This window comes from Lonchura striata, chromosome 19, assembly GCF_046129695.1.
Source record: "Lonchura striata isolate bLonStr1 chromosome 19, bLonStr1.mat, whole genome shotgun sequence".
Classification (NCBI taxonomy): domain Eukaryota; kingdom Metazoa; phylum Chordata; class Aves; order Passeriformes; family Estrildidae; genus Lonchura; species Lonchura striata.
Window position 1 is genome coordinate 6024973 of NC_134621.1, and position 69886 is coordinate 6094858.

At 43.1% G+C, this 69886-nt stretch overlaps 4 protein-coding genes across 7 annotated transcripts; 2 read left to right on the forward strand and 2 right to left on the reverse strand.

The window, feature by feature from the left end:
* Positions 1–462: 462 nt before the first annotated feature.
* Positions 463–8136, reverse strand: ANKRD40 (ankyrin repeat domain 40). Its single transcript, XM_021555022.3, has 5 exons — positions 7961–8136; positions 5297–5445; positions 3850–4326; positions 2872–3053; positions 463–1620 (listed from the first exon to the last, which is right to left on the reverse strand). The coding sequence occupies exons 1-5, from the start codon at positions 8110–8112 to the stop codon at positions 1480–1482; spliced, it is 1101 nt and encodes a 366-aa protein (XP_021410697.3). The 5' UTR covers positions 8113–8136; the 3' UTR covers positions 463–1479.
* A 2899-nt stretch (positions 8137–11035) lies between these two features.
* On the forward strand, positions 11036–29588 carry LUC7L3 (LUC7 like 3 pre-mRNA splicing factor). 4 transcript variants are annotated; one of them, XM_021555049.3, is made up of 12 exons: positions 11037–11252; positions 17785–17851; positions 18861–18900; positions 19167–19311; positions 20294–20368; positions 20471–20575; positions 21040–21201; positions 21605–21888; positions 22432–22592; positions 27412–27552; positions 27658–27763; positions 29086–29588. In XM_021555049.3, the coding sequence occupies exons 1-12, from the start codon at positions 11154–11156 to the stop codon at positions 29096–29098; spliced, it is 1398 nt and encodes a 465-aa protein (XP_021410724.1). In that variant the 5' UTR covers positions 11037–11153; the 3' UTR covers positions 29099–29588. The 4 variants fall into 4 exon arrangements, with proteins under 4 accessions (XP_021410715.1, XP_021410724.1, XP_021410735.1 ...); XM_021555040.3 differs by having other exon boundaries at positions 11036–11252; positions 27658–29588; XM_021555060.3 differs by lacking the exon at positions 27658–27763 and having other exon boundaries at positions 11038–11252; positions 27412–27605.
* Positions 29589–31176: 1588 nt separating this feature from the next.
* On the reverse strand, positions 31177–37438 carry LOC110484446 (ankyrin repeat domain-containing protein 40). Its single transcript, XM_021555068.2, has 5 exons — positions 37285–37438; positions 36625–36773; positions 34665–35147; positions 33994–34169; positions 31177–33276 (listed from the first exon to the last, which is right to left on the reverse strand). The coding sequence occupies exons 1-5, from the start codon at positions 37416–37418 to the stop codon at positions 33133–33135; spliced, it is 1086 nt and encodes a 361-aa protein (XP_021410743.1). The 5' UTR covers positions 37419–37438; the 3' UTR covers positions 31177–33132.
* A 17432-nt stretch (positions 37439–54870) lies between these two features.
* On the forward strand, positions 54871–56328 carry WFIKKN2 (WAP, follistatin/kazal, immunoglobulin, kunitz and netrin domain containing 2). The gene has a single exon (XM_021555554.2). The coding sequence runs from the start codon at positions 54886–54888 to the stop codon at positions 56326–56328; it is 1443 nt and encodes a 480-aa protein (XP_021411229.1). The 5' UTR covers positions 54871–54885.
* Positions 56329–69886: the final 13558 nt, after the last annotated feature.

A 69886-nucleotide genomic window follows, 5' to 3' on the forward strand; every position in this document is an offset into this window, starting at 1 on the left:
GGCAGGGTGGGAGCTCCCTCTGCGGTGCTTCCCTGTGCTCCAGGCACAGCAGCCCGGGCACTGGGGACATCCCCCGGGCTGGCAGGGACACCAGCAGCTCTGTCCTCACCTGCCACAGCCCCCAGCACACCGAGGCTCTGCCTGGGCCCAGCTCCAGGCACAGGACCCAGCCCAGGACTGCCCCAGCAGCCACAGGGACACTGCTCGGGCTCTGAACTCTGAGACAAGACAAAAGATAAATTCCTTTGGCAGCTGCTGTTTCCAAAGAAACTGGGGGGAATGCAAAGAAACAGGAAAATTCAAACCAGTTTGGTACATTCTGTTTGCCTGTTACATCTCATACTTTAGTTTATTCATCTAATCCACAGTTCCTGCTTTTCATATGGCCTAGCAGAGTAGAACTCTTCCTCAAATTCTAAATACTAAATTCCTAAAAAAATCAGATAAAATTCAGCTCTTAAATACTTTTTAATTTCTTTATTTGAGAATTTCACAGCAAAGTAGTTAAATTCTGAATTTTCAGTAACTGTGATTTTCCTTTCAGTAAACTCCATGGGTAAACACAAGTCACAGTGAAAAAAATAAAATACATTGCATAGGAACATCAAGCTTGGCTATCAGCCCAGGAAACTCTGGGTACTTCACTAGTTTCTTTTTACACAGGTAACTTTATAGGTTCAGGATGCATTTTTTTTTCTCAGGAATGTAGAAATCAAAGGAAAAAAAATTACATTTTATGTGCTTTTAAAAGGGGAAATTAAAGCATCATTGAAGAAATGTCAACACAGTAACAAAAATAGTGTATTAAATTGCACATGTAGTTACATGTCAATAGCTCATGTATATATTAATAGACAACACTAAAAGGGATTTTGGTTGAGAGCATATTTATTATTTGGATAATTACTGTCACTTTTATTTTCAACCTGAGAAATAGGGAAAAGTGTAAACAGGGATTAAGAAATCACTATAAGTCACTTGATAGAATTTAAACTTGACAGTTTTGTGCTTCCATAGATGTAAACCATTCTGGTTTTTCTCCTTCTAAGTAAGACAGGACTTAATAAACATGATCTAAAAAGAGAATATTGATGGTAATGAACTCAGTAGAAATATTAAATTGGCTTCATGGCAGGTTCTTTTGCTTGAGTACCTCTGCTATTTTATAGCAAACAAATTATTAGAACAGCTTAAGGTAAGCCTTTCCCTGAGAGCTGCTAACTCTGCAGTATTTAATGATCTTTTTATAAGGAAGTGTTGCATTAACAGATAGTTCTACCAATACTTCCTGTGCATTGAGCTACTTCTATATCAGACCCACTGTTCTTAGGTTAACTAGAAGCTTTAAATGTGCATAACAACTTCAGTTTATTTCGCAGTTAACAAAATAGATTTTTTCACATCATTAGCCCTTATAGGTACTGTTTTTCAAACACAATTATAAAACAAAAGATAAAAGTATTTTGTTTTACTCCATAATTAGTATGTAAGTTCTGATGCCTTCTTGTTATACCCACTCTGTTCAGAAAGTGTTGGGACTCTGAAAAGTAAGTTTTTGTCGCTTACTGCTAGAACAAGCTCCAGTTCTTGGAAATCCTGTAGCCTTGCAACATCCTTGTCCTTTAAACAAATACAATAAGGAGTTAGGTGATAGTGTCTGTTAATTTTGGAGAGGTAAGTTAAAATAATAAGCTCATACTAACACAAGGTATGTATTTATTTGTAACTATGACAGTTCTTCATAGTGAACTGGAAAGGAAATATCCTGTTGCATCTTGTATTTACTCTGGGGTCTTATTCAGCTATTCCCTTAAGTCTATGAATTTTTAAGAAGGAATGCAACACTGACAGTGAGTGGAAGTGATGAGTGGGATTACACTTGTCAAGATCTACTGCATGGCACCCAAATCCTCTTTTTTTTTCCCTCTTTTTTTTTAACCCTTGCTAATTCTTAGAAGCTGATAAATTGATGCTTGCATCTACCCAAGGAGATCCTGCATGTTGACTTTCATGGCCTGCATGGCTTCCTTCAGAACTACCCAGGCAAGGGCAGCTCTGAGCCCCTGCAGCAGTGCTCTGCTGCTTACAGCAGAACACCAAGTCAGGTTTGTGTCACTGCAGAAACAGTAGGGGTCCTGAAGTCCTACCAGAGGGCCTGAAGTGATTAGAGATGAAAATAAAAAGTTCCTTCAACAATAACTGAAGTTGGATAATGACAGAATTGTCTTTTTTTTCTTTTTTTCTCTACTTTTTGACTAACACAAAGTAAGACATCCTATAGTCAGTGAAGATGCAGCAGACTCTGTTAATCTATTCCTAATCAGATTTGCCACACAAGTGATGCCAACAATACTTTATAAGGATTTGAGAGTGAAAAAAAAGTCTGTAGTGAGTTGGTAAAACAGGTCAGCAGTTGCCTTCTCTGTTGGCTACAGGGTAAATGTCACTGAAAGAAGGACAGTGATGTATGGAGTAACCCTGAAAAACACCTCTGCAAATGACTGCAGCCAGGCCTTGCTGAACTCACAGAGCCTGGCTGAACTCTGCAGGCCTTTTAAATGCTGTTGGCAGCTCACAGTGGTGTTGTGATGTACTGAATTTTACAATAGAAGCATAAAATCAGGTATTAACTGGGTCCAGCACCAAATGGTTATGAAAGGAGGTGATCGAGAAATTTGAGAACCTTTTTACTTAAGAAATCCCAAACAAGTGCTGAATGTTGCAAGTTGAGCAGAGATTTTTCATTTTTGGTTGTTTTTTTTTTTTTTCACCATGGGCCTATGCATGTGACCAATGAATTATTCCTTTATAACAGTAACCTAAAAATCTCTTTTATAAAAGTTGCTACACTTCAAAAGGTAGAGTTCTTACCTTTCTTAACATTGTATTTGGTAATTTTCTGATCTTCTGGACATGCTCAGGGTTCACACCCAACTCACGGCAACTCACTCGAAGCAGCTCCTTGTAGGTCAGTTCTTGTCTGTCCAGTTCAATTTCAATGAAGTCATTTTCTTTAAGATTAGTGGTTTGTATTCTCACTTTAAGCACCAGTTCTATTAGAAATAAAAAGTCACATTAATAGGCAGAGGTATAAAGTAATTGGAAACAAAGTCTCTACAACTATCAGGTGTTTCTATGTTCTATTGATGTTGTTTGTGTCACTGGTAAGAATACATGAATCCTCAGAAAGCAAAATCAGGAATTGTATGACCACACTTTTAATTAGGTTGATTTTCATCAAACTATATGAAAAAATCATAGCAAATCTAATGCAATATATGTGTGCATGTCTGAACCATTGCATGAATACCCTTTAACAGCAGCTTATACTGGTTATCAATCTCCTGAGCAATCCAAGATTGCTTTTATTGGTATTTCATGCTGTCAGTTCACTTCTCATTGCTACCCCATGGTATCAGAATGCCTTTTACTTGAAGAACAAAATTCTTAATGGTAACTGGAATTCCAGGTTTCCCTCTCTGGGTGGCAGTTTCCCTGCAGAGCAGGCAGATACTAGAACAGCTCAGTGCAGACTGAGGAATGTGAGGTTCTCTTGAGCTCACTGGCTTCTTGCTCATAATCTGTATTTGCAGCTTGGACTATGCTATTTAGAGAATTAGATTACCCTGGTATCTGTATGCTTTTATACAATTGAGACAGCATTTGTTTACATCAATATTTTAATAACAGTTCTAGCAGAAACAGGATATCTGCCTACTTCATTCCCTTCAAATGTTTCCTGAATTCCAGAGCATGGCAGTCTGAAAGTCTCTGGAAACACAAGATTAGTCTGCTCTGCCTAAGGTGTCAGAAGATCAATACAAAGCCAGAAGAGATTTTTGGTGCTACCTTGCATGTTGAGTGGAAAAGCTCCTGTGAAGAAAACGGGCTGAAAGGCTGGCACAGGTCCCATGCAGGAGCTGCTCCCTTGCTGGGGTAGGGACTGGTTGGATCCTGCAGGCAAAGAGGGACTTCTGCCCCAAGACACTGACCCCTGGTAAACAGGAGCTCTCTGGAGGACAGGATTTGGGTGTGATGGCCCAGCAGACCCTCGAGACAGGGGTGGGATGTCCCTGCTGGGAGGTGCCTCAGGAGCAGCATTCCCAGGCTGTAACGGTGCTCGTGCTTGTCCGTAGGTGTCCGAGTCAGAGACAGATGGAGAGTTGGTGTCTTGTGGTTCCAAGTGTGAGACATTCCCATTCAGGGTAGGATCTGGGATGCTGGTACTCAAGGTGTTGTAAACATACGGGAAAGGTGGGTTAGCCAGGTAATTGGGGATGATTGGCAGATCTGAATCTTGCTTTAAGTCTGGGAGTTCGTCTTCCACTGTAAAACAAATGAAACGTCATTCTCCAAGACTGGTTAATATTTTTTTGGGAATGCAGTGTTAAAAGCATCATAGGTTAAGAGATGCATCAGGAAGCACCATGTCTTTTTTTCCTACAATAAACAGAATGCTCAGGTGTTGCCATACAAACATAAAAGCTGAGTCTGATTCTAATAATTCTGGGGGTGCTAATTCCTTCTAAACACTACAGTACTTTTGTTTTGGCTTGTTTTAATCTGTAGCAGAATATTGTAATGTGGTCTCTGGTGGAATAATGCTGTCATCTTTTAAATGTAGCAGGCAACAAAAAACAAAGGGTCGTATGTTGTTTGATATTAAGGTAAAGGATAAAGGGAAGGGAACATGCAGTACTGGCAGAGCTGCAGCATTACCCATTCAACAGCTGGGAGAGACAACAATGAAAACAAAACCAGGCACAGGAGTACACAGGAGACACAAGAGGTTGTTAATCAGCCACATTTCAAATTACTTATCTCCTCCAGCAGCAAAACCTGCTCTGTTCCAGCAGTTAAAAACATTGCAGAGATGCTCTACCAATGTCCTTTACTGAGCCATTTATCTGGGCTGCTAATTTTTGATGTATCCAATACAGAACATGAGGACAATCAGGTGTTGCTTATAGAAGAGCTTCCTACAAACTCGAGAGATTTTTCTCCTTCTGTCCTTCTGAAAACTGCATCTACCTGGCACACAGCATTCTTCAAAATACAGTTTTTTTAAATTTCCAGTGTTTTGTAAAAAGTGTGGCTAGCTGGGAATGGAATTTATTGTTAATCCCCTTTACTTAAAACTTTATTTTTTTATCATGTAAACACTCTAGAAAGCAAGTTCTAATACTAAAATCCAAACACAGTATCTTCACATGCAAAACAAAGATCGGAGTGCACATGCTTTGAACACCCTTTTACCAATCTTTGATGATCATATGGCACAGTCACTATAGGTTACCTCCCAACATCTTCCTGATCTCTCTCTTGGACGTTAACTGGGCTGGCCTCTCCCCCTTTTTTGTCAGGATGTCCTTGTCAGCCCCAGCGTGCAGCAGATAAGCCACGACCGCCACATGGTTCCGCTTGCAGGCCCAGTGCAAACAGGTCCTGCACATGGAAAACATCAACGCTGTGTCAGGTCCTGAGTTAGGGCAGATTTGTTTCCATTCATTCTTGCTGCCTATGAGAAGAACACTTTTAAAATAAGTTTGAGTTGCAAATTTTGCTGGAAATTTGCCCTGGATTGGGAGTCTGCAATGGCACCTGCTGATGACATTTTCTCTTTGCTCCAATGCTCTTTACTGCAGTAGTACTTTTAAAGTTCAGGATCATTTCAATTTATAATTTCTTAGGCTAGTCTTTAGACTATTGGAAAAATAAGTATGAAAGTAAGGCTTGTGTATGATATTTTAATATTTGAAAGAATCATCTGTACTTAGAATACTTGTGTTTGAGTATATGTGATCTACTACTGGTATCTCTAGGATATGTACTCTTTAATTAATGCTGCCAGCTTAAGTACTTGCACTTTCTGGCAAGTAAATTATGCTTAAAATATTGTAAGCATCGTTTCTAAGAACAGTTCTTTGCCCAGTTGCCATTTGCTGCATCAGTAATTACTTGGCTTAAATCTGCAGACAACTAATTTTCTGCAATCTCTAAGCGATGCACAGAATTAATCCCTTTTCTGTGTTTTCAAATCATTATTTGCAGTTTCTGACTAGAGAAACATATTAAGGAAACGTAAAAGCTGCTTAATGCTCGGATCTTATTTAGTGTATTAAGTACTTACAGACTCACACATTAACTTGCTATAGGGTTGTACCATTCTTTCCTACCCCATGTTCTAGTGATATTTGACCCTTCTCTAGCTTTTATATTTTATTTTAATTCTCTAGGTCCAGCTGAAGGAAAATCTTCAGGAAAATGAACATGCTCAACCCTTCTCCAAGTTTATTTATTTATTTGTTAAGACTTATATAAAATAAAGCAGAGAGAAATCAACTTAGAAGGGAGAAAACTTTCAGTTGAAAGTCCAGCTTCAAAAAGCTATTTCCACTTCGGGTGGTTTGGTTTGGTGAGGTTTTTTTACAGAAAGACTGCAAAGTCCGACAGACAGGGTGGTATTTGCATTGAGAACAAAATTTGCTGGTTTAGTTTTTAGAGAAGATCTGTAAAGCTCAACAGCACAGCCTCATTCTGGGATTCATGCTGGCCATTCCACATGGCCTGTGCAGACAGGAACCATCTACCCAGGGACCTGATACACACCAAAATATAAGTACTCAGCACTTTTAAGAATCACACATACTAAGGAGCTCACTGCAAAAATTTTAATTGTACAAACTTAAACAACAATGAAGATCCATTTATAACCATGGTTAAAAACTACCAGATCATTATTTTAAAAAATAATTAATTTTATTATAATACTTATTTCATCAATTCCAGTTTTAGACACAACTCATTCTGATGACGGGCTGTTTTTTGTCTCACTCACTAAGATAATTCAGCATCCTTTGAATCAGTTGCTTTAATTTTTTAGAAGCATTAATTTTAATCACAATTTAAAGCCCAGGTTGTTAAGTGTTCTATGCTTCTCAAAACTGCTGATTGAACTTGCATCTTTAAAAGTCTTGCTCCTTTTCTCATTTTATTTTTCCTATTTTTAATTATAATGTGAAAGAATCCTAGAATGGTTTGAGTTGTAAAGGACCATAAAGTTCATCTCATTCCCCCTGCCAGGGGCAGGGACATTTTCCACTATCCCAGGTTGCTCCAATCCCTGTCCAGCCCAGCCTTGAACATTTCCAGGACAGGAGCAGCTACAGCTTCTCTGGGCAACCTGTGCCAGGGCCTCCCCACCCTCATAGGGAAGAATTTTTTCCTTATATCTAATGTAAGTCTCTCCTTTTTTAATTTAAAACTGCTCCCCTTTGTCTTTTAACTGTCTGTCTGTATAAAATGTTGTTCCCTTTTTTTTTTTTTTTTTTTTTTTTTTTTTTTTGTAATTTCAAGCACGAAAGAGCACAGTAAATACAGGCTGAATTGAACCTGCAGAAAACAGTCTCCAAAAATGCCTGAGCATTCCCTCTAAAATCTTCCTTCAAATAATGTGTAAATAATTTTATGTCTAATTTTAATAAATTTATGTCTACAGTGTTACTGGTACAAGTGTCTATTACAGAACAGCCTTCTGTTTATGTTCTCATGTGGATCTAAACGAGATGCCCAATCTCATGTCGCTGGAACAAGTTCCCTGCTTGAAAGTAATTTGTAAACTTGAGTTAATAATAAAATATTTCTGGGTAACACCAAGGTTTGTGTTCTGACAGAGCACGCCGTCTCAGGCTGGGGAGAATAAAAAAATCAAACCCAGCACAACAAAGTAAGTCCACAGTGACCCGGAGAAGGGGCAAACAGGGCAGGAGGTGGAGTGGGGATGCGTTTGCGACCCTGCTTATCCTCTCTGCCATAGGGACAGCTCCACAGCAGAGTGCTGGCAGGCGGACCGACCTTTTCCCTTCCGGCCGCACTCGCCCCGCCGGGCCTTGGGGGCGGGAGCGAACGGGCAGCAGCCCCGCGGGGCTCCCCGGGAGCCCGCGGCCGGGGGGGCCCTTACCATCCGTTGACTTCGTTCTGGGAGTTGAGGCCGACGCCCAGCTCCACGAGCCGCCGCACCTCCTCCGCGTCGCCGAGCGCCGCCGCCTCCCGCAGCCGCTCCTGCCGCTCCCGCTCCGCCATCTCCGCGCAGCCGCCGCCCGCGTCCCGCATCGCCTCCGCGCCGCTCCGCACCGCTCCGCGCCGCGGGGGACGCTATACCGGTGACCGCGCGGCCGCCGCAGCCGGTTCCGGGGCGCTGCCCGCGACGCGCCGGACGCGGCGGGCCCGGCAGCGCTGCCGAAGGGCCGCGCCAGCGCGCCCGACCCGCCGGCTGCGCCCGTGGGATCTCGGTTTGTCCTGGTACGGAGTCGTCGAGTGCCGGGAGTGTGAAAAACGCCAGGCACTTGGGGTTTAAAATGCTGAAAGTTCAATGATAATAAAATGGCTGTAAAAATAGTGATACAATTAGAATAATAACATTTAGTGTTAGGGCAATTACAAGACAATAAAAAGCAAAGAATTACGGATGTCAAATAAAAAGCAAAGAATTACGGATGTCCAGATGCTTTCGGACACTAAGTCATGAAAAGCATGCCTTGTGGACAAAGGAATAACCTTAAAAGCAATAGCCTGTTGTATATTCATAGATGTCATACATGATGCATGTGAAAAACGCCAATCACTTGGTTTTTAAATGTTTAAAAGTATAATAACAATAATAATAACAAAATGGTTATAAAAATAGTAATACAATTAGAATAATAAAATTTAGTGTTAGGGCAATTACAATACAATAAAAAGCAAAGAATTACGGATGTCCAGATGTTTTTGGGCACTAAGCTGCCAAAAACATGCCTTGAACAAAGGAATAACGTGAAAAGCAATAGCCTGTTGCATGTCATTTGCATATTCATATATGCCTGTAAAAAACGCCAATCACTTGGTTTTTAAAATGTTAAAAGTTTAATAATAATAATGGCTGTAAAAATAGTAATGCAATTAGAGTAATAAAGTTTAGAGTTAGGACAATTACAAGACAATAAAAAGCAAAGAATTACGGATGTCCAGATGCTTTCGGACACTAAGTCATGAAAAGCATGCCTTGTGGACAAAGGAATAACCTTAAAAGCAATAGCCTGTTGCATATTCATAGATGTCATACATGATGCATGTGAAAAACGCCAATCACTTGGTTTTTAAAATGTTAAAAATTTAATAATAATAATAATAATAATAATAATAATAATAATAATAATAGTAAAATGGTTATAAAAATAATAATACAATTAGAATAATAAAATTTTGTGCTAGGACAATTACAAGACAATAAAAAGCAAAGAATTACAGATGTCCGGATGCTCTTGGGCACTTAGTCACAAAAAGCATGCCTTGTGAAAAAAGGAATAACCTTAAAAGCAATAGCCTGTTGCATATTCATATATTCATACATGATGCATAAATTCCTTGCAAATTAAGAACTTTTCTGGTTTTTGTTGACTTCTTCCCCTTAATCCTGGTGATTCCATAAAGACGGAGAGAAGGTGGAAGAATGTTTGTCTTTTCTGATAAGGAGGCAGTAGCTCTTCATGGGCCCCAAGTCACTGTCATCTCTCTGTGAAGAACTTTTTGATTATCTCATCTCTTGCTTGAGCTAGTAAAATAATCCTACATCACAGATTTCTATTTCAACATTATGTTGTAACCTAAAACTATATTTTGAAGAGAATTAATACAGCATAACTTTCTAACATTACACATATAATAGTCATTGTAACATTTGCGAAAAGCTAGTCATAAAAGATGCATTTTTCACAGGAGGGCCCTTATAAAGATAATTTCATTCCACCCCCACCACTACCATGGGCAGGAACAGTTTTCACTATACCAATTTATTTAGAGGCCCCATCCAGCCTGGGATCCTTCATTTGCAAGAAGGTTTTAGGCCCTTGATTGGCCCATTACAGTTCTGTCCGGGCTGGTTCATTTTGACTGGGGATGTGGTGCACTTTAGGTGTAATACCATACTCATATTTCTTATATCTACCGTTTTAACACCTTTTACAATATAGTAAGCAAAGTAACAGTACATGCTTAACAATTATCAACTATTTTACAACCGTTTCTAACCTGTTATAAATGAAAGCTCCAATTTATTAATTGAAGGAAATTTATTAAATGTACCAAATATAAATTTAGAGAATAACAACAAAAAAGGAAAAGCTATGATCAAAAAGGGTCAGTGGCGAGCCTGGGTGTCGGTGCTGGGTGGGACACAGGTTTGACTGCTGCAGCAGAGGGTCTCCTATGCTTTCACATTGTCTCTCCTGTCTGAGCGATTTTTATACAATTTTTCTTGCCCAAGGCAGAGTCCCTTTTCTTCCTTTTCAGACTGCACGTATTCATGTGGAGTTCTTTTCTCCGTGGCAGGCTGAACAATACATGTCTGGATAGAGATGAACACCCGTGATTGCGTTCCTGGGGAATTCGATATTGAGATGTATCTCCCTGATGGCTCTGGCTATTTCCATCTCAGATATTTATGGCGTATTTATCATCCAGGGTTCCTCGGACCACCCTGATGGATGATCCATCTCCAGGCCGGCCACTTTCATTTGCTTTTAAATGGAATCCTCCCTCTCTTGTCCAGGTTGTGTTGCCATCCCTGTCACTGGCTTGTGCGTTTTAAAAACTTCTGATAAGAGTACATCTTAACAGCACTTTAAAACACCATGACCATTTTATTTGCACGAATTATCACATACACATATAAAAAACCTATTTTTGACAACGCCACAGGGAAGCTGGACATTAGCTGTCACGACACCCTCTGTGTCGGGCGGGACACCCTCAGTGTGGTACCCGCTGCCCCTCAGGCGGGACCACACGGGGCTGTTCTGTGGGGGCTCCGCGGGACCACACGGGGCTGTGACGGGACCGTGGCGGTTCCCCGGAACCACACGGGGCTGTGACGGGACCGTGGCGGTTCCGCGTTCCGCTGTTTGTCCGCACCGCCCGCCGGTGCCTCACGGCCGCCCGGCCGGGCAGCGCGGCAGCGCCGTGAGGGAGCGGAGCGCGGCGGGCTCGGCCCGCGCGGGGCATTGTGGGAGGGCCAGCCGCCGCCGCCATTTTGTCTCGGTCAGGCGCGGCGCGGGCTGTCGGGGCGAGGCGGCCGAGCTGGTGTCTGGCGAGGGGGATTCGGCCCGCAGCTCACGATGATATCGGCCGCCCAGCTCCTCGACGAGCTCATGGGCCGGGACAGGAACCTGGCCCCGGATGAAAAGCGCAGCAACGTGCGGTGGGACCACGAGAGCGTGAGTGCAGCGCGGCCGCCTCTCTCCCTCCTCCGCCGATCTCGCACGCTGCGCGGAGCCGCGAGTTTGTCGGAGCGACATGGGCGGCTTCTCTTGGCCGGGGACAGCTGCGGGAAGGGGGGAAGAGGGACGGGGTGAGGTGCCGCCGGAGCGGGGGTTCCGCGGGGTTGTCGGGGTGCGGGCTGGGCGCTCCACGCCGGGCCTGTGTGGCGGCCTGGGCGGGCCGGGCCTGGCCGTGCGCGGGAACAGCGCCGAGGCTCCCCGAGGAGGAGGAGGAGGAGGAGGAGGAAGGTCCTGGCACAGCCGGGCTGTTGTTGGGACACCGGAGGGACAGCCCCGGTGTTTGAGTGCTGCGGGGGAAGGCTGTGCCCGCCGGCGCCGCCGTTAAGGGGGACGGGGGTTCCCAGAGAGCAGCTGGCCTCCCCTAGGGAAACACAAAAATAAGGAGTTCAACTCTTGTGAGTGGAAGCTGCTGACTTGCACGAAAGGGGATGAGACACATGTTCTGGTTTGGGAGATAAATGTATCTGGATCTCTTCGTGAGGATGGTGTTGGGGGAGGAAAAAGAAGGGCACGCGCGTACCGACTTTAATGCCTGGAGCTTGTGCTACAAGGAAAAACCATAAGACTTTAGAAAGTGAGTATTTGGTTAAAAGGACCTTTATTCTTTCCATATTTCCTCACTCAGAGAAATCTGCTTGGGAGGGAAGGATGGATACTATCCTAAACAAGACTGTTGTTTAGGAGTACTTGCCTACTATTGTTAATATGGTGTTCATTAATTTTCTGCAATAAGTAGCCCAAATAAGACATCGTTGTTGTTATTATTATTGAGGTTTCTCCAGTTGGTTGAACTTTGAATGATGAGTTAGTTCTGGCTATCATAGTTGAATTTTAAGTTATTTCAGGAAAACGCAGTGGTACCTACAGAGTTGCTGCTGCTGCTGCTTTGGGAGAGATGAACACTGATGAATTTTTAAATTTTAGTTTCTCCCGTTCATGATGCCTTTTTTTCGTTATGGCATATGTGTAAAGAAAGTGTTGCAGTTACAATACTTTATCACTTAAGTTGTAGGAATTTCTGTGATTTAAGCTGCACATTTAGCTGCTCTCCCCTTAGTATTTGCTTAGGATGTTGTTTATTTGGATGGAGAGAGAAATGCTTGGGTTTGGCTGTTCTAAATTGTATCTTAATCAAAGACAAGATTTCATTTTTTCCTGTGGGATTTGGGTCATTATAAAGGAGGATAATACTTGTTTGGATTTGTTTGGAGTGGTTAAATTTGCATGATGTCAGGACCAGTACCTGTCTTACCTTTGATTTTTCAACTGTGAGGAACCATGCTTCCCTTGAAAAATGCTGCTGTGTAGGTAAGCAGTGCATATCAGGAAGAGATTGTGAGTTCAGGAAGTTTTCATGACCTTGCTTATGTGTTTCTAGACTTAGTTTATTAAGAAGATAATTCAGTTGAGTGTTTGGTTAGATATTTTCCTTTGTGAATTTAAAACAAGGAGGAGTTAGATGAAATACATGGAATACAAGGTGAATGGCTTGAACCATGTTGGCCCAGGTAGAACAGATAAGGGGATTGGTTTGGTTTATTCATTAAGGTGAGAAAGACTTCTTTTCTTGGTTGGTTTTTGTTTTCCCCATCATTCACTTTTAGTAAGTTCAGATTACCTTCTTCATCTTCAAATGAACAAATTACCAAGTATTTTCAATCCTTTTTTTCACTTAGAGCTTTAGGCTGAGGAGTTTGACTGTAACCAAGGGACTCAGTCTCTGAGCTCTTCTGGTTTGCTGTTTTAGAAACAGGGCCTCGTCTCTCCTTCCCAGTCCTCTGACAGTTCAGAAAGTGAGAGCTGTCCTGTGTCTGAGAGCAGTGGGAAAGTTATGAGCCTTCAGTCCTGCAGGATCCACTGCTGTTTGCTGAGCTTCTGCTTTTATTTATGATTAAATACAACTTTTCTGCAAGGAATGTTTTCCTAGATTCCTACAGTCAACTGATGAGTTCATCAACCCCTGCAATTACTGCTGTTAAACACGTGTCTCACTTTGACTTCCTTTGTCACCTGAAGATAAATTTGCAATGCTGACATGTTTTTAAAGACAGGAAATGCAGATAAGATTCAAATGGTAATATAAATTCCTCTGCCTACTGTCCTGCTTTTCAGGTGAAATGTAATTTCTTTTGAGATTAGACACTGATCAACATGCAACCTGCTCAATGCTAGCATGTTGTATTGATCCCAAAGTGTAGAATTTTGTGTCACATTTCATCAAGTTTTGAACGTGGAAGATTATCACAAGAAGCTAATTTATATTTTGCTTATTCTTTGGGGATTACATCCATGTGGCTATCAGAAACTGGAAGGTGCAGTGAAATACAAGATGGAAAGTGTGGAAGCAGAGGGCGTGATATCTCAGTGTGGGATTTATTTGCAGTGCCAATGAAACATGTAGATCATATAATATAAAAGCTTTTGTAAAGCTTAAGTTCTTACTATAAAACTTTGACATGATTAAAGCCTTTAATCTTTAAAAATTGGAATTCCATTTGTGGTATATTTCAGTATGATGGCATATCCTTAGGTGATCAATCCTGGTTTTGGCAAAAAGACTTTGTTTTGGGAAGAAATTATTAGTATCATGTATTTTAGTCTTTCTGCTTACTATCATATCTGCAGACAAAGTATATTTCTTTGTTGATTCACACCTTCCTGCTTTAATATGCCACCTGCACAAAGCAAGTTCTTGCAGAAATAGCAATTGCATAAGAATTCTGAGTTTGTTCTGTAGTACAAGAGACAGCCCGTTCTCCAGTAAGGTTTGACATTTTAATACTCCTTCAAGGCTCTGAAAACTCGGGGTTTTCAGAAAGTGGAGAGGGATGAAGAGCTGTTAGACAAAGGACTGTGAGAAATCAGCTCTGATAATGTAGTTTCACAAAATGTTGGTTTGTATTCAGAGTATGATGGGATGAATTTAGCTATTTATGATGTATTGTGCTTTTACTTTTATAATGCCAGCGACCTAAATTGCTTTGTATCTAGGTAGAATTTAAGGACTTAATCCTCCAGGGGATGGAGGGAGAGGACTTAACTTTTCATTACTAATACTCTTCCTACAACAAATAACATTTATCTTTACAAGTGGGTTCACTCGGGAGAAGGGCTGATGTTTGGGTGGGTAGGCATTGCTCTTAAAATGTCTGCTGCATGTGAGTTTTAATGGATTCAAAGATCTCAACTATGAGGAGGAATTTACTAGTTTTGGTGCGCAAGACAGTCTGCTGGATTTTATTCTCAGCCATTTTACTAGGAATTGTCACTCTAAAGGAATTTGAATTTGTAATTGTTTATTACTGTTGAGGGATACTTCTCCATCAGTAAGTAATTTCTTGCAGAAGAGAATCATGTTAATGTAGAAGCATTAACAATATAGGGCTGTCAGTAGCTTCTTTATATGGGAGAGCTTTGAAGTTATTCCCAAACTCCAGTTGTGCTTGCAATTTTTGCTGTTAACTTAGTGGACTTGAATGTAAAGGATACTACTCTCCCACCTCCAAGAGATTTCAGGGGTTAGTGAATTTGTGATGAAGAAATGGAAAGTTCCAAACATCCATGTTTGTTGTAGTGTCATAGTGTCTTACCAAAATGTGAGCACTCGGGCTTTGAGACCCGAGCTGTGGCTTATCCTGCACCAGCAGTTTGACACTGATATTTGCCTGTTGCACCTTCACGCTAGCAGAGTTGGCAGAATAACTCTGCAGAAGGGAGTAAATGCTGGTTACCTGCACTGGGAGTTGTCTACCAAACTTCCTGATATGGAATGTGTTTTCATATTACTTGTGATTAATGCAGTGGCCTGATAAACCATGGATGTGTGATGCCAGTTTTAGCTCATCAGTCACCTCTGTTTCAGTCCTTTATTGTTCTGTGATGGTTAAACCATTCCTTGGCCCTTACTGTTCCCGCTCACCATTGATTATTTAGGACTGATTGAAAGTGCAGTTGAAGAGCAGCCTGGGAAAGGCAGATGTTGCACTCAGTGAAGCTGAGCTGGAATGATACCTGCAAGATTCTGCAGGATTCCAGCAAGTTGTATTTTGCTGTTGAAGCAAACTCAATTGAAAAGCATAATGAAATGGGTATGAGAGGGGAAGAAAATCGCTTCAGCCACGGTGGTCTGAACTCTGAAGTGAGTATCTCTCTGCAGGCTGCTTCCTAGGAGAAAATGTCAAGTAATTCACTGAGTGCCATCCTAGTGCTACAGTGGCAGCATCTAGAGCTGGTAGAAGAAAATCATGGCAGCTTTTTGCTCTGTGTGTGTGTGTTTTGTCATTTTGGGTTTGAGTATTATTGTTTGTTTGATATGGCTCATGTTTGGTTTGGGGTTTTAATATATAAATAATTAATACAGTGTATGGTATGTTTAAACCTCATATTTTAGTATTGGTTACTGCAACTTATAGCTGTAACCATTAGCTAATAAAAAGAGGATTTCCTACTAGTACTGTTTCATAATAATTGTAATTCTTTCTGGTTTTATTGAGGATGGGTTTTTTGTTTTGTTCATCATACTTCTAATGACTTTTCCTTTGCTCCTTTTGTTACTGCTAGTTTCTAAACTGTTACAGGCCAGTTTGCCTTGTTTTTTGGTTGATAGAGGATATTCTACAACACTTCTAACAGTATGGTGTGGTCAGACTGTCATTACTGTGCTTATGAAATTGTTTAATCGTTCTCTGAATTTTTTTGGGAAGTGTCTTTCCGCTGATCCTTATACCTGGATATGAGTATGAGAAAATGGAAGAAGAGAATGTATAGAGAAATTACATTTCTGTGGACCAATACAGAAATCCATCCCAGAAACTGGTCCTTTGAAGTAACTCTGTAGCAATATTGCAGCTTTCAGAGAAGAGCAGATTCTAAAATCTGATATTGTCTAATAACTTTCTCCTTCTGAGAAGAAAAAAAAGTCTTTTCACATGTTTTCTTAACTATTCTTGTTTAATTGCTTCAGATAGGTACCAGTGTCCAAACCTGGATCATGGGAGAAGTATTCAAATTGCATAATAAGAGATTTGTTTGTGTTTCTTTCCTGTGGTTTGTTAATAGAAAGCCTGATTGTTTTTCTGAGTAATCTGTAAAGCAGTTAGTAGAGTTTTAACTTCCCTAGGCTGATTTGCAGTCTGGCAGTTAGCTTGGAAAAATAAATCAGGCTGATCTAATTTGATTAATGGCTATCACAGGCTTTTTAGTGAGGTGGTGGTGTTGGGTCCTCTGTCCTTACCCCCGTTTCTTCAAATATTTCAGTCTCTATCGTGGGAGATAAGATACTGCAAGCAATTGTCCACTGGATATGCAAGAGGATTAGAACTAAGCTATAATGCATTCACAGTTACTAGATTGCCAAAAATTAGAAACTGGTGTATTGTAAAGGAGGTGCTGGAAGAACGTCCAGGCTAGTTTTGGATTTACACCTTAATTAATGGTAGTCACATCTGTGGGGAGGGTCTAATGAAAAGTTAATTATTTAAGATTATTTATGAAGTTAGGGATGAAAGTATTTCTGATTCTACCCTTATGGCTGTTCTGATGGATAGACAGGAGATATTTCTGTGTCATGCACCTCAGGATCTGACCAACTTGACTAGCTAAGCCCAGGCTCATGGATGAGGGTGAATAATCTTTTTAACAAAAGCAAGTTTTATCAATCATACGTTAAGTACTTATTGACTTAGAGTAACAGGTTTGTGGGTTTTTGAACTTTCTGATGGTAATTTTTGTTATCAGAAAAGGAACCTGACTCAATAATGTAAAACCAGACTGTGCAGAAACAAACCAAACCCTTTCTAGTTGGCAGGAAAGCAGATTAAAATGAATGCCTTTTTTGCCTGAAGAGCTATATAATGCCTTGTTGACTGTAATTCTTAAAGTAGGGAATTGTAAAAGCATTGGAGTGGGAAAGCTTCTGGATAATTGTCTTTTAATTGCCATCAAAGTCCTTGGGGTAGTACCTAATGTTTGAGTACAGGTGGCTCTGGTTCTCCAGGCCAGTAGCTCTGGGGAAGTGAAGGCTGAACACAGAGTTGTCCCAGACAAGCAGAGGAAGCATGGTCTGTGCTTCCATGGCAATTGTTCTCACCTCTTGTGGCTTTTCACAGTTCACAATTTCACTGAACTTACTAAATAATCCAGTCTGATCTCATTCCTTTCCTTTGGAAATAGTAAATATTTATATTTATAAATTGAAGATGCTTTCCTCTAATCTTAAATATTTAGTGGTAGAATTAAGAACTATTACTATTGCAAGGAAAAGTAAGTTTTTTGGTATTTTGTCATCAAAATGCATCTTATACCACTTACTGCTGCCAAGAAGTATAAAGGGTGTGTAAAATTTTTAGAAATGTTACTATGTTCAAAGGAAACTTTGACACTGAACTTTGTGTTTTAGTAAAAAATCAATTGCATAAAATTTTAAATTCAAGAGGCAAAAAATGATGCCTGTTTCTCTCTTCTCTGTCAGGTTTGCAAGTACTACCTTTGTGGCTTTTGCCCAGCTGAATTATTTACAAATACCCGTTCTGATTTAGGTAAGTTTATAAGTCATGTCATCTTCATTCACTAAAAAGTAATTACAGTTGAGCTTTTGTTTGCAAACTATGTTTTCATTGTTAATTGCTCTGTCAAAACACTTTGATTTTTTTTTTTTTCATTTCAAGGTTGCCAGTGATACAGTATGCTAAAAGTAATACTTATTCCAGATCATACTTTGTCTAAATGAAAAAGCTATTTAAAATTTTTTCTTACTGTGTAAGCTAAGTTACTGGGTGTGGGGTGCTTTTCTCCTGCTCGAGTGGCAGTTTCTAGTTTGGGTTCCGCTATCTGGGCAGGGGTTTAACCTGTTTTTGTGTGAGTATATATGATTGAGCTGCTTTACCTAAAGTAAAAGACTCACTCACTGTAATAGTTATTTCTGAAGACCAGCTCTAAATTACTGGTAGTTGATAGCTACATGTAGCATGTAGTTTAGAGGTGTTAACTTAGCAAAACCAGACTTTTTATCTTAGTTGTAGTTTTTAAATGTGTTGAAGAGTTTGAGAGTCTGGGGAAGGTGAGGAATTTTAACACAGCCACCTTCATGAACTTGGTGCATGTACCTCCTAATTTACTCTGAAGATCTGTTTTAAGTAGCCAGTGTGTTGCAGAGAACCCTGGAAATTAGAAAGTGCCTGATGAAATTTCCCTTAATATATAATTTTTAAATTTTTTTTTTTTATTTTTTTTTTCTTCTTTTTTTAAGCCCCAGGTGTTTAAGATGTTACACAGTTTGTTTGTATTTACTAATGTAAAACTTGATCTGGAAATTTTTTATCATGATTCTGTATGTAGAGTCTCTTTTTTATAATTACCTAATGATGTTGGCATTCTTTTTCTTCAGTGTTTTTCAAGCTCCAAGCAATGGAAGCAGACAGGCAGAAGCATAAAAGCTATTTTTATGAAATATAGCTCTGTTCTGTCATGATGCACAAACAAATGTTGGTGGAATATGAATACAGCATTTAGGAATGCAAACTTAAACTTTGTGTGTTGTCTTCTTAGGTCCTTGTGAAAAAATTCATGATGAAAATCTACGCAAACAGTAAGTTTGTTGTTTGATATGTTAATAAAGTAAATAGAATTTCTGGTATCTTTGCAATTTGTTAATAACAGCCCAAACATTACTAATGACTTGCTCTTTTTATTTGCAAAAGTTTATTTCAATTTTTATTTAAATAAAAATGTACTTATTTAAATATGTAATATTCTCTTACTATGAGCAAGAATTTATAACGCTGTGTGTCTTGTTACTTGGTTTTCATCTATTAGAGATTGATGTGAACTCTCATTTTTAACATCTCTTCTCAGGTATGAGAAGAGCTCTCGGTTTATGAAGGTGGGCTACGAGAGGGACTTCCTGCGCTATTTGCAGAGCTTGCTTGCAGAGGTGGAGCGCAGGATCCGGAGGGGCCATGCTCGTTTGGCTCTGTCACAGAACCAGCAGTCTTCTGGGGTGAGTCTGCAGGAGTCATTGAGGCAGCTTTTCCTGTAGACTGCATCTTCAGGGTCTTACCTATTCAGGTGAAACTTGTTATTATCCAAAAGATTCCTGATGAATAAGATTTTTCATCTGTTAGCCAGCAGATTGCATTAGTGGATGAGCCAAGTGACTCCAGAGCCACCGAGAGCTGTCTCTTGTTTCCTCAGAATAAGAATCTATTCTCTACCTATCAGGTGTTGTCTTTACCCTGACAACCTCAATTTACCTCCTCTCCACTAGTTGCACATTCCTCCCTCTCTGCACTAGCAAGCTGTATCTTTTCCCCTGATGGATTTGGAGCAGGGTCTGCAGCCTGTGCTCTCTGAGTTTTATGACTGCCAGGACAGCCTTGCTCTTTCTGCTGCCCCACCTTACTGTTCTGTACAAAGTCCATTTGCTTCAGAAGGAGCTGTGGATACTATCAAGTTGAGAGATCTGCACTTGTGGAGCAGAGGTTTGGAGGGTGGCAATAAGTCTATTTTGGCAGCCTGCAGAGAGGACACTGCTAACAAATACATCTTTGAAGTGAAATTATTTTTGCATTTTACACTCAGAGATTGAAATTTAAAGCCTACAGAACCTCTAAGTCATACTTGAATGTCTGCAAAGATATGTAATAGCTGCATGGGAGTGTCACAGTTTAAAGTTAGGACTTTGAATGCAGTTTTCTTACCTTTTATGGCTCAGGATCTTGGGCCATTTTTGTTGATTTGGGAGGAATTAGTGTGACTAGACTTAACAAGGGTGGAGTAAATTGTGTCGAGGAGTGTTTTATATTAGACTAGACTATTATTAGTAGCTTCTCATGGGAGAAGAGGCCAGGGGGAGGTTATTCCCAAAGTGTCTCTGGAATATGAAAAGGCATACATTAGTGTGTTTAAGCTATTTTAACAAAAGAAGAAAAAAAAATGACAGGAAAGAAAAAAGCCCCAACTCACTCGTGTGCTCTTTACAGGGAGCAGGACCTACCGGTAAAAACGAGGAGAAGATCCAGGTGTTAACTGACAAAATTGATGTACTGCTTCAACAGGTGAGGGGTTTTTAGCCCCATGAGAGAGAGCCAAACAAAAGCCCCTCTTGCTTTTGTTACTTGATCAAAAAATAAACTTTTAACGTTTTTATTGCCTTTTAGATTGAAGAACTAGGTTCAGAAGGAAAGGTGGAAGAAGCACAAGGAATGATGAAACTCGTTGAACAGTTAAAGGAAGAGAGAGAACTGCTGAGGTCTACAACTTCAGTAAGTAATGTATTCATAGTTCTGTGAGACGTATCAAAATTTGGTGCACAGTACATTCTAAATAAACATGTCCTTCCACTGAAGGCATGCAAGGTCTGTGCAGAACTCATTACATAGTAACAGGACATTTGGCTGTGTTAATCCAGTGTATTGATTAGGCATTCTACCTTGGGAGTGGACTTCCTGCACACAAATTATGAAATTACTCATCCAGCAGTCCTGGAGGACAGCTTGCACGTTCCTCTAGTTGAGGTCTCAGTTAAACTTTGCCCTGTGAATGGGCACAGGGTGGCCTCTTCTCTCCCTGTTTTCTGTGATGGAGTGCAGTGCACCAAAGGTACAGCGGGTAGATGTGATTTCAGCTTTCAGTACAGCCTGGGATTCGACAACAGTAACATAGAGTTATAGACCTCTTCACTGACTAAAACTTCTCTTTTGCTGTGTCAAATATTCTTATTTTTCAGACAATTGAGAGCTTTGCAGCCCAGGAAAAACAAATGGAAGTTTGTGAAGTTTGTGGAGCCTTTTTAATTGTAGGAGATGCCCAGTCCAGGGTAGATGACCACTTGATGGGAAAGCAGCACATGGGTTATGCCAAAATAAAAGCTACTGTAGAAGATTTAAAAGTAAGTATTTCCTGAAATGAAAAATGCTTGGAGGTTTCCTAATGTACATAAAAGGCTGTCCAGTGGATTTTCTCAAGAGGGTGAAACACTCCCAAGAAATGGAATGCTGCACTGTGCTTTCACTTAAGTAATTTTTTGTGACATAAGATACAAGCAAAGATGTTGATTCAGGTGGGAAATTTTATGGCCTTTTTAAGGAAATGTAGTGTGTCCTCTGTTCTTGTGAGCGTGACAAGCAAAAAAAAGCAAGACAAAGGATTTTCATTTCAGGAATTTTAGGAAGCACTGTCCTTTGTTTGGAAGATTAAACTATTCTGAACGTTTAGGCTTTTACATCCTCAGAATCTATAAGCTTAATTGTCTTGAGTAATCTTCATTTCTTCCTGTGAACTTGTTTTTTAAGGAAAAGTTACGAAAAAGAACAGAAGAGCCTGACCGTGATGAAAGGTTGAAGAAAGAGAAGCTAGAACGGGAAGAGAGGGAGAAAGAGAGGGAGAGGGAAAGAGAGGAGCGGGAAAGGAAGAGACGACGTGAAGAGGAAGAAAAGGAAAAAGAGAGGGCTCGTGACAGAGAGAGGCGTAAAAGGAGCCGCTCACGGAGCAGGCATTCGAGCAGGACATCTGACAGGAGGTGCAGCCGCTCACGAGACCACAAAAGGTCAAGAAGCAGAGAAAGAAGGCGAAGCAGGTACCTCTGTGTGTGTCTGTGTGTCTCCTAAGTATTTTCAGGTGAATTTCCAAAAGGTAAAAATCTTGTGGGGACTTGCCTGTCTGAGTCACATCACTGATTTGTTAGCTTCACTTAGGTCTTTCTTAAGTGAAGACACACCTTATTGGTTCTAAGGATAAGCAAGTTTTTGCTGAGTGTCACTGTCTTCTCTCCATTTTTGGAAGATGAAACCATAGTGGTGGAAGTGGCTTTATGAGGGAGCTTTCAGCAAACCAAGAATACTCCCAAAAACACAGTTTCTTGTTTCTTCCTTCAGCTGGTCTTTATTTCATGGTGGTAGATACTTTTAAACTACATAGATAACTGTTTCAGTAAATGAAGAGGGCGTATTTCTTATATACTGGGAAATATGAAATATTTGTATACAATATGTTAAGATTTGGTTTCTGTAGGTAATCACTGTATTTAAAGGTGACTGTTGTACTGTTTCATATTCTGAGTTAGAAAATAGCGGCTGAGTTTTACGTTTTTACGTTTTTGAAATTCTCTCTGAACGTTAAGGAGTCGTGACCGGAGGAGAAGCAGAAGCCATGATAGATCAGAAAGGAAACACAGGTCTCGTAGTAGAGACAGGAGACGGTCAAAAAGCCGGGACCGAAAATCCTACAAGCACAGAAGTAAAAGCAGAGAGCGAGAACAAGACAGGAAGTCAAAAGAAAAAGGTATGTTTGTATAAAGACTGAGTTCTTAGCAAGTTCTGAAACTGTTATTTTCTTAGAGTCTCAAAAGCTGTTAGCTTTTCAGTGAGTGCCTGAAAGCTCTTGGTATCAAATCAGACCTCATTCTGAAAGCTCTGTGTGTTGCTGTAAGCAATTTGAAACATTTTGTTCTTTCCAGTTACCGTCACTACACGTGTGTGCATGCTTACACCCCAGTGACCTTCTCTTACCTGTTGCACTTTGTCTGCAGATGAAGTGTGCAAGGAATTTTATTTATCTTAAGACCTGTTTACCTTTAGAAAAATGTAATCCTGTAATCATCATTTTCTAAGAGTGAGTGTCTTACATTCCTGCTCTTAGTGGATATTTGCAATTACCCTTTGCAGGTACATGTTTTGTGGGAGGTTAGTACCTTGCTTCTCACCACCACCTATTACTTCTCAACACTATAATGTTTCCTTTATTATCCTTTTAACAGTGCTATTAAGTTTTCTTCCTGATCTATAAATGCAGTCCAAGATAAATATTGCAGAATCTCTGTGATGCTCTAAATGACAATTTATGCCTTCTCCCCAGTCTCCTGCTCTTCCTCCCCACCTTTCTCCCTTTTTTTTGTTTGTTTGTTGTTTGAACAAAGTGAGTTTTGCTTTGTCAGTATTCAGATGAGTCTCAACAGAAGGCTGTGTTAGTCTTTGGAATGGTTTTGTAGCTGTACCTGCTGTGTACCACAGCATTCATGGTGATTCACTGTTTCACCAGAGGCTGAAGCTCAGAAACTTTATTTTAACTAAGATTTCAAAGAGCTACAGTGAGAACACTGTGGATTCACATTTTGTGGGAAGATACTAATTCACTGTTATTGCTAAATTTCCCCCTTTAAAAGTCTTTTGGAACTTCTGTAGGAACGTAATACTTCTGGCTCTGGTGGGGAGCTGACTAACGGCCAGTCCGAAACAGCCACCCCACTTCATGGGCTGATCATCAGTAATGGATGAAACAATTGTGTTTCTAAGGTACTTTTGAGGTTCTCTGGAATGAAAGGTGCTCTGTGCATGTGTCTGGGTTGCATAGGCCTGTCTGCTTGACCCTTCTCTGTATTTATCCAGTGGATTGGTTGCCAAAGTATTGGTAACGCTTCATGTATTTCTCTTCCCTGACTTCCTTGGGGTGTTTCAATTATTCTGGTTTATACTGTGGGGCACTCTCAGTATTGATTCTTCTCTCATTTTCCTTTGCCATGTAAGAGAGTGGGTTTGTTGCTTGCTCGTTGGCAGTGGAAATGATGTGCGGGCTTTAAAGTCAGATTCAGTGTTGTAGCCTATATTTGTCCATTGTTACTATTCCTACCTGATTTTTTGCCTGCTTTATAAACAGATTTCTGGTACTTGGTGAAGAATGTCCTGTGCTCCTGAATGTGTGTTATCTATGCATATAAATAACTTTTCTTATTTATTCAGATTTGGTCTGGTTTTGAGCTTTTCAGTTCTTTCCTTAATCTTCCCATAAATAGAGGAGCTAGTGAACTATCTTCAACGTCTCAAGTATTTTTAGTTTTAGCTTCACTGATTTCCTTGCTGGCTGTTTTATTTGCTGCTTGCTGCTTTCTTCCACCAGAAATGAGAACAGTGAGGTGATGCTATGAGCTGCAATGAAAGTCCCACCTGGGAAAATAAGTTACTTTTTTTGACTGTGCCATCCTAACATTTCTAAAAGCACAAATGAGCCTTAGAGCAGGACTGTAATCCTGAAGAAGTTTGTGGGTTTTTCCTTTTGTTAGGAAAATCTTTTAACAGAAAAAAATATAAAAGAGGAGGAAAGGAAGGATAAAACCAAACCCAGTAGTAGTTACTAAGGCAACACTGAATTTCTGTACTGAAGCTGTAAGCACCATTGCATCATCATACTTGCAATGTGGCGCTGTAGATAGGTAGTTAAGAGTAAAGCTTTGAGATTCATATATTTGAAGTGTGTGGCTTTTGCACAATAGTAACTTCAAAGTTAAGATTTAACTTAGTACATTGGGAATCTTTTCTTCAGAATCCACTTGTCTTTATAGCCACCACTGATCTGCAGTTGTAAAGTAAGTAGCAAAGGCTGTAACTACTCATGGTAGTGCCTTTCATCTGGAAGTCTCAGACCGCTTTATGAACATGAATATTAACACGGAAAAACCCAAAGGAACAGTTTACCAAGACTTGTGTACAATTGCACATTAAATTAGTCCCACACTTTGAAAATTCAGAAGTCCTGGTTTCTTGTTCACTGAGATACTGTAGAAGACAGCAACCAAGGTTATAAGAAAAATGCATGTGTAAAAACAGGGCACTTGCTTTGTGACACAGATTTCAGGGTCAGCGATACCTTTGCTAAAGAAAGGAGCCACCAGCCATAAACACCAATTGAGCATTAGCTTAATATAAAGCAGTAGAATGCACCTACTGTTGAAGTTAACAAACTTCAGAGCAGATGGAATAAATAGGGTGTTTTAATAAAACAAAAATTACTTCCCAGGTACCTTCATTTTATGAAGGGTTAATATGGAATGGGCCTCTAAACCACTTTGGGTTGGCTTTCTATCTTCCCTAATCTGGATTCTGATACTTACATAAAAATAATTATTATCATCTCTTAATGTTAGTGATTAAACCCCTCAGCAAATACTGCCAGAACCTCAGTAATACTGGATACTTCGTTTGATTTTCCAAACAGTAAACAGTCACTTTGTCATGATAAGAATTCTCAAAAAACACATCTCAGTTGCCCACAAAACTCAATCATAAAAATGTTCATGTGTTTAATCAGGAAGCAAAGTCAATATTATGTGATTATACCTATTAGATCACAGCTGAAATAATACACCCAATTCCAACAGAAAACTAATTTTATGTGCTTTCTCTCTTACTGATTAAAAATACAGTGGAGGAACTTAACTTCTTAGAGCTACTGTAGGGGTTGAAAAGTTATTGGGCTATTTGTTGAATACACTTTTTCAGTTCTGCTTGGCAAACTGGAGGTTTGGTATGGTATACCTATTTGAATACTAAAATTTTTAGAAGAGTTTGATCTTTCATACCACAATTTATTAGGTTTTTTTTTTTTAAACCTTAAACAAAATTATCCTTCCTGACCACATTCAAGACACAAACAAGACAAAACAGAACCCTGCACACTGCACATCCATAGGGCTATTAAGATCTACCATATCTACATAGGACAGAAGATAAGATTATTGGACTGACTACTAGTCCTCTGCGGGGAAACAAGACTACTATTCCTCAGTGGATCCACGTGTGCACCGGAGATACCTTTAAGACACAAAAAGAAGACTTTGTAACAAGGTTAGTTAGAGTGCAATCTACCTGCGGAGTTGCCAAATTGAGGGCAGACAGACCCAAACTGACTTAGTCCTTCAGTGAGCTGGGTGATGTTGCCGTGTGCTTCCTCCAAGCACCCTGCACTGGATGTGCTGCTGCAGGTGAATCTCACTACTGGTGGTTATCAGGCAGTTGCCCTCATTTCTGTGTGAGGGGTTTATCCTATCCTTTGGTAGTCTGATATAAAACAAAGAAGTTGGATTGATTGTTGCTGCTCTTTTAAAGCTTAATTTCTTGCTTTGTATCCTGGAATATAAAAGTGTGTTATGCCAGTCTAGGTCATAATGTTATTTAAAATAGCTTTTTCAGAGTGTTTGATCTGTGTGCTCCTGTGTCAGGGATATATCTATCTATTTATATTAATTATTTTGATTGCCCAGATAGCAGGGAATAATCAGAAAAAAGAGCATGAATGTTTTTCTGTATGATGACATCTGAGAGGTTGGTTTCTTGGATTTTTTTTTTCTCTCCAGAGTTTCTTTACTGAGCAAGAGTTGAATATTATGATGTGAAATAATACAGCAGGAATTGGTATTTTTATTAAATTTGCAAATACTGAATTTACAGATGAGGCACACAGCTCTAATACTGAATGGTTTTCTTCCCATGGAAATATTTTTACTTCTGGCTTCCTTCCTTCTTTGAAGATTGAGTTTTTAGTGTAGCAAATACTTCAGTGAGCTTCTCAATTCATGATCAAATTGAGGGGTTCCTTCCTCCACATCTTGCTGTTTCTTTGCCTTTGAAAAAAAATTGCTTTTTATATATCTTCCAAGCTGTCTCCCCAAGCCTTTTTAATGAGTTGTTTATAAATAACTGCTGTTTTTATAAAATTGAGAATTAACAATGCTGACAAATGTGCAGCTTCAAATTTGATTTTGGTTGTCACTGATCTCCATCTTCAAAGCTGTCAGTGCTTAATATTGTTTCCCAAAGTATTTGATAGTTTGAGATTGCTAGTTTTTAATTGGGAAATATCAATTTCTTTGATTATGCAATCAAGCGTTGTCCCACCACTCTTTCCTGATTCACTTTCAAGACCATAGTTAATGAGAATTATAAACCAAAGCAAGCCATACACAATCATAAATCAAAACCTGGGGACCAAAAGAATCCCATAATAAGTAAGGAAGCCATGCACCATAATTACACATCTGCCTAACCTCTTTACCCCCAGTTTGCTCATTTTGACAGAGAGCTGAGTAGCTGCCTCTGTTAGGAGGTCTGACCTTTCTCCTGTTCTCCCACCCTGTACTGTCTCCTTCTACCTTTATTTTGTCCCCTCTCCATTCCAGCATGGTAGTCTGAAGCCTATTTCTGTAATTTTTTGAGTATTACTGTTATTGCTATAGAAAGTAATTGTCCCATGTTGTATGCAGTATATATCTCACGTATGCAATGTTTGTTTTTACTTTGAAATCCATGGTCAATGTCTTCTTTCATGGCAGAAAAGAGGGGATCTGATGATAAAAAAAGTAGTATGAAGTCCAGTAGTCGAGAAAAACAGAGTGAAGACACAAATACAGACTCGAAGGAGAGTGAGACTAAGAATGAGGTCAATGGGACCAATGAAGACAATAAATCTGAAGGTGACACTCAGTCCAATTAAAACTGATCTGATATGACCTCAGATCAGACAGAGGTAAGTGCATTATTTCAAACTTTGATTAGGGCTTTTTGTTACTGTTTAACAGTGCAGCGTAAGTATGCACAGATGAAGATGGAAGTAAGTCAAGTAAGAAGACAAACTAAAGCACCTTCTGAAGGAAATGACAGTGTAGTCCTGCAAAACGTTTTGAGGTACATTGTTTTGTCTCAGCTATTTCGTAGCAGACTCATGCCCCCATTAGTGTGCCTCTTTGGGACATATTTGTAATATCGTCACCGTAGAAAAGTTAATTATCCTTTTTTATTTTTAGGGATTTTGTTATCGTTTTTTTAAAAAATTGAACTGGTTTTGTATTTAAGTCCATATTGTGTTGGTACATCAGCAGAAACTTTTGCTTAAATACTTAATATTTGAGGCACATGTTGGACTACTTTGTTTTCATATAAACTGCTAGTATTTCTTTGTCAAGGATGTTTCTAGTTTTTTTGCTTTATTGCCTTGCATTCTAATGCAGTTTGTTCTGTAACTCGAGAGCCAGTAGCATTGGATTGATGGAAGTGTAGGGTTTATGAATTATTGCAGCTGACTACCATACCTCACACAGCGTTGGTGTTGTGAGCGGCCCATGAAAAGCCAAATTAAAAATCAAGGATTCAGTCAAACTAAGCAGGTACTCATGCCAGGTACTCCTTTCTCTACCCACATCCATGTTTGAATGCTGTTGCCTGTAATCTTTAAGCTTACTGTTGTGTTTTTGATTTTGAAGCTAGTGAAAAGGACTTTTTGTGTATTGTGTGAATACTGTAAATCTGATGTTAACAGAATGGAATTTTCTTTCAACTGTGTGTAGGGATGCAGTGCTGCCCAGAATTAGATATCTTTAAAGAGTTTAAAATGCAATAAACACTACATAATATTCGCCTTGTTACTTTCAATGCAATTCAAGTCTTTAAGAGGTATGTGCTTAATATTTCCTACTGTGTAGGAGACTTTGCAGTCAGCCATAGCACAGAAGAGTGGAATGGCTGGTAACAGGCTTGTAAGGCAGATGTAAATGCAGAGACAGATGCCACCAAGTGATGGCAGTGTTGATGGCAGGAGTGTATGCTGGAAACTATTTGTGGGAAATGAAGCAGCTAAGCAATAGGCAATTATGTATGGAAAGGATAACTTGAAGTTTTTTCCCCACTCTTGACATAGCTTTCTTACAGAAGGTCTTTAGTTGTATTCCTGAAATAAGGAACTAACAGTGGAGGTGACAGCTGATAAATGAGCTTCTTGCAATATAATTTGTTACTGTAGTTGCATTATGTACGCTAGGAACTCTTCAACATTTAATGTTGGTATTAAACCATTAATGCTACATCATTGCTTCTAATGCCAGTCATGTTCAATGGTGATGTTTTTGTAGAGTTAAGATGACAGCTAACAACTGGGCGAGTGTATAGGAATGGTAAACAAAATGCTCTTAATGCTGTCTAATCGTCTGTTCTCCCAAAATTTTGCATTATAGGACTACTGTGTGAAGAGTCTGCGAAGACAGTGGAAGACAGCTTAAACTGAAGATCTGCTTTTAAATGAGGTGAAAGAAAGCTGTAGTGGCATAGAAAAATATAAAGTTGAGTTAGATTTTTTTTTTTTATTAAATTTAATTCAGGACTGGTGTTTCCTCCCAGAGTTCAAAAAGATGTGTTGATAATAGCACATATGCTACTGAGAATATAAGTCCTGTATCTTTCTTTTTCTTTAAGACTTTTTAAGATAAGAAACCAACATAACCTGAACACATGGCTTGCTCAGTGTTTAATTGCAAGTTTTCATTCTTGGACTTTAAAACACAAGAATAAATGTTTAGTATTTGTGTGAATTGAACTAAAATGAATTCCATTTTTACAACTAAGCAATTCCTAGCTTCTTGATATACGAGAAATGGAAATAAAGTATCTTTGAATTTCTGTTACAAATTTGTCTCTGTCATTGAACATTTCATATTAAATAAGCTTCTTTCCTAATAAATTTCTCATGTCTTCAAGCTTAGCTCATTAATTTGGATAGTTGTTCTGTGCTGTTTGTGGGTTTGGGGTTTTTTGGTGCCATTAGGATTTAATTTTAGGCTTACTTTTGCAGCAGTTAGATGCTGTTAGGTTCAGAGTCTCCCCAGAAAGTGCCTTTTGCTGCAGTTGGTTAAGAAATTACAGAAATCTTGTAATTAGAATGGCAGTATTAACTGCTTATAAAACAGTTCAACTTCCACAGCATGTTTAGAGAGATGCCAGTGCTGAGGCTGGTGTTCAGACTGCTTCATATTTGCATTGTATTGGTTTGGGGTATTGATTAACAACCTTGTGCAGTTGGTCGGAACAGACACACAGGCAGGGAGATGTGCCCAACGCTTCCCTGTGAAGCTGTAGTGCTTCTTGTTGGAAAAGAACTGCAGCGTGTCCTAGTCAGTGCTGTGGCTGTCAGACAGTGAATTTACATTCTTTAAAAAGAGCATTGTCTTTCCCATTAGTATTCAGGCCTTGACTGTATATGTAACCAAAGTCAGACATGACAGAACAGCATTGTAACTTGTGCTGATTTATTTGGCCTGTGTGTGGAAGTGCACTTGGGAGGAACTTGCATCTTGGTGCCTCTGGTCAGTAGTGCTGGGTTTTTATACCACATGCAAACAGCCATGTTTCTTTTTTGACTTTTATTGTTCTAAACCAGACACAGGGGCACAGGGGATGGAGACAGGGTGTGGTGGTGTTTTTGGGAAAAAATAAAGTGGGAGCTGTTGAAATTTTAACTAAATTCTAATTGGAGACATTAGATGAACAGCTTCCTCCTTTTGAAACTTTTGAGACAGGACTCAGCCTTTTCCTGGATGTGTTACTTCTTTCAGTGGTGAAAATGTTTGTCTTCTACCATCCACTGCAATTACTTGTTACAGGATTTGCATTTCCCCTTACTCTGCAAAAGTAAGAATAATAAAATGAGGAACCTTGTAGATTAGCCTGGGATTCAGATTCTCACATGTCTCATAGTGGAGTTTTTAATGCTTTGAAGATGAAGGAACATTCTTTTTTGCAGAGCATAGGAAAAACAGTGCCTTTCTGGCCTTCAGATTTGACTGTACAAACATCTCCACAGAGGTTAATCTTTGTGAGAAGTATCTTCAGAGCTTAAGCCCAGGATAAATACCATCCCAGATTTTCTAGGAATGCTATGCAGAAGGCAAGTAGCTGATTTCAGTAAGCACCTCTTACATGTTTTCTCCATACTGGTTTTGACAGCCTGACAGTCTTTATTAGGTGTTAAAGATGTACTGGCCTATGATTTTTCAAAGTTGCATTAAAATTTTAAATGTCCTGTCCATTCTAGAGTGATCCTCTTCACATCCTTCTACTCTCTACCCTGAAAAAGGAAGAGATCAAAGTAACTTGAAATGACTGATCCTTTATTATAAAATTAAGAGTAGCAATGTCATTTCAGTACAAGTGTGTAGTGCAAACAAAAGGTGTCCTTGGGAGACCAGTAAGTTTTGTAAACTTAATCTCAGTTGACATTCCAACAGTTCCTTGTTCAAAGAAAAAGCCCAACACAAAACAGCTAACATAACTAGTGTGCCTTAGAGTTTATTAAACTGCATAAAACATACAAAAATACTTCTTTGAATGCATAGATACACTGTTATTACAGTCAGATTACAATAGAGTTTAAGTCTTATCACATTAACTGTTATTCTCGGTGGAAACTAGAGAAATAAAGCTTTTTAAACCAGCTGCCCTTTAGTAGAATGCTCAGTAATTAGTGGAGACAGTCCTTACACTGACTTCCTAAATAAAGGAACTGGAAACAAATTAGATACTCTTAGTAATTTTGAGCCATTTAACCACTACTGTTTTTCAGACAGTTACTGCACATAGTCTGAGCTAGCCTCCAAGCTGTGCTGGAGAGATAAGTAACACAATTGTTAAAGTAGAACTTTTTTCCTGTCTTACAAGAAAAACAAAGCAGGAACTTTAGTTAAGAAGTTTTACTTCATACTGTGCCACAGTCTTGAGCTTCCCAGGAGTTGAATCTGGCATTAAAGTAACTCAGCTCCTGACTGAAGAAAAGCCAGGATTGAGAATGGGAAGTTAGCAGGGTTGAGGTGATGGGTGTGGAACACGGAGGAAAGGATGATAATTATTTTGACTGAAGTAAGGAAGAATTTTAAGCCTAAGTAACTTGGTGAAATTCTGAGCCCAGAGTGAAGTATCTCCTCTGCTGACAGAATGGGTTTCTGTCTTTTCTTGGTGTGCAGCAGCTTGAGGGAATCTTCAGGGTAAAGCAGCACACAGGGAGGTGGCAGCCATACTGCTTCTACCAGAACATGATGCTGTCCTATTTATAGTTTGACTGTCAACATTGCAGTCCAGATCAACAACAAACAGTGTCCATCAGCTGTGCAGAAACTGCCTAGTGCACCTTCATAAAGCAGAGATTAAAGGAAAACCAGTAATTTGGGGTGGGGGGAAGGAGGGGGGAACAGAGGGGAGAAAAAGCAAATCCCTTGCCCCTCCACCTGCCTCAGGACCCATTTAAGGGTTTTGCTGCAAAGGTCAGCATTGTATTTTTTGGTAAAAAAGAAAACAGGTCTCCAAAAGTGTAACTTTCCAGGCTGCCATGTTAATCAGGAAAAGCTTCAGGCTGTTTATACTTCAGTAATGCTGTGACTTAAATATTTTAACCCACAGGTGAATTTTTTCATTACTGACTTGCTTAAATGCAAGTTAAACAGTCTGCAGCTTAACTAGAGTTGTTTTTTTCATTCCCCATGAAGAAGAGGGGAAAAAAAAAAAGTTGAAAGCACCTGGAGGCATTCAGCCCTTTCAGTACTCACCTGGCTGTTACAAGGCTATGTAACAGTGACAGTAGACTGTGCAGGATGTAAAGGTACAAGTTAGTTACTTACTCGTGCTGTTTTGCCCATCTAGTGGCTCGTATAAGCAGTCTGTGTTCCTTCCAGCTGTGATCTCTCACGAGGACACTGCTGTGCTTCTCATACAGCAGAAACAACCATTCCCCTTGGAACTGGTGTATGAGAAAGGGCCACAGGGACCCCTGGGCACATACTCTGGACCTTTTCCCTGAACAGTAAGTTATCTCTAGACAACCCATCTTGGTGAGTGTTTGTGAGGGGCAAGAGATTAAGGACTTGCACAATCACACTTTTAGAGAACAACTATCCATGTGTGTGTCTTCCATGAGTCTTACTTGGTCAGAGTGGGTGTACTTAACAAAGTTTTTGTATCAATAATTGCCTCTTTTGTCCCCCCCACTGCCAGATACAACCAATAAACTTTCTTGATACACACTGGAACTGTGATTTTACTGGACAAATGAGGTATCCCTTGCCTGAATACAGTATCAAGTAAAAAGAATAAAAGCAAACAGGATATTAAATATAAAATATTAGTTAAAATAGTAACCCTAATAATAACTTAAGGTTTTACACATGCTTAAGTCGCTGCCTTCCAAAGGGCAGCAGATGTCACTGTCAGTGTTGGCATTGCAGGTGCAGCTCCCAGGGTCAGTAGGTCAGCTTGGATGCTCTGCTCTTGTGGCATGGCTGCTCCATCAGTGCAGCTGCAGTGTTCCAGAAGGGAGAGTTGTCACTTCTCATAAGGACCAACTCCAGCTCTTGGAAGTCCTGGAGTCTGGCAACATCCTTGTCCTTGTAAGGAACAGACAGAACAACATTACTACTCCTAAACATAGCTGATTGTTATTATTTAAAAAATAATTATAGGAAGTAAAAACCAAAATTCCAAGGATATCATCCCCAATAATAGCAATAAAGAATGAAAAAAATAAATCCTACCAGCATATACACATTAACAGTGTAGCAGATTTGCTTATTTGGTTTTTCTCCTCAAACTTCTTCTTTAATCTCAGTACTATTTGGCTATATCTGTGCATGTCACTTAACCAAGAATTGTGACCACTTTCATTTACAGACCTCTGAAATACACATTTTTTGGAACAGAAGCACAGTTTCATTTGTTACCAGCATATCTTTAAGTTGTTCATATGCCAATTTATGGAGGTTTTTCCCCTTAACTGTTCATTTTTTTAGGCAAGCAGACAGTGAAGTAGTACTTGGCAATTACGTTAAAAGCACCCTAAATGCACTGTTTCTAATACATTTTTTAAAAGTCAAGCTGTAATAGTTCCATATGCTTTAGGAGCTAAAATACTCTGCCTATTTTGACAAGATTATTTTTAAACAAGTTACAATGAAATTTTAAGAAAGGTCCAGCATCCCTTTGAATCTGTCAGTTTAAGTCAGTTTTTATTTAACAAAGGTGACATTATGCCAGTCTTTACAAAAGTACCTCCTCTGATGTCTGCAAAGTGAAAAATCAAGTTAATCTCTTGTTTCTGTTCTTACCTTTCTTAGAAGTGTATTGGGTAGTTTTCTGATCTTCTCTACTTGCTCTGGATTAACACCCAGTTCACAGCAGCTCACTCTGAGCAGATCTTGATAGGTCAGTTCTTGTCTGTCCAGTTCAATCTCAATGAAGTCATTGTCTCTCAGGTTCTGGACTCTGACCTTGAGTACAAGTTCTGACAGAGAAACAATTAAAAGGTTAGTAATAGAAAAGACAACAAACTTAAATCTAACATTTACAGTATTTACTATTATCTTCTGAATTCTGTTTTTTTAATACAGTCCCCATGATCTGAGAAATACTGTGCAGTTAAGCTTCCAGCAAAAATACACAGGAGAACCATGTTAAAGCTGTTGAAACTGATCCATCCAGTCACAAAGTTGAGCTGTTACCAAACTACTGGAGCTGCATTTGATGCAAATGTAGTGCAGAGTTTAAATGTTCATGTTACATGGACTGATCTTTCCATTGTTTTGCAAAGTATTACCATGGTTAAAATACAGTATAACAGACATTTATGTAACTGAGCAGAAGAAAATTCAAGGCACTTTTGGCCACAGAATTCAACACCTCTGCCTCTATTGCACTAGACTCTGAAGTGAAATGATTATTCAACTTCATTGTTCACCCAGTAACTGTAACAGAACTAGGAGACACGGCACCTGTTTACCTTGCATGTTATACGGGAATGTTCCAGTGAAGAAGAAGGGCTGGAAGGCGGGTGCAGGGCTGCTGGGGGAGGTGTCAGGCTGCAGAGGCAAGGCCTGGCCGGATGCTCCTGGGGAGCAGAGCCCCAGGCTGGTGGCTGTGGCCAGGGGACAGCCAGGGCCGTGGGGCAGCCCTGGGCTGGCACACGCTGAGGCTGCAGCCACGGTGGGCGTTGGGGGTGGCTTGGCTGCTGCACCCGCTGCTGGGAAGGTCTCGCCACTGCTGCATGACGTGGGTATGCAGATGCTTTCAGCCTGAGTTGCTGATGGACAAGGGCTAGTTTCACTCTGGGAAGCAGAAGAGATGGGAGCACTTTCATTCTGGGATTCTGCCAAGCTGCCTGGATTGCTTTCTTCCGTGTAAATGTTAGGGAATGGGTTGGCCAAGTAGTTTGCAACAATGGATAAATTTAAATCCTTCACTTCTTGACATTCAGTTTGTTCCTCTATTGATGAAGTTCAAAAATGAAGGGTAGGGGATGGAGAGAGAAAAAAATCCATCATGTTACTGAATAGATCTTTCTAATTTTGAATATAGTTACTTTTCCTATTGTGTCTTGAAACTACATCACATTCCAAGATCATCAAAGAATGACACTAATGTTCCAGAAGCATGTAATGCTTGGAGACCAGTAGCTGTAAAGTGAAAGGAAAACCTATAAATACCTTCAGTATATTCTGTTTTTAAAAAACAAAGTGAGGGGCAAAAATAGCCTTTGAAAGACACATCAGTTCTAGCAGTATTCCCCCAGGCCTTTCAAATTTATTGGATGACCAGTAGTCCTTTATTGAATCTAATTTTAAAACGCTCTTAATAGCACTTCTGTAAATAGTTTATTATGACCTAGGCCAGCAAATTTAACCCAGTATTTCTTCAAGGAAGTGACTACTTGCTGTAATCAAACTCAACTCCTGCATAAAAGCACTGCAGTTAAGTGACATTCCTGCCTAAGGATTACAGAATATAAATAGTGATGTCAAAGCAGTTCAGAAAGATCTGCTCAATGATGCCACACTCCCAGAATAAAAACTAGGAGAGAAGGTAAGTGATATGTGTTTATTCCCCAGGAAACACATGAAAGCTTAACAGAAAAATAAGATGACTATGAACAGAGTTCATCTACATGTGCTTGACAGTTTAGATGTTAAAAACAGGTGAGTCGTTTGCCACAAACTAAACCCACACCTCACCCAAAAGAAACCTAAAGCATCGTGTAAGAACATGCCATTCCCTCAGGCTTAACTGTTGGAACCTGAGTCATGATTTAGCTGCAACCTTGTGAAGGATAACCCTGCCCTGCTGATGTAAGGGCAGATCAGTGTAGAGAGCAATTTAAGTGCAACTGCAGAAGACATCACATTTCCAAAGGTAAAAGCACCTTAGAATTTTAATCTGGAGCATGATACACAGATGCTGTTCAGGAATGTCACACATCTAACTGGGTTTGCTGTGCATATGAAAAGTGTAAGATGGCAGAATTACAGGGCAAAAATTAGCCATACCAGCAAGTCGCACTATAACAAGGTGCTCAGAAGGCATAACTTCCTGAGTGATAAACTGTTTTGAGGGGATTTTTAGTATTGATCATGGTCAGACCACGGCAAATTGTACAATTGTAAAAGCCCCCATTTGCAGCTTGCATGCCAGCTCTTAATGATAGCTAACAGGAGTGTAGCAGCACACTTCCCAAAGCTTCCCACACTTTTTCTACTTCGTGACACAGCTCAGACCACAAGGCCTTCCTACCTGAAATCCCCACATCTATTTGGCCAACATTAATTCTGGTTATAAATCAGAGCTATCTAATGAGATACAATGGCCCTAGCCAAGGTTTTGCCTGTTACTGTTTCAGATAAAATAACTAAAAACATTTTAGTATTTAGACCAAGAATTCTAGATGACTTTTAGAATGGGAAAGGTACCTCCCAAAATCTTGCGGATGTCTGGTTTCGACGTTAGCTGTGCCGCCAGCTCTCCGTTAGCAGTGAGGATCTGCTTGTCTGCGCCAGCCTCCAGCAGGCAGGACACCACCTGGGCATGGTTCCGCTTGCAGGCCCAGTGCAGGCACGTCCTGCAGGAAGGAAGCACAAGGAAGGATTCATCAGCAACCCTGTCCTACCTCATCCGAGTTATGCACAGAGCGATAACTGGGAATAAAGTTTCCTTCATTGCCGCACTTTCTAAAGTTCTGAATCTGTAAGTTATGCAGGGCAGGGCCCTCCTTTGCCTTGCAGAGCGCCTCCCACTACTGTGCCACACTGCACGGGGACCTTGTGCAAACACGCAGTGACAGGTGAAAGGAGGGCGACCTGCTTTTATCGTAATCCTCTTCAGCAGTAAATCTCCGATCCTCCCGAGATGACCTTTTCTGTATTTGCAAATGGGAAAAGTACGAAACACAAAAGTACGCAACTCCTAGAGCAGCCCCCCCACTCCGCGTCTGCTGGTGACTGGGGGTAGCCCCGAGCCCGAGAAGCCCGACCCGCGGCACCGAGCAGCGCAGCGGGGAAGAGCCGGGCCCCGCAGCGGCGCGGGCCCGCCCCGTGCCCGCAGCGCCGGGACCCCGCAGCGCCGCCCCTCACCAGCCATTGATCTCGTTGCGGGAGTCGATGTCCGCCCCCGCGCCCAGCAGCCGCCGCACCTCCGCCACGTCCCCCAGCGCCGCCGCCTCTCGCAGCCGCTCCTCCAGCTCCCGCGCCTCCGCCGCCCCGCTCATGGCCGGCGGCGGCCCCTCCCCGCCGCTCCGGGCCGTCGGGAGGGGCCGCGCGGCCTCAGCGCGGCGGAGCCGGGCGCCTCCCGCCCCGGGGCCGCCGGCCTCGCGGCCGCCGCCATCTTGGCCTGGCTGTGGAGCTCGGTGTCCCGTCCGGGCTCCTCAGCGCGGTCCGGCGAAGGCCACAGAGATGGTGAGGGGTCTGGAGCATCTCTCTCATGCACAGACGTTGTGCGAGCTGGGCCTCTTTGGTGTGGAGAAGACTGAGAGGGGATCTCATCACTGCGTTTCACTATATCTAAGGAGTCGGAGGATGCTGTCAGACTCTTTTCATTGGTGTCCAGCGACTGGATGAGGGGCAACGAGCATAAACTAAAGCACAAAGTGTTCCACCTCAACACTAGGAAGAGCTCCTGTACATTAAGGGTGGTAGAGCTCTGGAACAGCTGCCCAGGAACGCTGTGGAGTCTCCTCTGGAGACATTCCAGACCCACCTGGACACATTCCTGTGTCACCTCCTCCAGATGAAGCTGCCATAGCAGGGGTTGGACTGGATGATCTCCAGAGCTCCTTTCCAACCCCAATGATTCTGTGATTCTGAGGGCCCCCTGACCTCAGACACTGAAATGGGGGCCTGGACAAGGTAAAAATCCAAGACTGGATTTTTTCCTCTGATGAGTTCATCCTACCTTACCCTGACCTCCTGAGCCTCGTGTGGGGGCTTGAGGGGAGAGAGCTCCTGGGAAGAGGGAAAAAGCTGCAGGTAAAAGCTGCCTGCTGGCAAAAGCACTTTATAGAATTATTTAGGTTGGAAAATGCCTCCATGGTCTTTGAGTCCAACCCATCATCTATCACAGTGGTCTTGCCCTTTTTGGGGTGTTTTTTAACCAGCAGCCTGGCTTCTGCCTTCGAGCTGTGAGGCTGCCATGGGCTGGGGAAGGACCACAAGGACCACAGCTTTCCCCATACACTTCCAGCCCTGGAACCCCCAGTTCCCAGCCCTTCCCTCTCCAGTGTGTTGCTCACATTCTTAATTAAATCACTGTGGCATGTGTTGGGGAGCTCATTGAACTCCAGGCTTTTTGTTTTGGCATCAGTGTCTGCCACCAAGGAGCAATTTTCACTAAGATCTTTTTTTTCTTTGCCTCTCTTTTATTGCTTACTTTCCTTATTAGTGATACTATTTTAACCTACCATTTAATTTGGGCTTGGGTTGCTGTTGCTTTGCTCTGCTGTTCCTTCTCTGGTAGTTAAGGCCATTAGGTGAAGATGATGCCTGCATTACCATCCAAACAGTTCCTGAATATCTCTCCATATAAATGAAGCTTCAAAGCACAAATACTCATCTTCCTTTTAATCAGTTAGGCGAGGCAGAGGCCCACAGGCCAAATATTTCTCTAAGAGACATGCAGCCCTGCAAACCACCCTCATGAAAGCAGGAGGGAGAAGCAAACAGTGACATTTTTAACTACTGTGGCAAAGGTTACACGGTGACTCAGTGGCAAGTTTTTCACACCAGATCATATGCTGTTGATCCCATGCAAGAGACTGAACAAAAATTTTGCCCAGCTGCTACCAAAAGATTCAACAAAATGTATGAAAAACTGGATTTGGAGAATGGTTTGTAAAGATTTACCTGATGACAGCTGCAAATTCAAGCTGTAGAGACCTGAAAGACCAGCCCTCAACTGGACACTGCTGTGACCTGAATATTTGTGTTTTAACTCATTTGCTTTTTCAGTAAAGCCATCTTAAATGATAACTCTTTAACCCACAATCTCTCTTGTCTTTTTTTCAGTGTCTGTGCCATAAAGCCATAAAACAAAGACAAGGCACAAACAAATGGAGACCTAGTGATACATTCTAGGAAGCAGAGTGCCCTCTTGCACACCATGAAAGCTTTAAATTCCGATTATTTACATCTGAAAAAAATCCGGTAGGATTAGTGGCAAAAGAGCTTTTTCCAAAGTAATACAAGACAGCTTTCAGATAGATGGGGAAAAGCTACTGAGGAGGTGAGTGCAGGGACAGGCCTAAAACTAGGAACAGCACTCCTGTGGTGTTCTCCAGTGCCACTGCCACTAGATGTCACAGTGGAACAGCAAGAGGAGCCTGGAGTGTGGCTTTGTGCTTCTTGCTGTAATTGTGGAATGCCTTTAAATTTGTCTTGGCACATCCATAGTGTCTCCATGCAGCTTTGATCCTGCAGATTTCAAAGCTCCATGTGGTGCAAAGGGACATTATGCAACATTTCCACACAAGTGCAGGGAAACCCAGTGCAGGGAGCTGCGGGTGTTATGGGCTTTTTTCTTTTCTTTTTTTCCCCCTCTACTTGAGCTCCTCTCCCAAAGCCACACAGGGCTTTTAAGGACTCCAAGGCGGTGGTGATGCACTGAGATGCTCTCTCTCACGCTCTCTTGGGATGAGTATCCTACTCTGTTGCACCTGTGCCAAGCCTTGTTAAATGGAGCTTGGGTTCACCATTGCTTAGTTACACAATGTACTTCTCCCTGGAGTCATGAGATCTCCTCCTGCAAGGAAGGCTGTGTGCAAGAGGATTAGCAGCGAGTTCACTTGACTCAAACCTCCCCACCGCCGCTCTGCCCCACACGGAGCCTCCCACCCCCTCGTACTCGTGTGTCCCCTCCCCGCTTATTGGCACTGGTGGCACACTCACCAGCTCCCAGCAGTGCCAAGAACTTCTCCTTTCGCTGCTCCTTTCCCATATGAGAGCTGGGTTTGTACCTATGCAGGGCACACACACACACACCTCCCTGCCAAGAGCAGCAGGGCCTGCAGGATCTGCAGGCATGGGGCAGGTGCCAGCTGAGTGCTGCTCATCGCCTTTGGAAGCTGCTGGGAATTGCACATGGTGCTCATGGCTGGAGCAGCCGCTTTGCCTCCCAGATGTTAAAAGACCTTGGCCTTCAGTGGGAACACGCTGAGCTCTGAGCCTGTGTTTGGAGCCCAGGTCGGTGTTGTTTTGTTTTCTTTGTGATTTACAGGTGCTCAGTGCTCAGTTTCCCAGCCTTGGGCACAGCCCTGAGCCCTGGCTTTGCCTGGCAGAGCCAGCACCTCGCTATCACAGCCTTGCAGTGACCACAGGGGAGGCTTGGGCCAGTCTTTGTTCCCACAGCAAGTTTTCCAGATTTTTTTGGTTATGCATTAATTTATGTCTTTATGCAAGCTTCTGACTGTGTCTGATCATCTGTATTCATTTTTTTCTGCTTTTTTTTGGAGAAACCATGGTCTGCCTGTTTGCTTTTTGATCCTGATTTTTTTAAGGCTTATGAAGATTTTTATTCCCTTTGCATTTCAGGTTTCATTCCCTACATAACTCCATTCCTCCTATTAAACCAACTTCTTAGTCACTGAAAGTTATGATTAAACATATTTTTAAAGGCTTAGTTCCCAGTTACACAGTGATACTGACAGCTGTACAATCATCTTTGAAACACTCAGTCCGCACCCAACCCCACCAAAATAATGTTTCTGGTAATTTAAATCAACATTGCAGTTGTGTCCACAGTTGTGAGAAATATGATTTAGGTTCATCTTAAATTAAACCTTAAATATGATACTTAATGCACACTCACAGATGTACCTGTTTACCTGTTACCTAATTAAGGCTCAGGGAAATGGAAGAATTGGTGAAGAATAAAGATGAAATTAAAAGTCAAGCCCAATATTCATTTAGATTTAAGCTAATCTATGCTGCTCACACTGGACCTTTCAATGAGTTTGAAGGCAGAGGAGACAATTTCAAAGGAGGAAGTCAAAGTCACATGGGAGCAGCAGTTTATGCTATACCAGTTTCTGTGCTCACCCCATGGAAGCCCCCTCTGAGCATCTGTAGGTGAATTAGGCTAAATTTAAACCTCCACATTATCAAGTCTGAGCCTGTGTCACCCAACACTCACTTCATGTTCATGGGGGAAACATGCAGCACAGAGGCAGATACATCTCCTCCCAGGGCAAGGATCTAAAATAGCCCAGCCAAATCAACCTCTGGAGATGCCCCTTGTGTTCTACCCCCTGACAAAGGATCCAAAGAGAATGGGCTTTGAACCAAAAAATTTCCAGCTGCCTACTGCCAGGCAAGATGAGCACCTGAGGCAGGGTGGATAGGGCTCTACTAAATAATAGTTCCTCTATTTTTGATGAGATTAAAAAATCCTTCCTGTGAATTCCAGAATTGTAGAGAACTCACCCATCATCTTTCTTTTGACCATAAATGATAGCTTTTTCACTAAATCACCTGGAAGGAATTGCTACACTGCTAGTGATACAGAGGACTGGAATTCAGGACAGGTTTTAGCACCCTGGAGCATCCCTGAATTTCAGTGCTACCAGCTATCTCATGGATTTTCAGCCCTGCTGAGCATCCTGCAGGGGCTCAAAGGGAGCTGAGTGTCTAAAGAGGGACATTTAAGCAGGTGTGAGCCCACACTCCTGCACACAGCTGCACATGCCTTCAGCATGGAGTGACATTTGACAGGAAGGGTTTGGCAAATGGCATTTATATTTGGGGGAATGGTGATCTGCAAAGGAAAGATCTGCTCAGGGAGCCAAATGCCTTTAGAAATCAGGCATGGTGTGTGGCTGATTTTTTTTTTTTTTTTCCTGTTGTTAATTTAACCTTATTTCTGTTTGTAGAACAAATAAATAATTTCTGAACAAACAAATCAGGGACCTGAAACCTGAGAGGTGTGGTACATCAACTCAGGGACTTGTGGTTAAGAAGTCCAATAGATTTTGATAACAACTGGAAATTGTTCAGTGGACTAGTGCCTAAAGCCATTTTGGCTTCCAGTAATGACAAGGTTGAGCTGCAGTATTGTGGAGCCACATTTTTCCCCCTGAGGGTGGTTGTTGCTTGTGTTGGGGTTGTGGCAGTGTCTCCAGGTGTTAGCCCGATCCCTTCTGAGCTCAGAGACATCCTAATCTGGAAAACTGTGCAGAAAAGGGACTGCCTTTGTTTTTTTCCAGATTTTTGGCTGCCTTCCTCTCTGCCCCTGTCTGTAGTCCCTCCCTTTGCTCTACTGATCCATGAAGCATGTTCATCCTGGGGATAAGGGGCAAATGTAACTAATTGCCTGAATCCTGCACAGAGCCATAACCTGTCTAGGATTTGGAGTCAAAAGGCTGCTGTGGATCTTGTCTGACTTCATCTCCTTCAGCAGGAGCTGACTCTTATGCAGAGTTCACAAGATGACAGAGATGTTTCACTTATATGCCTGAGAAAAAAAAAAAATGTTTTGCTAAGACAAGATATACATTTATTTCTCCAAAGCTCTTTTCTTTAGAAGAAGCTGGCCTCATGCAGAAGATCAGATGAAGGTGTTTGGATTCTCCTTAGGCTATGTTTTGGCCATCAGGGAGAAAGACTTCAGTGCAAATCACAACTGGTTACCCCAAGGAGCTGTGCCCTGTGCATCCCTCATGGGCACAGGACACAGGCAGTCAGTTTGGAACTCTCCATGGACTTGGCCAGGCTTTCAACCAGCCACTATACTATTCATCAGAGTAATTAGCAAAGCTGTAACTAAAGTGGTCTCCATGGAGATTGACAGCATCACCTCCCAGCTGGTACATTCTCTGCCTCCTATTCTAAATTTGTTCTCAGTGTTTTCCTGGCTCTAATCCATAAGGTTAGTGAAATCTTCCAACATTTGTGACACATTACAGCAGTGGAAAGAGGGACAAAGGTGTCTGGGAGGGGGCTGAGAAAGAAAGAACCTGGTTGGTGCCTCAAGGAAAGCAGCAGAAACTGTTCAGACATATATAGCCAGAGTTTTGAGAATGGGATTAGGCAGAACAGCACCTCTGCCTGCCTGTCACTTGCAAATTCTTGCTAATACTTTAGGAGCTTATTGGAGGTCAGCACCAAACACCCAAACAGACTAATCTGTATTATAGACACATAATCAAAGTCACAAGGTTTTACATAATATATATCGGTGACACAAGAAGTGTTTGTTTGAATAATTTTGTCATCAAGATTAGTGGCTATGAAAGCCTCTACTGTGCACTAACCTGGTTTTTATGGTCATGGGTACACCAGATTCCTCAGGCAATCAAAAAGAAGCTGAGAAAGTACACACACATATATATATGTACACACACATATGTCTTGAAACAATTACAGTATTACGTTTCTGACCATGGCAAAGTTTAAAAAACAAAGTGTGTGTGTGTGTGAATTAGAAAGGGCTGTGTTTAAAACTTCAATTTAAGAGATGTGAACAAATGGCTGGAGATACAATTTTTGCATTTATCATTTTTTCCCTATGGTTTTTCAGTTGCAGTAAATCACACCTCACACTCACACATGCTCTGAGGGAATGGCAAGAAGTTGAGGTTTCAAACATAAATTGATGTCACTCGACCTACTTGAGAGCTTTATAGTCCCTTTCTGGGAGGTGGAAGCTGTAGGACATAGAGCAAGTGCTCTGGGCTCACAAAAGTCAGTGGCAAAGACAGGAATGGTTCCTGTGGAGATCATTTCAAACTGAGAAATCTGACTGACTTCAGAAGAAAATTAGTTAATCGAAATATTTTGAAATGTATAGAAAAATCTGATTTTCCACTCTCATAGAGCTTTTTAAGTATGATGTTACACAAACATAAAATGTGTAAAATTATGAAAGAAAAAACACCCCTTCCGAGAAGAAAAAAAAAGAGAAAAAGGAGAATAATAATTCAAGACCATTTTCTGTGGGCTGGGAAGAGACAGAGCCACAGCTCATGTCACATTATAGAGATTTTCCAGGCATTTTGACCAGCTTGTTCTCCTGGCTGATGCACAGCAAAGCCAAAGGTCTTGTGAGAGTACCCCACATTCTGCTGCCCCAGTGCAGGAGTTCACCCCACCAAACTGAAGTGACTCCATGGGAATCCCATTGCCCTAAATTCCTCCACAGTCAGTGAGGAGAGAGCAAGAATGATGCCAGCCAGACATCTGCAGAAGTCGAGTCAAAACTTGGGAGGGCTGAATCAGCCTCTAAATTTGCTGCAATTCACATGCTGCTACCATGTGAACCCAGGGCTAAAAGCACTCCGGCGGCTTTTCCAGGGCTCCTGAAAGCTCCTTTGTGGAAGCAGAGCTGACTGAACTGCCATTCAGGTCAGGAAAAATCAAGCACTGGATGGGATTTCCAAGAGTACTTGGCTGTAACCTCACCCTGTTCCCCTTTGAAGTCAGCAGAATATTTACATCGACTTCAACTGGAGAAAAATCAGGCCATTGCAGAGCATGTGAAACACTCACCACTAATGATGCTCTGGTTCCTTTGTACCCCCCAGCTCAAAGGTCTGCTGTGTCTGTCATTAAGCACAATCCCAGCAATTGGTGAGACAGAGCACTGAGCCCAACATGCTGGCCCTAAAGGCACAGGGAAGTTGTAAGGATTAAACCACGTGAATCTGTTAAACCTAGGATCACTCTGCCAGCCACCATTGTGTCAGACAGGACCCATTATCTCCAAAACTGCCATGGAAAGAAAGTACTAGTACTGCATCTCAGCAGATCTTGCCATGTTGTGGGCTGCAGGTGGACTCTGAAAAAAAAAAAAAAATCAAAATAAGAATGTATGTTGAATTAGCTGGAATCAGAAAGAGTAACGGTGAAAAAAGCTATTAAATGGAGACAAACATACCATTGCCAGGGCAGGAATTATGGGCTAGCTGCTCAAAAGATCAATAAAAGTGGGTCATCACTGGTTTGCAGACATCACTCGCACCTCCAGCCTATGTTCAGATGTGCTGCTGAATGAGTGCCAGGAGAAGAGCACCTTTACAAAGCAGACCTGCACTCTGGATCCTTTGGGCACTTCCAGTAAGGGCATCAGTAGCCCCAAAGAGTTCCTCTATCTCCTTCTGTTTGCCCTGTCTGGGTCCAATTGTGCAGACTGTGTGATGCCTTGCATCTGGTGGCACACAGGGCAAAATAAAATAAAATAGTTCACCTCTTGGAAAGACTCTTAATGTGCCCAGCTTAGAAGGCAGGGACTGCTCCTGGCAGAGGTCACCCTCTGGGCACGGGCAGGGGATGTGCTGTGTGACAGTCAGACTGCTAACAGCCAGCAAAGCCAAACCAGGGCAATAACTCTTCAGTTAAAAAGGAATTTTGTCCTCATTTAGATTTAAATTCCAAGAAGACAGAATTGTTGCTAAAGGGATTTCACGGTATCTGCAGAAATGGAAATAGTTCCATTTTGGGAAAATTAGCTTGTTTATAGTGAAGTTTTGGATACCAAACCCTCTGAGGAGCTCTGGAACTTCCACCTTGTCTGGAAGAAGCCAACACTCATTGCCTGATGAAAACCCCAGTCAATGGGAACTGCTCTGCATCTCCTGGAGAGGCTCCCAGCCACAGGGAGGGTTCCAAACTTCCACAGATTCAGGGGTTTGGTAAAGTCTCTCAATGGAGCACAAAATCATGTAAATCTGCAGCAGTTTAATCTCACCTCACAAACTCTCCTCCACTGAAAGGTTCATAAGCTGTCTAAAGAAAAGATCAGCCCTGAGTGACAAAGAGATGGATCCTTCATGCTAAAGTCACAGGGAATTAAGGCTTGGGGTTAAATTAAATTAGTACAGCAGTTTAAAATCTTACTGTTTATATAAATTGAGTCACATCACAAACAAAAGCAATGTGACTTTTCTATAGTGAACCTGCATTTTGAGAAGGAAATTCTGCCCATGGGGTTGGCAGCAGAGTCTTGGGACTCCAAACTTTTGTGGCTGTTGCTGTGAGATACTCAGCAAGTGATTTCCTCCCAGCTTTAAATTCCTAAAAGTAAATATAGGGGAGGTTAAATTACGGTCATTTGTAGACTGAAGTGAATCTGTGCAATGGGTTCAGTAATATTAATTAGTTCTACAAGGGAGCTAAATTAACTTACATTCCTGGAGAAACACCACTGGGTGTGGTGAAAGATGTGCTGAGCATTCAGCCTGAGCATAGGCCAGGCCTGCACCTCACTTTTATTCTGAGCTTTGCTTCAAACCGAGCTGGAACCAAGCAGAACAACTGAAAGTCATAAAGAACAACAACAAATATACCAGTTCAATCCCAAGGATTTTATGCTATGGCTCACACAGCCACAGCAGTGCTGCAAGCCATGGGAACATCTCCATGGGAATATCTCCATCTCCACAAAACCAAGGCTTTGGTGCCAGTTCCCTAAAGTGCTGTAAGTCAAGCTTGCTGTAAAACTAACTATGAACTCCTAAAACCTGCAACAAAACAAGGTGCTTGAGCCTCCATGCTGCAGCCCTGTGTCCCTGGTGTCTGTACTTGCCATGCTCAGCAGGTGACAGGACCTGCTCCAGCCTGCACCTCAGGTGGCTGAGAGAGCCTAACACAGAAACTGCACTGGTGGCACTGTGGCTGTGATTTCTATTTCTTGGTATTCCAGGTTGCATTAGAGACCTCAGATTTCCCTAACTCAAAGCTTAATTGATGGAACAGGTCTCTCTCAGCATTGACAGTGTCAGACAACAGAGCTGGAAGGAACTTAAGGAAGTGATTTAGATCATCCTCCTCTAAGGAAGGATGAACCCATTCCCAACATTTCATCCTTGCAATCTTGACAATCCAAAGATACCAACATGACCTCTCCAAATTATCTATGGAATATCTTAGGCTTTGTCTCTGAAACAGGGACAGAGTGAGAAACAGGGACAGGTGAGAGACTAGCTTCTGAGCTCAGCTTTTCCCCTTATCTCTTTGATAAAAGATATCTCATTGATTATCTTCTTTTGTATCCTTGGTGCCTCTTGCTGTGCTGTTTCAGACAGAATAAACCAAACAATAATGAACCATCATCAAACTGGCAATTGCTTCCTGCCCAGCTTACGTTAGCAGAGAAAGAGAAAGCAAATGATGATTAGTCATATGTCTGCACTCAAAGATAAAACCCCTGAGCAGAAGCCATCTGCTGAGGCATAAAATAATAATTCTGGCACTAGCCCTGTCTGAGTGCAGTGCCATCAGCTCTTCCCAAAACACAATGCAACACAGGCCTAATGCTGAGTTCTAGCAGGTGGCCCATAACCCTGTAATAAACTCCTTGACATTATTGATTTCCCTCCCCAAACTGAGCCCTTTTGTGTAACCACATTAACTCCTGCTTACCGAGCAGCTGCACATGAGGCACTGTGCACATCAACAGCAGCTCCTTTCGGTGATCAGTCAACATACCAAACATGCCCCCTGAGCCTTCCCTGCTCTCTGGGATCTACTCAGATATATTATTTCAGAAGTCAAAACCAGCACTTGTTAGTTCTGGATGCTTACAGGGAGAGTTCTATCTTAACTTGGGGAAAATATGCCTCTGCTACTAATTATGTATATAAAAGGTGGCGAAATAGGACCCAGACAGGCTGTTCCCATTGTGCACTTTCAGCCCAAATCTGCCTGGCTTGTGTGCATGTGCTCCCAAAGCATGTGGCCAGCACAGCAGCCTTTGCCTGTGCTTTGATGTTCAGAGGTGCATCTCATGCTGCCAAAAATCCTTCTTGCTCAGCCAACCATCCAGCCAGCAGGAGACGTGTGGTCTGAGGGCTGTGGAAAGGCATCCAAGGTGGGATCCCTGGCCATCCACTTAGAAGGTCGTGCTGAGGTTCAGGATATCACTCAGAGGGGAAGGTTTGACTCTTTGCAGTCCAAAGCAAAATAAAGCTGAGGTCCCAAGGCATTATCTGTATTTCTCTGTGGAAGCAATGTTCCTGCTTGAGACAAGCAGTTGGCAGCTGTGCACCAAAAGGGACCTGGCAGTGACATTCCCTTTTAAATGTCTGGCTCTCAGCTTTAATTGCAATAAGCTTTACATACAGCCTGTTATGTAACATACAGTTGTTACTGTCTAAACGATACAGGTTTTTTAGAGTACAGGCATCATATTTTCAGCTGTGCATGGACAAGGAGCCACCTACAAAGGGTGCATGGTGATGTGGGGCTGAAGAAGAGCATGTCCTTGGAGCAGCCTGTGTGACCAGGGTCCCTGTGCAGGGCAGATTTGGGTGTCCCAGGGCAGATTTGGAAGAAGGGGCTGATTGATGCTGTGGCCAGTGCAGGGAGTTGGCACCAGGCCCTGCTGCCACCAGCTGTCCTGTGAGAGGAGGAGGAGGATGGCCTCAAGGACCAGACAGAGTCTTTTATTTATGCTACTCTCAAAGGCAGAGCACATCCAGCATCCAGCCTTCACCTCTGGCCTTAATCTGCAGCATATGCTGGGGACATCCCAGGCAGGAGCCCTCGGGTAGGCAGCAAAGTGCCCCAGGCAATGGAGTCCCAGCCTGTCTGGAGAGGGGGCAGCTCGTGTTTGTGCTGGCAAACCCGACTGCCAGTGGCAGTGGGCCCAGGGAGCACGAGAGGCTGGGGCTGGGAGGGCCCCTGTGCTGAGGGAGAGATCAATGGGAGCTGGAGCTTTAACATCGCAGGGTGACAGTTCCTGCCAAGAGCCTTCCACAATAAAACCAGCAAATGAATCCACCCTCTGCTGAGTAACTCCAGATGAGGACTGCTGGCCTAGTAAATCTGATCAACAGTTTGCTGCTCCTTTACCAGTAGCTTAAGGGAAAATACCCACATAAAATTATATTTTTTTGCACACCAAAGAGTCCTGTTTGAATCCTCAGTTAAAAGGTGTCACACCACACACTCAGTCAACACTTGGCATAGAAGAGGAGGGCAAGAAAAAGGACAAAGAAACTATAATTGACAAAAAACCCAACAAGAGTTAAGCCAGTCCTAGATTAAGAACCCTAACCAGGACCTTGGGCACACAAAACAGCTTTTCAGGACTGAGGCTGGTCACACACCAATGTCTCCACTGCTGGGAGCAGACCCAGGATGTTGCTTTGTGCTCAGGTTTGTCCATCTAAGATCCAGAGAAGTTCATCCCAGTTCCCCATCCAGCAGCCTCATTCCAGCATCTTTATCAGGAAGAGGGATTTTGGGGTAGTTAATAGGGTTTCTTCTAAGGCTTGATCTCTTTTGGGAAGACCTTTATCACATCAGTATCTGACACGGCTGAGATAAGTCATAAAATCAGCTTTCATAATGGATTTGTTCATAGAAATGGAGAATGGGGATTATTTTTTTGCTTATATTAAAGAAAAAAATGGACAATGCTTTATACACGAGGAGGAACAGAAAAACTGGGCCTGGGGACCTTCACAAAGACCCCAGTTCACAACTGGCACTAACTGGTGTTGTTCTGGAATGCCCAGTCAGATCCACTGAGGGCACTGGAGTTAAATTAACTTAAAACAGGAAAGTAAACAGCCCTCAGGGAAACCCAGGAGACAGTGAGTGCATTAGTCAGAGCTTGGCTGTCCATGCTGGGACAATCAGGGTCCCTGCTGTCCCTGAGCCAACCTGGGGCAGCCTGTGCAGTGGTTTCCCTCCAGGATGTGCTCCCCAGGCTGGGGAACAGCATCGCTGCCATGTCCTGGCAGGAACAGAGCAGCTGTCGAGGCTTGTTTGGACCCTCACTGCTTCTCTGGCCTTCTGGAGCTGTCTGCCCACATTCACAGGGAGATTTATGGCAATGTTTTCCTCTCTCCTAGCTGAGCTCAAGTGGCCAAGGGACTGATCCAGGAACATGATCCCTCAGAGCTGAAAGCAGAAAGCTGCAATGGGACTTACCTGTCACTGGAGAATATCCCTGTGGGTGGAGAAGGACACAGCAAAGCAGAAGGCTGCTCTGCCTGTCTGATGCAAACCAGTATCTCATTTTTCAGAGCCCCACTCTGCTCCCCCACAGCTGAAATGTGCATCTGGGCAGGGGATCCCTGCTCAGGGACAGGTAAAAATGAGATAGTGCTGGTTTTTCCTGTTTGGAACAGAGTTCTACCTATGGTGGCCCACATTAGTGTGTCTCTCACTCACCAAAGCTAGCTGGGACATGGCTGTCTGGCACCAGGAGAGGAGATCGAGAGTTTTAAGATCCACCTCTGGCCCAGCAGGTAAGGGGGTAAAATGGCCATAAAAGATTAAAGCTGGCAGGAAAAAAATCACATTCATGGCTACTCTCAAGACCCATATACAGCTGGTTTCAAAGCTTATCTGTAGTCAGTTTTACAGTATAAAGTGTCTTTGTTTAGTCAACAGAACCTAATACATGTGATTTTGTTGTTAATAGAGCTGCAAGAATTTTAAGTACCTCTTGGGAATGTGTCATTTTTGGTTGGCTTTTTTAGGCATCACAGGGTGCTGAGTTTGTAAACAAGTACTGAATAAAACATTTAGCACACAGCAGCACTTTGTACAAGTGTCATGCAGGTTTCTAAAGTTTCAGAGTGAATAAATCAACTGCAAACTGCTGCCTGGCAGTTGACTTCGCTCCTTATAAATACCTAATTTGGACAACTTCACTCTGCACGTCCCATGAAATTCAAATACTGTGCATATGGTTAATGCAGGCGCACAAATCAGAGCTACAACAGCCCCTTTTATAAGCCTGGGCTGCTAGAGAAATGCCACAGCCCGGGGCAGGTCAGCTCCAGGTTGCCCTCCCTTTCTCCCGGAGGTGATCCAGGGAAACACCAGCAGGTCACTGTGCTCTGCTGCCTGGCCCCAGGGGAGGAGCAGGAGCCCCATGGTGACCCAGTTCACTTCTAGTTGTACTGGTTGGCAGCCATAATTTCTCAGGGGAGATTTAGGTCCAAACTCAGCCATGAAAAACAATCCTGGATTTATAAACCCAATGGAAAAAAGTAAGGGCTGATTCTGCCTGGTTTTGCAGCTCTCACCACTGGGCACGGGGTGGATCCACAACCTTTCCTCCTTCCCAGGCACAGTGCTCCTGGTCCAGCTCTGCAGAACCTCCACATGGGATGCAAACGTACCTGATCCTCCCAGGAAGCTCTTAGCAACACGCAGGATCCACCCAAGCTAGCCCAAAACTCAGCCCAGAGGCCCTAATCCTGGAAGGTGCTGAGCAACTCGGACTTCTGCCACTTATCTCTGGATTTTGGCACATGTTCAGCACGAGCAGGATCAGCTCCTTGCTGTAATAATCAGGGAATGAGGAACTCAGCTTGACTGAGTTTCCCTCCCACCCCCCAATGCAAAAATGCTGTACATTCCTTTATGCAGGTTTCCATAGAGTTGAACTTCTACTATTTTTTGTTGTTGCTGTTAAAGGGGTCAGCAATGCACTGTACAATGGGATCTGGCTGTCAGGAAATGTGGAGGAATTCAGGGACACTTTTAACATCTTCCTGGTGGGACTGGAAGGCAGCATTAAACTTAGCATCATGGAAATCTCCCAACCAAAGAGAAGAAAAAGCCTGGAGGAGTCCCGGGAGAAATTATGAAGACATTCTTCTTTGTTGATCCTAAGTTTAAATAGTTGTTTCTTTCCTACTTCCTTTGTTAAAATATGATATTCTGGCTTTAATTGCTTCAATCCTATTATTTGTTTCTTTTAGCAAGTGATTGTGTAGTCCCTTGCCGTGGGGAAATCCCCTGACTGCGGTCCGTGTTACTCAGACAAGTCCCCTTTCAGAAGAAAATGCCATTCTTAGCATAGGGAAGTACTTTAGGTCTAAAGGGGTTAAGAAGGCCTCCCTGCATTCAGAAACATGCAGGGGTCCCACCATGCCAGTTCCAGCCTTTTGAACTCTTTCCAGCTTTTTTTTCTTGCAACAAATCTGTCTGACTGCCACCAGGACATAGGAAGCGTGTGCCTGTCAAAGAAATCAAGTTTACTTTTTCTGACTTGTTAACAGAGGCAGGGTATAAATAGAGCTAACTCTGCTCGCACAAGTAGCGTTTCTCTTAAAATAAGGGGGTGACTTCCTAGGACCTTTAATCCAATGAGGTCCAGACCAAACTGCACTATCGACAGAGGCAGCAGAGGAGCTTGCTGAAGTTTTTACCAAAGTCAGGTGCATCTGGGTTCCTCAAAAACTTAAGGCTTACCAAAAAAAAAAAAAAAAAAAAAAAAAAAAAAAAAAAGCAACCCCAAGCAAACAAGAACTACTTCCAACTTGGACACTGCCACTGCCCTGGAGAAATTCTGAGATGTTGTTGGTGCTGTTGACTCGGTGGATGTGGATGTTGCTAGGGAAGAGCAGTGTCCTCTTGCTTCTGGAGGTCTCTCTGACAGGGAGAGCCCTACCTCCAATCCGCTACTCCCACGCTGGGATATGCCCCAATGACATGAACCCCAACCTGTGGGTCGACGCGCAGAGCACTTGCAAGAGGGAATGCGACGCTGACCTGGTGAGTGATGCACATTTTTGTGTCTCTGCGTCACGGGCACTGCTGGGGCTGTCGGGGTGTTTGGTGGGAGCCTTCTGTCCCAGCTGGAAGGGCGCTGGCACTGGGCAGGACCCAGTGCAGACAGTGCATGTATTGACCCGTGACCTATATAACATAGAAAAGGTTTGATGAGTTATCAGTTAAGAGGGGAGATGTGTGCCAGCTGTCACTTTTGCTAGTATGGGCATAGCGCTCGCTCTCTTTGATCCTTTTCTGTGTTTTCATGTCAAAAGAAATGTCTGAATTTGATACTCCAGAACTCAGCATGCCCTGGGGCCAATCTGTAGTATTTTAACAGCGTCATTATGCTCTTTGTTGTTGGTGGCCATCATCAATGTTTTATAATCCTGGGAGGAATCCTGTATGAAATAGTTTAATTTAACATGTAAATCATCAGCCTTTGCTGCATTTGAAGCACAGAGCTTGCTTGGGGTGCAGAACAGGGCATGGCTAAAATGACCAGGCAGATGTTCTGTGGGATACTCCCAGCTCAAAATGTGTTTAGCTTACCACCCTAAAATTCATTTTTCAACCTGTCAGCACTGCCAGCTCAAGCTGGCATCTGAAAATACCTGCTTGTCTTACCTCTTACATCATGTCCCATTGACAAAGCTTCTGCAGCCCAAACCTGGCTGACAACATTTACTGTGCTGAAAAAAAAGTGTTTGGGTTTGTGCTCTGTAGCCAGGTTGTTTCTGTGATGTTTAAAAGGGGGGAAAACTGTCAAAAATTCTGGCCATAAGTAAACAAAGACATTTACTCAGATGGATCCCATGTGTTAGGAATGAAGGTGCTCTTTTTACTTTTGCCATTCCCAAATAAGCTGCTGCTGTTCCAGCTACCAGGTGCAGCAATGAACACTAAAACACTTTCAAACTAAGACTAAAACCCCAGCAGAAGCAGCAGCAGCAGCAGTAGCAGACAATGATGTTTTAATAATTTACTGGTCAAAACTTGAAAGCCAGAAGCCACTGGTTACAAATATTCATTTTGCCTAGTGGCAGCACAGAGTCCTGGGACTTTGGATGGAGTGAGTGTACTGCAGGCAAGCAAGGACTCTGCCAAGCCACACTCCTTAACCCCAGCTGAAAACCTCCACAATCCTGGCTTCTAGCTTTGCTTTTGAAACCTGGTAATGTGCAGCTGGAAATGGGGAAAGAGTTTTGATATTAGGTCATCTTTTTCCCAGTAAGGAAAGGATACTGGACTCAGGAGAAGCTTTTTAGCTTGGTAGCTTAAAAAACATTTTGTTCTCACTTATGGAGAAAGCTAATGGATTTTAGGGGGCTTGTAGAGGTTTAACACACAGTGGAAGTGTGCCCTGTTGGGCACATGGTAGCAGTTTTCCTCATCCCTTGAAGTAATCTATAACCAACCAGCAACCCTGAGCACATGTATCAAATACCTTTTCTGCACAGAAGATGAAAATTCTGCTAAAATTAGCCACAATTTAGAGCTGACTGTAGCCAAGGCAGGGTGTAATAAATCACTAGAAGAGTGATGCTGCATTTGAAAATAAGACTAAAATAAGAGAGAGAAGCCATAATGAGCTGTTTGGGGTTTGTTTTTCTAAATACCATAGAAAAATTATTTTTGGAGCAAGTATTACCTTACTTTTGAGATATTCTATTTTTTCCTCTACAATATGAACAAATTACAAATCCTTGGCAGTTTCACCTCCAAGAGCTGGCTGTTAGTCTCAGGGAATTTAAATAATACTTTACATACTTCTGTGGAAAATAAGAAGGATTACTGCCTACAGCCATATGATAAGACTTTCCATCTGCTCTTGTTTCTCAGGGCTTGTCCTCAGGCATTTCAGAGAGCGTGGAAGGGGGGTGGTTGGTTCATAGTCAAGCAATCCATGTGACTCTGGGGTAAAGACTTATGAGGAGGTTTGTGTTTAAGAAACAGAAATACATTTTCCTTCTCAAGAGTCTTCTCCTTCAGCACTTCAGAACCCTCTGCGAAATGCTGAGGGGATGTTTCTACTCACTGACAGCTGTGGTTTCAGACCATGGATATCTGTGGCAGAGCTGAGTTTCTGGGCTCTCTGCTTGCTGAGTTCCACAAAGGCCTTTACTGTGTTCCCAGTAGTGATCAGGTTGTTTTCCTTCCCCACAGGAGTGCGAGACCTTTGAGAAGTGCTGCCCCAATGTCTGTGGAACCAAGAGCTGTGTGGCTGCTCGGTACATGGACATCAAGGGGAAAAAGGGGCCTGTGGGGATGCCCAAAGAGGCAACCTGTGACCGCTTCATGTGCATCCAGCAAGGCTCAGAGTGTGACATCTGGGACGGGCAGCCTGTCTGCAAGTGCAAGGACAGATGTGAGAAGGAGCCGAGCTTTACCTGCGCCTCTGACGGGCTCACCTACTACAACAAGTGCTACATGGATGCGGAGGCCTGCATCAAAGGCATTACACTGAACGTGGTCACCTGTAGGTACCATCTCACCTGGCCAAACACCAGCCCCATCCCCCCAGAAACAACGGCTCGCCCTACCACCGCCTACTCCGAGACAACAGTCGTCGATATCCTGCCACCTGCGCTGGTGAACAACCCTGTCCGTCAGTCCGTCTACGTGGGAGAGACCGTCAGCTTCCTCTGCGACGTCTCGGGGAGACCCAAGCCAGAAATCACATGGGAGAAGCAGGTCGATGGGAAGGACAAAGTCATCATGAAGCCAAACCACGTCAGAGGGAACGTCGTGGTCACCAACATCGCCCAGCTGGTCATCTACAACACGCAGCTGCAGGATGCAGGAATCTATACCTGCACTGCCCAGAACAGTGGTGGCCTCCTCCGGGCAGATTTCCCTTTGTCAGTCATCAGAGGAGAGCCCACATCCAAGGAAGCTTCCCAGAACAAAACACATTTCCCAACCGACGAGTGCCTGAAGCAGCCGGACAGTGAAGACTGTGGGGAAGAGCAGACCAGGTGGTACTACGATGCCAAGAAAAACAACTGCTTTACTTTCATCTATGGGAACTGCAACAGCAACCTCAACCACTTTGAGACCTATGAGAGCTGCATGCTAACGTGCATGAATGGCCCCATCAACATCTGCAACCTGCCTGCCCTTCAAGGGCACTGCAAGGCCTACGAGCCCAGGTGGGCCTACAACAGCTTGACAAAGGAGTGCCAGTCCTTTATCTACGGCGGGTGTGGAGGCAATGAGAATAACTTCGAGAGCCGGGAGGCCTGCGAGGAGATGTGCCCCTTCCCAAAGAACACGCACTGCAAGGCCTGCAAACCCCGCCAGAAGCTGGTGACCAGCTTCTGCAAAAGTGACTTTGTCATCCTGGGCCGCATCACGGAGCTGACCGAAGACCAAGACTCTGGACACGCCCTGGTGACGGTGGAGGAGATTCTCAAGGATGAAAAAATGGGATTAAAATTCCTGGGGAAGGAACCACTAGAAATCACGCTTTTGAACATGGACTGGAGCTGCCCATGTCCCAACATGACCACAGTGGATGGCCAGCTGATCATCATGGGGGATGTCCACAATGGCATGGCCATCCTACAGCCAGACAGCTTTGTGGGCACCTCCAGCATCCGGCGTGTGCGCAAGCTCCGCGAAGTCATCCACAAGAAAACCTGTGAGCTTTTGAAAGAGTTCCTGGGATTGCATTAACCTCCCTCACATGCGTGAGCTGCCCTGATCCGTGTGTTAGTAGGGCTAACAAGTGCTAGGCTAGTGCCAAACTAAACACACTGTTTGAAGATACACTGTAGGAATTATGTGGAACCCCTATTTTAATCCATTAATGATGCTTAGCAACAAAATAGTTTGGTCTTTGGCAGGCATGTAAACCAGCAGCAAAAGGCCATTAATCTTGCATTGAAATCAATTTCTCCACATAGGAGTACCATTTAACTAGGTGACTCACTTCAGCAATTATAAAACTTTTATCTAGCTTCCATCATAAATGACAGAATTCATAGCGTTTGTTTGGCTACACAGCTAAGAAATATATAATGCCAATTTAATCTGTCTCAGTTTCGGTCTGATTCGTTGTTTTAAGTCACACGCTTGGCTTCTTACAGCAGCACTAATATTTCAAGAGAAAAGCCTATAAATTATTGTCTCTATTTACAATTGTGCACATTTAACCAACCTATGCATGAGTTAGCTTCTTTTAATTGCAATTTTCCTTTTTTTTTCCTTTTAAAAACCTCATTTTTAAATGACAGCTACTACCTATCTTGCAATCCTTACTGAAGAACAAACTCCCTTGATCCTATGCCCAGGACAGCAGGTCACTGTAAAAGCTCAAGGCACAGTGTCACCAGAACAAGGTCAGAAAACACCCTCATTCCCTGTTTAAGTTTCAATCAATATATTGTCTATCACAAAATTCCAAGCCAGGTCAGCAGTGTGCTGCCAGCTGTCTTGCTTTTGAAAAGACTTTACACCTGAGCATACATAGTGATTTATGGCTTCTTTTCAGTAGCAATCCTGCTTTTATAGATGAGAGAGCAAAGTAAGAAGAGTCAGAACAAAATTCAGCCTAGGAAAGAGCAATACACAGTCTGCAAACTGCATTAGGCAGACACAAAGACCCTGAATCTGAACTGCACAAATACAAGCAGACAAAGTAGACAATTTAAAGGCTTTTATCAGTGTCACCCTTTTAGAGCCTTTTCAGAGTCTTTCAAACCTCAGAATACTCTTTCCACCAGGCCACTGTGTACAAGTGTATGAATGAATTCCCTAAGACAGCCAGCACGGGCTGTGGGTGGGAGCAGGTGAGTATGCATAGGATCAGTCACTTTAACATTTGTGTGTCCAAAAAATATAACATTTGCCTGGACAAAATGCTTAAATAAAGAAAAGGCTGATCATGGAAACATCCTGCCTTGCTGAGGACTGTGATTGCAGGGAAGAGGGGCGAACGTGGCACAGTGAGCCTTGTCCCTGCTCCTTGTTCTGTGGGCTCAGCCAAGTGACTGTGGCAGGGATTTAAGCTTGCTGCCCTACACAAAGGGCCAGTTCAAAGCTGTAGAAGTGTCAGAACATGTCTGGGTGAGAAGAAGGAAGGGAGGAAGAGAGGCAGGAAGGTGCAGGCAGTGCTGCCCCATGGTGCCATCTAACGAGCTCGCTGCAGGGTGGCCAAGGCTGGCAGTGGGTTCACTGCTGCAGTCTGTGTGGGGCTAGCTATGGCAAGGGCTGGGGAAGGAGATTAAACAGGCAGATATTGGACATCTGCAGCCCCCAAAGCCTGTGCATGGTGAGTGTTTGGTTGTTGCAGGGAGGAAAACTCACAGCGAGAGAAATTGTATTGGATGTGAGCCTAGCTCTGCTTCCCCTAATTCCACGCTGTGCACCAGAGCAGGGCCATGGGTAGAGACCACTGCAGGATGGAGAACTGGGCTCCTCTCCCAGTGGTTTGGGCTTGGTTTATTTCTGAAATGTTCCTGCAACAGTAATGGATCTAAATCTCCAGTTATTTGGGTAATTTCATAAGAAGCTGCATGGGAGGGAGAGAGAGGAGTCTGGACCAGGCTTTACTGACCAAGAAAGTATCTGCTGGGTTTTTTGTTGTACCTTTCCTAAGTGAATGTGAAAAAAACCTCCAATTAAAGGCCCATAATGTTTGTGTATGTTCTTGTGGAGACCATTTTCTGCAGATGGGAGATGCTAGCCCTGCTGCCCTCTGAAGAAGCCAGCATGTCCACCAGATCATCCCTGGCTGTGGCAGCCACCACTGACCCATGGCTCATCTGCCATTTTTTGAGCAACCTGTAGGAAGTGGCATGTTCTTGCCATACTGACACAAAGGTTTTGGAGGCTGAAGGTTTAATAAAGGCAGGGTTTGTATGGGTCCTTTTTTCCCTAAAGTTAGGGGATTTTGTAAGTGTGGGCATGTTGAAGTGACTCATGAGTGTTGGAATGACTTGGGAGACATGGAGCTGGTTGTTCAGAAGATCTGGGATGCAAACGCAGCTGGGAGCAGAAAGCAGAGGATTCATTGCTGCTCTAGCTAGCACAGTGCATTGCTGAAGCCTTGGCTCAAAAGTGCTTTATTGGTTTTCCCCCTGAGAAGGCAGCAGGCACCCAGAACATGCAGCATGCACCTAGAACATGCAGCATGCAAGTTCTCTGAGGCACTGGGAGCCTGTGCAAGGCATCAGGTGTCTGCCAGCCCCCTTGGGGCACACAGGCCTGGTGTGCGAGGGTTTTCCTGCACAGGGGATCCTGTGGGACACTCTGGGTCAGTTTTCCAATGTGGTGGGGTGAGATGGACACTGAACAGACCAGCCCAACTCCCTAACACAGCACAGCCACTCTTGTGTAGCTCCTGCCCAAACCTGGTGACATGGTCCTGTGAGCCCCTTGGGGTGCCCCTGGCTGTGCCCCACTGCACAGAACCATCACGGGTACCCTGAGGCAGAAGGAGCAGTGCCACAGGCATCCCTCACCTGCTCATCAGGAAAAAAAAATGTTCCTGTGAGTGCTGGGAGCACCACACCTCCCTGTGGCATGGGACTGACCCCAACCCCAAGCTCTCCACCTTCTGACCTTGAAGAATTCAGCTCTCCATTCAAAGCTAGTATTTTAGCTCAGCCTCTTATTAAACACTTGAGAAGCTTAAAATTCAAGCCTGACCAGTCCAGCAGCCCAGGGACACTCCTGCACGGGGCCACTGTGAGGATGTTGCTCCACCTTTCAGGACTAATGGGCACGTGCATGTGGCTCCCCACCAGGAAGTCCTTTAGTGTTGCTCATGAGCTCAGGTTCCATCTTGTTCTGTGGGGTCTTTCTCTCAGGTTGTCAGAAAGCTGGAAGGAAATGCCAGTATTTAGTTTATATAAAATGTATGAGAGGAGAGAGAAAGGGAAAAGCTTCCTTGAGTCCTTTGCCTGCGTGGCTGTGGGCTCAGAAGGAGCATCAGTGCCTGTGTGAGGCTCCAAGGAAGATCTGGGGCATCAATGCCACCTCCAAAGCCATATGGCTGTGGCAATGACCTGATGTCAAAGCTTTCCTCCACATGAAGACAGGAAGGAAACAGCATTCCCCACAGATGCTGACTCAGGAAGCAACACAGAATCATAGAATCACTAAGGCTGGAAAACACCTCCTAAAATCATTGAGTCCAACCAAGAAGCTGGGAACAGACCCATTGGCTGGGCCTGAGACCTGCAAAAGTTCCTCAGGGCTCAGGGATGGATCTGATGGACACTTGACAGCCCTGAACCAGTGTGAGGTGCCCACTTCCCTCACTCCCAACCTGAAGTGAGGATGAGAAATGCCGCCCCCGAATCTGCAAACCCTGCAGCTGGATGGGCACCATGCAGCAGCTGGATCCCAACAGGAGTCACGGGTGGTTGTGTCTCACTCTGTGACAGGGGACAAGCAGCAACAGCAGCAGCAAAACAATGCTGTGTGGATGCTGCACACAGATTGCACGTGGGGCTGGTGCCACCCAGCACTGGTGGCACACAGGCACACACGGCGTGAGGAGCTGCACGCACGGAGAGCTGGCTGGTGATTACTCAGAGACAGATACTGCATCCCACAGCGCCCAGAGCTGCTGAGCTCAAAGCAAAGAGGCAATTGAGCATGTTCTCATTGCAGGGGCTCCAGATGAGGTCAGGCAGAAGATTTATTGGGCAACCAATTCCAGAACGAGGCGCAAACAGCGGTGATGACGCCACTGGAATATGATTCAGACAGCAAAGGTATTTAAGAGCTCAGTTTCCGCTTGTTTTAAAAGAAATTAGGGACCCCTGCAAGAATTCCCCCCTGGCCATGGGTCTCTGTTCCTGAGGGAGGTGATTGTGATGAAGGTCATACACGGCTCCAGCTAATTCCTAATGATTTCCTGGAAAAGGAGAATTAATTCAGCTGGCACCAAATAAGCACCTTGCACCACAGGACCCACTTCCTCCACCTGAAGCACCTTGTGCCCCAGTTGGCTGTAATTTGTGCACGTGCATGTGCTGGGAAATTCTCCCTGTAGATAATTATCAGGAAAAGATCACGGGCAGGCTGGTACCTCCAATGAGGCTGGATGGAGCCAGATTTTAAAGGCACAGCCGTGAAAATGTCAGCCTGAGCAAGAACATCCAGTTTAGAGCCTGTTTTAATCCCTAGTATTTAGTGTTTTCCCCTCTACCAGGACTGGTTACTGATTGACTACAACTGACCTCCTGCTGCTGTATTGATTTACAGCAGCTATCAAAGGGCAAAAAATTAGCCCCATGCCCAAGACCTGAGAACTACTAAATGGAGGTTGCACAACTGAATAAATGTTCTGCCAGCACTTTAAATCTTGGAAAGAAAAAGTCAGGTTAAGGTCCTGATCTCCAATGCAAACAGCAGTGGGGCCTGAAGATAGGGCTGCAGCACTGGACAATGTATCTACTAGCCAGAAAGCAGCACAGGCTGTTTAATTCTCAGCTATTTATGGCTAGGCAAATGATATGACATTTAGACCTCAGAGTTTAGAAAGCAAATGGAATGTCTTCCAAGGGCTGATAGGTGGGTCAGGTTTCAGTGAGGAAACTCTCTAACTCTGGTATTTTTCTCTGTGCCCATCCCTACATCCACCAGCCCAAAGATGTTGGGGGTCTCATCCAAACCTCTGGCTTATTGGTGGACACAGACCTGCATGTGCCAGGGACCAGCTGTGACAAAGGCAGTGAGAGTTGAATGTCCACATTTCAGAATTATAAGGAAGTTTGGGGTGGGGATAAGCCTCCCCAGACCCCTGGCACTGTCCCCTGGGGCAGGAGACTGGTGATCATAGGATGGAAAGGGCCACTGGGCTTGTCCCACCTGGCAATTACTAACCCCTCTCATGTGTCCCAGATATGCAGGAGGGAAGGAGAAGGGAAAGAGGGAAAGATTCCTCCAGAGGAGAGAGGGGGAGCATTTTTTTCACCTTAAACTGGTTTTACAAGGTGACAGTTGGTCAGGATTACCTGGCATAAAAAGAACTACCATAAAGGTTTTTGTGCCTTCTCTTTCTCTTTTGCTCTGCCAAGGGAGGACTGTAACACGTCACTACTTCATCTACTGCTTGAAATAAACAGGAAAACAGTAGTAATAAATCTCCAGGATCAGATGGTTTTCACCCAAGGGTAAAAGTACTTACATAAAACATTGCTTAACCATTAACTGAGCAGATAACCTTTGCTTCAGTGCGTGGCAGGACCGGAGCACGGAAGGTAGCAAACATGGGGCTAATTTTAGAGGATGGTTCCCAAGGGCTGGGTATGAAAACTCAGCAAGTCTGGTAGAAACTGTAAGAGAGGCTAAAACTCACAGCTGGGTGGTAAATAGAATGTGAGGAGGAAGCATGGATGTACTTCAACAGAGGGAAGTGATGTTCTGTGACACTTCCTTGGAAGCAGTCACAAGGACAGGGATGGTCCAGCTGAGGGAGTTCTTTTGGATCAGGGCCTTAGAGCTCCAGCTCTCACCCAAGGCTTTAAAAGGCATTTAGCTGTCCTGAGTCTGGGAGAGATGTGACAGCCTCCTGAGCCAACAACTGGTTGAAACATCAGAAAGAAAGGGTAAGACCAAAAGGTCAGTGTTCAGTGTGAAGTCATCAGCAGTGTCCCAGGGAACCTGTGGAGATGGTCTGGAGAGGGATCACAGAGGTAGGATATGAAGGTTGTTGTTGAGATCAGGTTATTCAGGGCTGCAAAACCACAAGCTGACTGTGAGGAGCTGCAGCAATGCCAAGTGACAGGATGATAAAACAGCAAATGAAATGTGATTTTGATTAATATACATGGGGGAAATCGAGTCCTGGCTCTGCATTCCTATGACAACTTCAGGCAAGCTGCTCCCATTCCAGGCCTGGATGATCCCCACATGGGTCTGAAGGGCTCCAGCCTGTGTGCAGGCAGCCCCTGAGCAGATCCTCCACATTACACGTCTCAAAACAGCACCAGCAGCTTGACAGCCTGCAACATTCTCATTAACAGGCACAAAAGCCCAGGGACATCTCAGAATCCCAGCAGCACTGGCACATGCTCAGGCTGGACGGGTTACTGCCTGCTAGGAGAATGCTCCTTGCTGTTAGGAACGTGCTCCTGAGATCAGCAGGTAAATCCCAGCCCCATCCCAGCCCCATAGTGCCAGGTCTGAAATGGGAACCTCGCCTGCGTCTGCCCCCACAAGCAGCCCATGCTGCAGAAGGGACAGCGGGCACAGACCAAAGGCTGAGTCTCTTCAGAAGATCCCCACTATTCCTGCATCTCTGGAGCCTGGAAAAGATGCTGGAAATCACAAAGCTCCTTCTGGAAACGCCTCCAAGGCTGGCCTTGACCAAATCCCTGAACAGAGAGCGAGATGCAGCCAGGATATTCCAGGAGGGCTGTGGGGTGTCAGCAGCCCCAGCAGGACTCACCACATCCCACAACTGCACAATCATCACCGGGTGGGGCTGGAAGGGACCTTTCAAGACCTTCTCATGTGCAGGGACACCTTCCACCAGCCCAGGCTGCTCCAGGCCCATCCAACGTGACCTTGAATATTTCCAGGGAAGGAGCAGCCGCCTGGGCAGGCTGCGCCAGGGCCTCTCCAGCCTCACTGCACAGGCAGGGCCGGGATCTCCATCCAGCACTGCCCAAAATTTAATGGCAGAGCCACAGCCAACGCCAGCCCCAACAGTGCAACACCGTCACTGCACCCATCATGGCCCCAGAGTGACACTAGGTCTTCCTCACAGGAGCTCAGTTTCCTATTTTGGCAATGTTGGAGAGAGAATGCAAATAAAATAAAATAAAATATAAAATAATATAAAATATATTAAAATAAAACAAAATAAAATAAAAATTAAAATAAAAATTAAAATAAAACAAAATAAAATTAAAATTAAAATAAAACAAAAATAAAATAAAATAAAATTAAATTAAATTAAATTAAATCAAATTAAAATAAAATAAAGTAAAATAAAATAAATAAAAAACAGAATAAAATAAAAATGAAAAATAAAATAAAATAAAATAAAATAAAATAAAATAAAATAAAATAAAATAATAAAATATAACATAAAAATAAAAATAAAAATAAAAAATAAAACAGAATAAAATAAAAATGAAAATAAAAATAAAATAAAATAAAATAAAATAAAATAAAATTAAATTAAATTAAATAAAACAAAATAAAATAAAAATTAAAATAAAAATTAAAATAAAACAAAATAAAATTAAAATTAAAATTAAAATTAAACAAAATAAGATAAAATAAATAAAACAAAACAAAATAAAATAAAATAAATAAAATATAAAAAATGAAATGAAATAAAATAAAATATATAATAAAATATAAAATAAAAAATAAAAATAAAATAAATAAAATAAAATAAAATAAAATAAAATAAAATAAAATAAAATAAAATAAAATAAAATAAAATAAAATAAAATAAAATGCCCTTATCTCTCAGCACTGACAGGACGTCAGGGGGCTGGAAATGGGGACAGGCGGCTCCGGCCGCTCCCGGCGCCCGACACGAGATGGCGCGAGGTGTCGCGACATCGGCGGGGCCACCGGCGGTCGCTTCATCCTCGTCTGGAAGAGAAGCATCCTCCCGCTAGGCTGGGCTGACCTCGCCCTGCTTCATCTGACTGCTTCACAGGCTGCAGAATTGGTATTATCCATTAATAAAATCACTAATTTCTCTAAGTCGGGAGCAACACCGCCCTGCCAAGCTGGGCAGGTGGGTTCAGCTTCGCTGATTTCATCATTATCTTGTTAGTAAAACAGGAGAGATATTCTGTTTATCAGGGGGAAAAAAGATCTGGTAGGGAGTGTGATAAGGCAATTAAATCCATTTCCAGAGCTACAGGGAAAAGCCACAATGTATAATTTATTTGAGACTATCTCTCTCCCTGTTTGAAAATTGCACAGTTTCTAAAGATATTGGTCCAGTTATTCAAAATTATTCATGAATCTCTTCCGTGGATAATACTCAACCAGCAGATCATCCAAAAAGTGAGTATTACAACTAAATTCTCCATTTCTGCTGTAATTTATTGTCACTAACAGATGTGGACGATTCAGGTAATTAACCCAGGATGAAATGAAAATGGTGGTTTTGGTTATAATATTTGCAATTCTCAATTTTTACTGTGCTAACCAGCTCCAAAGGTCACCCCATCAAGAGGTGGGTGAAAGTATCTCATCTCTGACATAATGGAATTGCTACTTTTATTGTGAGGTTTAGATTTTGGTGATGGAGCACTCAGTGAGCACAGAGAGACAGCAGAAAATAAACATAGATTAAAAGGAAAAAGTTAATGGCCTTGTCAGGTCTACTAATCTAACAGGTAGTATCAGCAGGACTCACTCCAAAAACTCTTTATCTGTTTTTTTTTTCAATCACCAGCAATAAGCTGACACTCTTTTCCTCAGTTTTCTTTGTGAATGGAAGTTGAAGGTCCAGGACAAGCTCCAGGAGGGTCTGGAGGAGCAGTGTTGCCACCTAGGGATTCCTGAGAGCTCCGGGGGAGTTTTCTCCAAGCTGGGATGCTCTGACACGTTTCTGTCGGGCCGTGGCTGTTTGGCTGCTCACTGCAGGAGTCCTGGCAGGGAAGCAGATTTTGGAGATGGTCTTTTTGGTTTAGCTTTTGTTTTCCTACAAAATTATTATTAGCCCTGGTGGCTCAGCACTCTGTGCCAGCCAGAAATCCTCCACCAGCTGCCTCATAAAGGCTGTCACAGCCCCTCCACCTCCAGAAGCACATTCATCCCCAAGATGCACCCCTACACCTTTTACTTATTAATCAAATTTTTCACGTTTATCTATAGAAGCTTTTCAGCAGATATAAACTGGAGAAGGGTTTGCTGCTCCCGCCCTGAACAGGAAGAAAAACACACGAGCAAATGATTTGTAACAAACACCGTGTAAGATAGATGGAGCTGCTCCTCTGGCTCACAAATTATGCACAGACCACAGGCTTGAACAGGAAGAAATTTTTTACTTGCTTTGTGAAGTACATGCAGATGCATTTCTTTATTATTATTTATAACCACTTTCACAGTAAAATACACTCCTGAGAGCATCTTTTGCAGAATTATTGCAGCTTACAGGTTATTTAGTTAGCAATCTGGACAGACGACAGGTTTGGTTGGTTGGGTGGTTTTTTCCCCCCCTTTTTTTAGCAATTGCCTGGACCAGCAAGATTTTTGTAACAGGCTTGAGCCTCTGGGCATTACAAGGTCATACAATGGAAGTGCCTGGCCTCCACTTTTCTCATCCATCTACTCAAGGGAGAGCATTGCCAAATCAGGCCCTGGGTTTTGCTGGGTGAGCACAGGGCCTTAAATCAGATTCTTGGGCAAATGCTCTGGCCCAGCCCTCAGTGGTGCAGCTCTGCAAGTGCTCTCCAGCACCATGGGAAAAGTGCTGCTTCCAGAACTGTGTCTGGAAAGATGGGGGGGTTTCTGGAGCCTCTGGAAGCTGTGAGAGATGGAGAGAAACCAGAAACAAGGGCTATGGGCACCCTGAAGGGCTCAGAAAGGTGTTTCTACATACAGCCTTGGGGTTTGCTTCCATTTCATATTTCCTATATAAAGAATCTGTTTTTTTCTTTGTGGATAAAGCTTTTTTTCCCCTACTTCCATAGCCAGAATTAAAATTCATTGCCATGTCCTTGGCAGTGCTGTGAGAGGGGGCAGATCCTTGATCCAGTGTTGTGATCCTTGTCCTGTGCTACATTCACATGGAATTTGGAGTTTTCCTTCTTGGCCAGCCAGGTGAAGGAGGCAGCTCCCAGCTTTACTCTGTGGTAGAGCTGCATCCTGCAGGAGCCCTGCAAGGAAATGGGCACTGCCACACTGTGCCTCAGAAATCTAACAGCTCATCAAAAATAAACAAATAAAAATATGCATTTTTACCCTGAAATCCAGACTGTGCCTGGTGCTAGCAAGGTCACCACTCCGTCCCTGCCCTCGTGGCTCATATGTTCCAGATGTGAGCACATGTGTCCCTGTTCTGTATTGACTGGTGCAAATCATGCAACAAATGTAAAATCTGCCGGCCAAGACACAATTGCTCCATTACTGGTAGGCCCAGATGGGTTCCTGGCCTAAATAAATGCATTTCAAACTCCTCTAGGTCTGCTTTCAAAACAAGCACATTGTTTATATAACACAGTGCAGCCAGGCTCCTACCCCTTCTGCTCACCAAACCCGCCCTGCCCTGGAGTTCAGGTACTTTCATTTCTGCATAAAGAAAATCAGAATGTGAATACATTTTTGTAAACACAATTAAAAAAAAAAAAAAACACCAACAAAAAAAAAACCCTCTTGATTTGTAAATAAGAGTAAAGCATTATTTACACTCAGGCACTGTTAGCTGGAAGCATCCACAAACACGTCACTCTCAGGCACAGCAAAACAGGCACAGAATAAAAATATCTCTAAAGACCTGGACCTGTAAATGCTGAGTAACTTTATACCCTGGAACAGAAGTGCCTTGAAACACAATAATTTCATCCCTCCCTGCTGGAGCTGCACATGGGGGATGGCCAGAGCCAGAAATAAAAAGCTGCTGACAAAAAAAAAGACCCAGTCAGTGAGGCAGGGGAAGAAAGCACGGGTTTGTTTGGTTTGTGGGTGCCTGGGGGGTGCTGCTCATTCAGCTGCGGGAGCGACAACAGCCCGGGCAGAGAGAGAGCTGGGGAGGAGGAGGAGGAGGAGGAGGAGAAGGAGAAGGAGAAGGAGAAAGAAGGAGAAGGAGAAGGAGAAGGAGAAGGAGAAGGAGAAGGAGAAGGAGAAGGAGAAGGAGAAGGAGAAGGAGAAGGAGAAGGAGAAGGAGAAGGAGAAGGAGAAGGAGAAGGAGAAGGAGAAGGAGAAGGAGAAGGAGAAGGAGGAGGAGAAGGAGAAGAGAAGGAGGGGATGGAGGAGGAAGAAGAGGAGAAGGAGGAGGAGGAGGAGGAGGAGGAGGAGGAGAAGGAGAAGGAGAAGGAGAAGGAGAAGGAGAAGGAGAAGGAGAAGGAGAAGGAGAAGGAGAAGGAGAAGGAGAAGGAGAAGGAGAAGGAGAAGGAGAAGGAGAAGGAGAAGGAGAAGGAGGAGATGGAAGAGGAAGAAGAGGAGAAGGATGAGGAGAAGGAGGAGGAGGAGGAGAAGGAGGAGGAGGAGGAGATGGAGGAGGAAGAAGAGGAGAAGGAGGAGGAGGAGGAGAAGGAAGAAGAGGAGAAGCAGGAGGAGGAGGAGGAAGAAGAGGAGGAAGAAGAGGAGAAGCAGGAGGAGAAGGAGGAGGAGGAAGAAGAGGAGAAGCAGGAGGAGGAGGAGGAGGAAGAAGAGGAGAAGCAGGAGGAGGAGGAAGAAGAGGAGGAAGAAGAGGAGAAGCAGGAGGAGGAGGAGACGGCCGTGTGGCCATCCGCTGCCTGAGCAGCCGCTGCCGGTGGCTCTGTGGCCACCTTGGGTGGCAGCAGGAGCTGACGTGGCACCGCCGTGTCACCTTGTCCTGTCCCCTGTGCCACCTCCTTCCTCATTTCTGTATTCGCTTTTGGGGCTTAGAAGGAAAACGAAGCGGAGGAGCAGGGGAGGGAGGAGCTGGAGACATTTCTCCTTCCACAGGTTTTTTCCCTATTTCTTCGCTTCCTTGTTTTCCTGCTTGCGGTCTCTTCCCTGACCTCTTGTAACGTGGCTGCCGCGACACGACAGGGGGAAAGCTGCAATTTTAGAATTTTAAATAACTGCTTTTAAAAAAAATCCCGAAACAGCCCAGAGGAAGGCAGCGTGTGCCCCTCTCTGCTCTGGCACCTGCAGCCGCTGGCTGGCCCTGGCATCTCTCTGCAGACACCCTGGCAAAAGGCGATGTTTACACTTGTCACTTTTATTTTTAGTGCATCCCAGCCCCAGCCGTGCCTCAGCACATCCTCATGGGCCAATTGCCACGGGGGAAGGCACCTCCCAGTAAATGTTGCTTCATTTCTGGAAGGACTGAGGAAAGAGCAATCCCCAGGTGAATCCTGACGGGAGCTGGCTGCAGGTCCCCGATTTCACCAGTCCTTCAGGTTCTTCCAGTTCACAAGGACAAGGCACAGCAAAGGCGTTTGCTCTGCTAGTGGCCTCCCAGCACCTGATCTCTGTGAATGCAAACAACACTTAAAGCAGCCAAGTTCGACATAAACCCCTCACCCCAGCCTTGCAGCACCACAGAGGGGCCGTCAGGCTAAATCCACTGGGGTTTCATGGCCCTTTGGGGTCTGTTTCCAAAAGGACCTCAAAGAGTTACAAATAACAGGGGCCAATTTTCAATTTTCCTTCATTTTGTTTCATTTGGCTTCTCCCTGTACTGCTGGGATGCCACTGAATGTTGGACAAGATCCATGAGCATCCTCACTGTGGGCACTGCCCAAGTGATCCCCAGGAGAAAGGATTTGCACCCTTGTCTACTGTTCAGTCCTGCCCAACATCAGCTCCCTTGAAAACACCCCAGAATGTCCTCAGCTTCAGCACATCCTGACCAAGCACAGGATGTGTAATGGATGGAAAGCAAATCATACTTTCCCTTTCCCCCTTCTGTGGGAGGGATCATGTATTTCACAGGAAAAAAAGGCCAGCCTGGTGCCAAAGTCCAGGGCTCTCCTCAGCAGGGGAAGCAAAGCCACAGGGGGATTTTCTGAGGATAAAAGCCTGTGGGTCATTAGAAGATGCTTTACAACAGTGGTGTCATAGCCTGGGGTCAGCCAGAGCTCTCAGGGAAGAAGGAAACCTTAAGTTCCTCTCCAAATCATAGAAATGGGGTTACACCTTGTTCTGAAGGGGAATGGGAGCCCAGAGAAACCAGAACTGCTGCTGGAAGGCAGAAATAGGAGAGCAAGTCATATGCTCCCATTCCCAGCTCTCCATGGCATGATTTATCAAGTGGTTATTAAAAAAAAAAACAAAAAAAACAAAAAAAAACCCCAAACCAAAACAAAAAAAAACAAAAACAAAAACAAAACAAAACAAAAACCCCACAAAAACAAAGTAAAACAAATAAAGAAAGAAATAACTGGATAGAGGTTGTACAGCCTGGGCTCCTCTTTGTCTTCCAGCCTGCCTGGATAAATGTCATTCTGGAAAAGGCTGGAGATCAGATACTGCCCTCAAGTTCAGGAGCTCTAACAGGGAATGAAAGAAAAGGTTTTGGATGAAGAAAACTGCAGCAGTGATATGACTAATCCCAACATCTTCAGATGTTTTCCCCTTTGCCTGTAAGAGTTATGTGATCTTAAACATC

What these genes read in the sequence shown, in the direction of transcription:
- ANKRD40 (XM_021555022.3), bottom strand. Translation starts at nt 8,112, where the DNA reads ATGCGGGACGCGGGCGGCGGCTGCGCGGAGATGGCGGAGCGGGAGCGG. An exon ending in TTTTCCACTCAACATGCAAG is followed by an intron (nt 3,054 to 3,849) that starts GTAGCACCAAAA and finishes TATTTCTAATAG; the next exon opens with AACTGGTGCTTAAAGTGAGA. An exon ending in CAAATACAATGTTAAGAAAG is followed by an intron (nt 1,621 to 2,871) that starts GTAAGAACTCTA and finishes ATTTGTTTAAAG; the next exon opens with GACAAGGATGTTGCAAGGCT.
- WFIKKN2 (XM_021555554.2), top strand. Translation starts at nt 54,886, where the DNA reads ATGGACATCAAGGGGAAAAAGGGGCCTGTGGGGATGCCCAAAGAGGCA.
- LUC7L3 (XM_021555040.3), top strand. Translation starts at nt 11,154, where the DNA reads ATGATATCGGCCGCCCAGCTCCTCGACGAGCTCATGGGCCGGGACAGG. An exon ending in AAATACCCGTTCTGATTTAG is followed by an intron (nt 17,852 to 18,860) that starts GTAAGTTTATAA and finishes TTGTCTTCTTAG; the next exon opens with GTCCTTGTGAAAAAATTCAT. An exon ending in CAGGAAGTCAAAAGAAAAAG is followed by an intron (nt 22,593 to 27,411) that starts GTATGTTTGTAT and finishes CTTTCATGGCAG; the next exon opens with AAAAGAGGGGATCTGATGAT.
- LOC110484446 (XM_021555068.2), bottom strand. Translation starts at nt 37,418, where the DNA reads ATGAGCGGGGCGGCGGAGGCGCGGGAGCTGGAGGAGCGGCTGCGAGAG. An exon ending in ATTCCCGTATAACATGCAAG is followed by an intron (nt 34,170 to 34,664) that starts GTAAACAGGTGC and finishes TTTCTCTGTCAG; the next exon opens with AACTTGTACTCAAGGTCAGA. An exon ending in CCAATACACTTCTAAGAAAG is followed by an intron (nt 33,277 to 33,993) that starts GTAAGAACAGAA and finishes GTTCCTTACAAG; the next exon opens with GACAAGGATGTTGCCAGACT.